The 60,948-nt window shown below is 43.4% G+C and overlaps 1 protein-coding gene across 1 annotated transcript; it reads left to right on the plus strand.

Annotated features, from left to right (window-relative positions):
* Window positions 1-20,203: 20,203 nt before the first annotated feature.
* Window positions 20,204-55,415, plus strand: ube2ql1 (ubiquitin-conjugating enzyme E2Q family-like 1). Its single transcript, XM_055659131.1, has 2 exons — window positions 20,204-21,741; window positions 55,102-55,415. Exons 1-2 carry the CDS (start codon window positions 21,010-21,012, stop codon window positions 55,231-55,233), a joined length of 864 nt encoding a protein of 287 aa, XP_055515106.1. The 5' UTR covers window positions 20,204-21,009; the 3' UTR covers window positions 55,234-55,415.
* The last annotated feature ends 5,533 nt before the right edge of the window (window positions 55,416-60,948 follow it).

Consider the following 60,948-nt stretch of genomic DNA (forward strand, 5'->3'; position numbering starts at 1 on the left):
ATTCTCCCTCCGTGCTCTGCGATCTACTCTAGCTGCGATCTGCCGGCATCAGCAAGACCTCGCTTTGACTCTCCCGAAACTTCGGGCCTCACTTAACCAGACCTGCAACGGACCCCAACTCTACTGCATCCTTAGGCAGATCCACGCCTTCAACAAACGATTCCTGGCTCACCTGGACTCCACCAAGGACCTTAAACTCGCCCGCCTCCAGGCCACTCCTGCCACCGACATTCTGCAACTCGACCGCCTGCAGGCCCCGGGCTCCAACACTGGTCCGCGCCGCCTGCACGAACACGACCAGACCGAGTCCTGCGGTGCTGGCTCGAAGGGCCGAATAGCCTACTCCTGCACCTATTGTCTATTGCCATCTTGGCCACGAGGAGTAGCACCAGCACTTACCGCCTCCCAGACCGACCTCAGGCCCGGACCACCGAAGACGGCGCTTTCGCCGACCTCCACGTCGATGCTGCCACCAACCTTCACCTGCCCACCGATGACGCCGATCCTCGCTGCCACACCGGTAACTCTGACTATCGCCCCCTCACCGATTATGCCGACCCTCGCTACCTCCCCGATTCCTCCGACTATCGCCACCATAACATTACCGGCGAGCCTCGCCGCCTCGCCGGGGCCTACTCAACTCGCCGCCTCACTGGGACCATCGAACCTCGCCGCCTCACGAACCCGGGACCATCGAACCTCGCCGCCTCACCAGGCCCTACTCAGCTCGCCGCCTCACGAAGCCCGCCGAACCTCGCCACCGAACCTCACCATCTAACCGGCCATCTGCTGACTGGGATCTCCTACGCTTCGCCCACTGACCCGGACTCCGCTTCCCGCGGGCCTCCACCACCGACCCTCGCCACTTCACCGCTCTCCAGCAGGTCGCAGCCGTCGCCTTACCTGAGTCCTAGGCTCAGCACCGGGTCTGAAGTCTCCACGCTGCAGACTCTTAACACCACGGGCTCTGACTGTGCTGGGTCCTAGTGCCCGTCCCCCTAACCCAGGGAACTTCAGTGGTTGTTCCACCGGGTCTTCCCCTTCCACCTCAAACCATGTGACCCCAGCTCTTCCCCACCCACACTATAGTCCTCATACCTCCTTCCTCCCTGATCACCCACCACCCCCCCACCAGACATCGCCTCGACCTCAGTCCACTCATCACCTCCCCAACCCCCATCCCTGCCGTGTGTTCATCATCCCCCCTGACCTCCCCCTCTCTGATACCGAACGGTCTATCCTCAGCAGAGGCCTTACCTTTGTTCCCCTCCGTCCCCACCTCAATGAGTTCCGCGCCCGCCACGATGTGGAGCTCTTCTTGCGTCGCCTCTGCTTCAAAGCGTTCTTCCATGGGAAGGAGTCCTCACCCCCCAGTGATGACCTCAATTCCCATCTCCAACGGACCCCCTCCTCTTAGACTCCCCCTCATGGCCATCTACCATTAGACCTTTTTATTTTAAACTGCCAGCGGGACATCAAACGCCTCAACTTCTCCACTCCCCTGTCTCACTCTAACCTCTCCCCCCCTGAACATACAGCCCTCAACTCACTCTGCAACAACCCCGACTGGGTGATCAAACCTGCCGATAAGGGAGGTGCCGTGGTAGTTTGGCGCGCTGATCTCTACACGGCTGAGGCCACGCACCAACTCTCAGACACCTCTTCCTACTTATCCTTGGACCATGACCTCACAGATGAGCACCAGGCCACTATCTCTAGAACCATCACTGACTTCATCCACTCCGGCTCCCTGCCCTCCCAAGCTTCCAATCTCATCGTTCCCCAGCCCCACACGGCTCGATTTTACCTTTTCCCCAAAATCCACAAACCTGACTGTCCTGGCAGACCCATTGTCTCTGCCTGTTCATGTCCTGCCAATCTTATTTCCACATACCTCAACTCCATCCTATCCGCCCTGGTTAAATCCCTCCCTACCTATGTTCAAGACGCCTCACACGCTCTTCTTCTACTCCAGGACTTCCGTTTTCTAGGTCCCCATTCCCTCATCTTCACCATGGATGTCCAGTCACTCTACACCTCCATCCCCCACCAGGAGGGTCTCAAAGCCCTCCATTTCTTCCTCGACCGCAGAACCAACCAATCCCTGCCTACTGATGCTCTCTTTCACCCAACAGAGCTGGTCCTTATCCTTAATAACTTTTCGTATAACCTCCCATTTCATCCAAATACAAGGCATAGCTATGGGCTCGCGCATGGGCCCTAGCTATGCCTGCCTCTGTTGGGTACTTCGAACAATCCTTGTTTGAGGTGTACCGTGGCCCTATCCCTGAACTCTACCTCCGCTACATCGACGACTGCATTGGTGCTATCTCCTTCACCCACACACAACTCACTCACTTCATTCATTTCACCAATAACTTCCATCCGGCACTCAAATACACCTGGACCATTTCCCTACCATTTCTTGACCTCACTATCTCCTTCACAGATGATAGACTACTGACCGACATCCACTATAAACCCACTGACTCCCATGGCTATCTGGACTACACTTCTTCCTACCCTGCTTCCTGTAAGGACTCCATCCCGTACTCCCAATTCCTCTGTCTACGCCGCATCTGCACCCAGGATGAGGTGTTCCACATCAGGGCATTGTAGATGTCCACATTCTTCAGGGAACAGGGGATCCCCTCCTCTACTATAGATGAGGCTCTCACCAGGGTCTCTTCTATACCCCGTGACTCTGCTCTCACTCCCCATCCCCCCACTCGTAACAAGGAGAGAGTCCCCCTTGTCCTCACCTTCCACCCTACCAGCCGTCACATACAACAAATAATCCTCCGACATTTTCGCCACCTCGAACATGATCCCACCAATTGCCACATCTTCCCATCTCCTCTCCTGTCTGCTTTCCGCAGAGAACGCTCCCTTCATAAGCCCCTGGTCAATTCGTCCCTTCCCACCTGAACCACCCCCTCGCCAGTCACTTTCCCTTGCAACCACAGGAAATGCTACACTTGTCACTTTACCTCCCCCCTTGACTCCATTCAAGGACCCAAGCAGTCTTTCCAGGTGCGGCAGAGGTTCACCTGCACCTCCTCCAACCTCATATATTGCATCCGCTGCTCTAGATGTCAGCTGCTCTACATCGGTGAGACCAAGCATAGGCTTGGCGATCGCTTCGCCGAACACCTCCGCTCGGTTTCGCAATAACTGGTGGCTCAGCACTTCAACTACCCCTCCCATTCCGAATCCGACCTTTCTGTTCTGTGCCTCATCCATGGCCAGAGTGAGGACCACCGTAATTTGGAGGATCAGCACCTCATATTTCGCTTGGGCAGTTTGCACCCCAGCGGTATGAACATTGACTTCTCTAATTTCAGGTAGTACCTACTTTCTCCTCCCCTTCACAGCACTCCCACAGCCCACTGTTTCCACCTCTTCCTTTCTTCTTCCCCCCCCCCCCCCCCCCCACCCTCACATTAGTCTGAAGAAGGGTCTCGACCCGAAACGTTGCCTATTTCCTTCGCTCCATAGATGCTGCCTCACTCGCTGAGTTTCTCCAACATCATTTTTGCCTACCTTCGATTTTCCAGCATCTGCAGTTCCTTCTTAGACATGGAGTGAATGATGAGCTGGAAACAAATGCAATATGAGACAAAAGGCAAGGGAGAAATTAATGGGACTAAAAGAGAAATAATCCTTAGGATCTAGTGACCAGTTTTGGTAAAGGTGGTTATGAAGATTGTGGATAGTTTAAATAGATTCAAGGCTAAAATAACTAGAATATTGGACTACATGTGAATCAAGGATTATAAGTAAAGGACAAGAAAATGAACCCAGAGTTCATTTAAACTCCAATCTAAGTAATCTCATGCGGAATATTTTGTACAGATCTAGTCATATCTAATATATACATGTGATTGGGAGGGAGTTCAATGATACAAAACTAGATTGGTGGGAGTGATCTGAGGGTGGTAGTGGAGGAATGTTGTTCAGGTTAAGGGCCTGTGACCGCAGTGACAGTAAAAAGGATTATCTAAGATTAATGCAGAATCTAGATGAACTGGGGAAGTGGGTCAAGGATGCCAAATGAAATTTAACTTGGACAAATACCAGATGTGGCATTTTGATAAGTTATACCAGGACAGGACTTGCACAGTAGATGGTATGGTGTTGTTCAGGATCTAGGAGTACAGGTACACAGTTCCTTGAAAATTATGACACAGTTCGACAGGGTGAAGAAAGCATTTGCCTCACCTTCATTAGTCAGGGCATTGAGTACAGGAAATGGGACGTATGTTGAAATGTACAAGTCATTGGTGAGACCACACTTGGATATTGTGTGCAGTTCTGGTTGTGCAGCTTTAGGAAGTATGTCATCAATCTGGAAAGGGTGCAAAGATTCTCGAGGATGTTGCAGGGACTAAGAGGGCTTAATTTAAAAGGAGAGGCTGGGTAGGCGAGGATTTTTTCCCAGGAGTGGTGTATAAAATCATGGGGGGGGGGGGGGGGGGAATAAGGTGGATGTCAAAATCTTTTTTTTCAAGGTAGGAGAGTCAAAAACTAGAAAGCAAAGATTTAAAAGGCACCTGAGGGACTTTTTTCTCATAGCGGTTCAAGCTGCTGGAGGAAGCTGTAGCAACGGGTACAGTTACAAAGTTTTAATTTTTGAACAAGGTACAAGTTTAGAGCCAAGCACAGTCACTTGAGACTAGCTCAGATATACATTAAGGTAGGCATGGACATATTGAGCTGAAGATCCTGTTTCAATGCTGCTTGATACTATGACTAGAAATTGATAATATTTTATATATTAGGGAATCAAACAATATGGAGGTTAATGCATGAAAGTGGTGATGAGATTGAAAAAGTCATGATCTTGTCAAATTCTAGAAGGGCATGAAAGCCTGAATTACCTACTTCTGTTTCTATTTCTTATCTTTGTGTCTTTAGAGAATTGCCCAAAAAAGAATAGGGATGAAAGACAAAAAAAAATTGAAATGGACAAATGAAATGGTGGCAGTGTACTGAAAGATAGACAATTAAAAAAAGTGCTAATAGTGTTGAGGGAAAGAGGGTGAGAATGAGTGGAGCAAATGCAGATTTTTATTTCAATTTTCTATTTAGATTTAGCTCAAAGAGCCAGTTGCAGAAAGAGAGGGGTTTTTTTTTTAGCAATGTCAGCTTTTATGCACAGAGCTTTGCAATTCCTCATTGTGTTGATCATAAAGCATAAACCTATAATTCCTATTATATGGACAGCTGTGTTATTCATACAAGATAGTCATTTGGGACTCAGGTGAAATCTTGTTAGATCCACCTTATCTGGTACAAAATCAGGGTAGTTATGAACAGATTTTAATCAGTCATGGAAAGGTTTTATTTTTAAATGCAACTCCATCACATAAAATATAGAAAAAAAAGGACTAAAAATAATGTAATTCCACATGGATCAATGTTAACATTTTGTAGGAATATTAAAACATTTCTATTGGTTCATATGGTTGCTATGGTTCTCATAGCCATTAAATAGATATTTCAACAGTGACATTGCATTAGGTGATTTTTTTTTACTCCAGGGAAAAACTGACACAACTGCTTTGGTTTTTGGAACACATGAGCACAAAACAATAAAAGTGGTAGAAAATCAAAAATGGAAACAGTTGCTGCAGCTAAAGTGGAATAAACACAACCTGTATAAACAGTACATTAAATTAAATCTTTTTTTAAAGAAAATTATAAAGAAAGTATTTACTACGACCACAAGATCCTGGAATGCCATGGTGGAGAATTAGAAAACCAAAAGCAAACAATGATTATGGTAGAAAGCTAAAAACAGAGAATATTTTAAATACTCAACACATGAGATTACTGGAGAGAGAAACAGAATTAACATTGCAGGTCAATGAACTTTCATTAAAATGACTCTGATGAATGATCATTCAAGTACATTTTTAATTTTAACCATATAACCATATAACAATTACAGCACGGAAACAGGCCATCTCGGCCCTACAAGTCCATGCCGAACAAACTGAGGCAAATTTAGTCTGAAGAAAGGTCACAACCAGAAACATTCGCTCCACAGATGCTGCCTAACCTGCAGAGTTCTTCCAGCACTTTGTGTTTTACTCAAGATTCCAGCATCTTCAGTTTTTGGTCTCTTGTGTTATTTTTGTGTCTGCATGAAAAACGTAACGTAGTTTCTCTCAGCACAGATGGCGGATAAGAATTATTTCTCAGCAGCCAGAACACTGATATGTGAAAGAAGAGAAATAATGGGTTCAAACAAGGAATTTGCTGCATAAGAAGAAGAAAGGAGCATAAAAACTAGTACAAGCTGGGTAAAGGTGAAATGACCCCCTCCACCCCACACAAGCTCAATTTGGCAAATTTTAAATGTTTGCAAACTAGTGAACAAAAATCTATTTGATTTAGCTAAAATTATCCTCATTCCCTATTTAAACAAGAGGGTTCATACAGAGTGTTTTTTAATAATATTTAAATGCTGATCAAAGCAACATAATTGCTGAGAGGTTAAAGACAGAAAATAATTACTATGCTTAGGCAAGTACTGTGAATCTGAAATAGAGTGAAAATTATGAAGTGGAAAGAAAAATGGGGATTCTGATCACTTTTGTCAACACCTCAAAAGCACAGCGATATAAATTTAAAATGTTCTGTAAAATTAAGTCAGTGACCGTGGAGAACTATTGATAGAAAGGAAAGCTATATTGATATTGTGATCAAAAGGAGAGATTTTAAAAGCTAAGCAGAAAAGGGTTGAGCTGGATTTACAGAGGATCTTCCACAATGTTTAAATGTATGGTTAATTTGCCTGGGGACGATCACTTTGGAGCTTCAAACCTATTGCAGCATGAGTGACCAAGTGATGAAAACCTCACGCAGTTGTCCTACAATAATACCAAGTGAGTCAGCAACGGTAGTTCAACCAATTATCGTGTTCCATGGGATTTGAAACATTGTGGCTGGAATATTGCATAATCAGTCGATGGTCCAAGAGAAACAAGTGGTGAGAACATTCGCGCTGGATTGTGACAACTTCAGTTGTTGCATGGAGTTCATTGAACGTACAATAATATCTGTATCCAACGACTGAGAAGAATGAATTACAGAAGGCTCACCTGGCGAGTTATGAACTGAAATGTATCCATTTCTGGGGCAGTGGATTCACCACTTTTGTGGTGTATTAATCTAAAAAAAATGTGTCATAGAGTGATACAGTGTGGAAACAGGCCCTCCGGCCCAACTTACCAACGTGTCCCAGCTACACGTCCCACCTGCCTGCGTTTGATCCATATACCTCCAAACATGTCCTATCCATATACCTGTCTAACTGCTTTTTAAACGTTGGGATAGTCCCTGCCTCAACTTCCTCCTCTGGCAGGTTGTTCCACCCTTTGTGTGAAAAAGTTACTTTTTCTCCTTCACCTTAAACCTATGTTCTCTGGTCCTCGGTTCACCTACTCTGGGCTGTGCATCTACTCGATCAATTCCTCTCATGATCTTATACACCTCCATAATATCACCCCTCATCCTTATGCGCTCCAAGGAATAAAGTCCCAGCCTACTCAACCTCTACCTATAGCTCAGACCCTCTAGTCCTGGCAACATCCTTGTAAATCTTCTCTGTACCCTTTCCAGCTTGACAACATCTTTCCGACAACACTGTGCCCAGTCTGTGACTAAAATGTAGAATGAAAATCTATTTTGTAAAGGGGAAAAAATATGAATTGGGCCTCATATAGTTTAATGCACTATTAGGAATCACTTAAACATTCATGGATTAGTGACATCTCCAACTATTACACTTTAAATATCTTTGCATAATACAACTAATATCAAAGCTATTTTTCATTCAATCATATAAAGAAAAAGCTTATTGAGGAAATTGAATCACAATGTTCACGTAGATTTTAGAGGTTTTCCTGGAGATGCGTGTAGTGAATATAGAAAAATTGGGAAATTTGTAGCAGTTCAGTTCAGCTTAGATTAGTTTATTGTCACGTGTGCTGAGGTACAGTGAAAAGCTTTTGTTGCATGTTAACCAGTCAGTGGAAAGACAATACATGATTACAATCGTGCCATTCATACTGCCTATTCCTTCGCTCCATAGATGCTGCCTCACCCTCTGAGTTTCTCCAGCATTTTTGTCTACCTGCCATTCATAGTGTACAGATACACAATAAGGGACAACGTTTAGTGCAAGGTAAAGCCAGTGAAGTCCAAACAAAGATAGTCGAAGATGTAATACACTGCATGTAAGGGAAGTTGTCTGAATTTCCTTTCATTCGTTTAAATAAATGAAAAATCGGATAGGTTGGTTTGCAAGTGTGGACACCTATCCACACAATTTTCCAATGTTTAGTGCACCCACAATTTTAAAACTTGCACAACAATGAAAACTTTTTTTTTGTTCAAATGAAACTTTGTCTATAACAAAACCACTTTACAGGTGCACAACTTTTTATCCAAAATTCCGGAAACCGAAAAGCTCCGAAAACCGGACATTTTTTCCAAGATGTCGTCTGCACACCAAAGCTCGCGTTTGGTGCCAAACTTGACCCGAAACGACCCACGGTCAACCCAGGTCTGCACTACTGTAGCGGCTGCCTTCTCCCTGGAGACCAGGGAGACACTTGAACATCTGTAAATCATTGCTTAAATGTTAGCCAGTTATTTTGTAGGGCTTTTATGTGAAAGGGGGAAACTTTAATTCTTAGTCCCCTACCTGGTCCGAGAGGCGGGGAGCAGGCAATGCCTTACCGGGTCGCCGTGCAGTAAGCTCAGGAGCGCTGTGGCCGCCGACTCCCAACATCGCAGAGCTGGGGCTGCGGGCGTCCGGCCGCGGGCGGCGCCGGTTGTAGCTCCGACCCCGGCAACTCTACCCCTGGCTGCGCGGCGCTCCAAATCCAGCGCGGCCCACGGCCGGACGCCCGCAGCCCCAGCTCCGCGATGTTGGGAGTCGGCGGCCACAGCGCTCCGGAGCTTACTGCACGGCGACCCGGTAAGGCATTACCCACTCCCCGACTCTCGGACCAGGTAGGGGACTAAGAATTAAATTTTCCCCTTTCACCCCCCCACCACATAAAATCCCTCCAAACTAACTGACTAACATTTAAGCAATGATTTACAATGATTCTCCGGGGAGGAGGCAGCTGCTCAAGACTTTTCAAGCCGCCCGCGCTACCTACCTAATCTATGCTAAAAATCTTCCATTCGGAAATCCGAAAAATTCCGAAATCCGAGAAGTGTCTGGTCCCAAGGCTTTCGGATAAAAGGTTGTGTACCTGTATCATGAACCCCAGAGCAACTGACAGAATAAGCACAAACCTTGAAGGCGTTTGCATAACAGATATTATATACAGAGAGAGATGTAACCTTGACCTAAATCTACTGAATTCTAGGCCTTATCTGGTTAATAGTGTTCAACAATCTGTCAAATCTTGGTGGACATGTCCTTATGTGTGTATGTCCAGGTTATACAAAATGATCATAATCATTTTCCCCTGTGTGTGATCATCAAATGTAACATGTAAATCATATCAGCTTCGATTTATGTTGTTCATGTGCGTTATTGTACTGTAGCAAAATGCTCAAATCTATTGTAGGATATGAGTTTGGGAATTCTTAATTATGAACTGTGCTACAGAGGGAAGACAGCAAATTGAAGCCAACTCTGACCTCAATCAGCGCAAAATCTGTACCAGGAGTCCACCTTTGGCTAAATTTGGCAGTTCATTAATCAGGCAAATATCACCATCTGAAAAGACTTGGATTAAACCCATTAACTTTGAAATACCTCAGCCTGCCCCAACACTACTTTCTTGACCAAAAATGCTCCATATGTTCAGAGCTCTGGGGAGACACATCAACTAAGCAGTAATAAATTAGTAAGATTACAAATAAATATAGTTTTGGATATTTAGAAAGAGAAAGTGAAATTTGATGATATTCAGAGCTAAATTTATTTTGGAAATCTAAATAAAGTTTGAACATAGTGTTACTAATTTAATTTTCCCTGCCAAAGAATATTATCGTGAAAATATTAATCCTTTTTTCTCGCTGTTCCTTTTATCAGCATATGTGCTCCCTATGTCCTGAATATTTTATTTTGTTAATCTTTGAAAGATTACTTTTCCATGGATCAGTAAATCTAATGTTTGTTTTTAAGCAAATTGCCTGGTGCAATAGATACAAGATACAAACAATGTATTAGCCAAGTATGTAAGAACATACAAGGAATTTGATTTGCCGTACAGTCATACCAAAGAAGCAGCAAGACGCACAACTACATAAAATTAATATAAACATCCACCACAGCGCACTGTGATGGAAGGCAATAACGTATCCATACCCAATAGCACCAACACCTCTCCTACACACCTATTTTCCACCTTTAATTTCACTACACGTTTTATCACACTTATTATTGTATTTTCACAAGCCTTTAACAATTAACTGTGGATCTGCTGGAGATCTTTATTGATTAGTTTTCTGCTCGCAGCTAATAAGTGTTTTAGCTGACTGCTATATTCTGTGATTGTTTGTTAGCATTATAAGCCAACTTGGCAGCTAAATTAAGCACTTTATCGAGATCTTGGAACAGAGGGATTTAAATTACCATTTGTCTTCAAAGCATATTGCCAAAGCTTAATGTGGAATTGTAAGTGTGTGCAGGTGCCGATTCTCTTGTCTGTATGGATTTTTTTTCCATTTCCATCCCCCATGTGATTGGAGCATTTGCCCTCATTTATATTTACCGTTGGAATGTGTTCTACATGGAAACCAATAACATCCAGCTCTTTCACTCCATCTCGACTCTTAATGTCCTCTGTTTACTCGCAGCTTGTCGCATGACCAATACATACATAGAAGCAAAATATATCTCGCTCTAAACATGTTAGTGTCATAACTGATAATGAGAGAAGTTTCTGACTATGTATCTGCTCCGGCAATAAGACGTTTCCATTTCCTTTACATACCGTCTATTTTTCCTTTACACCATTAGCAACTCATAACCTAATTTGTAATCTCTAAACCTATTTACTCCAATGTCCTTTTGCCAATCTCCCAGTTTTCACTCTCATCTTTCTTGGGTAGTTCCTCGGGGTTGAGGATAACTAGCATCCAATTCCAGTTCCGTTGGTTCTAGGAGGCTGCTGAGGTTAATGGACATGCAGACCCTGTCTTAGATGTCGGGCAATGTTGCTTGATGGGGAAATGGTGTTCAACTTCTTCCTTTTCTGAGCTCCAACAAAGTACTCAGGTTATCATTGCAATCTTGAATGCTCTTTCATTGACTAGGAATTGCCATGAGTTCATGCAAGCACGGTATTACATTTCTTCAAGGAGGCCCTAAAGACATTGAATTGTTTTCTCTGTCCACCTCAGAATCTCATGCTGTGAGGGAGCTTGGAGTATTGTCTCTTTTTTTGTGTGATGTGGCCTGCCTATTGAAGATGATGAACTGTAATATGAGTGTCAATGGCAGGGCAAAGAGAGGACAGTGTTATTTGGTGGATTTGTGGTATTAAGGCAAGTTAGTAATGGTGGTACCTCACTGGTGTTTCATTGTGTCTGATGTAGGTAGTTCATGTCTCGGAAGATTATAGGAGGAAAAGGTCACCTCTGCCATGTAGACTGATTTTTATGGCAAGTTTGAGGTCTTGATCTTCAGATGCTCTCTCTCCAGCTAAGGCTACACAGCCACAGTGGTGAGTTCGATTATGTTGCAAATTGACTCTCCAGAAATAGGAAGTAGGCTATGCTTTCCAGCGTCTCATTTGGGAACTTTATTGTGGATGGGTGGGGGATTGGAGGAACACTGTTGTGCTGTAGGGATACTTGGTTGTGAACCTTTATTTTATGTTCAGTGTTGGCCACATTCTCTTTCACATCTCAGTGAGCAATGACTTGAAGCTTAGCCTAACAGAATGTGCATACATGATCATTGTCTTTTGTTTGTATGTCTGATGAAATAGGATGTTGGTTGTAAAAAGGTGATGCTGAAAATATTTTGTTAGGTGAAGGATTCTGTGGGTTAGCTTTCCACATTCCCTCCTTGCCAATCATGCTTTCCTTTCAGTTTCAACTCATTAAAAAATGTCACTATCCATATACAAACGTGCCCTATATTGACCATTATGCTTGCTGAACTACATTAGGTTCCAGAGCCGCAACAACCAGCTACAAAATTTCAGCCTTGTTGATTTAAGTTCTACTATTTTGGTAGTGGATTGGGTTTACTACCAATCTCTATAGATTCGTCCATTTTACAACTCTTGTTTACGATATTCTGTGCTTTTCCATTTTTGGATTTTGAAGCCCCATCTTAATTTCTGCAGCATATGCCTTCAGCTGCCAACACCCTTAAAGCTGGAAATGCTTCCTAAAACTCATTGCTTCTTATCTCTGTTTCTTCCCTGGAGATGATCCTTAAAACCTATCTTTTTGTTCAAGAATTTAGTCATCAATCCTCATGAGGTTAAAACCACAGGGTGGCACCAGCAATGGCTGCCTCACAAACAGTTTGTCTGTCCCTTCCTTCCTTGTGTTTTAATATATGTGTTACATGTATCTTGTGTTTTAATAGTATGTGTGACATGTATCATCATGTTTTTAAATCTCTTACCTCAACGGAGATGCAATTTTTTTTCTGTATCGTATCTGGCTAGTTTACACGGGGCGACTTGACGCAAGATGTAGCCAGAGTGGAGTGGTCGTGGTCTAGCACGATATCACACGATATAACGGGGGTAGAGTAAAGAGTTCCCACGGTACTCGGCAATTCTGTCATTTGTACGAGTGACTTGTCCGTCTCCCGATCTTTCCCGAATCAACATCGTGGACTGTAGTGTAGTAAATCACGTGGCACAAATAATTCGTTTTTTTTCACCCGAGCTCGAGGATGCACCTAGCAGAATTTTGTGTATTTTATGATCTAGCGAAGAAACTTTCAGCCCGAAACGCCACCCGTTTGCCTGTCCCGCTGAGTTGCTCCAAGCAACTGGTGTCTAGTGCTCCACTCTCTCTCTCTCTCTCTCTCTCTCCCTCTCTCTCTCTCTCTCTCTCTCTCCCCTCTCTCCCCCCCCCTCTCCCCCCCCCCCCCCCCCCCTCACCATGCTGGAGAAACTCAGCGGAACGTTGTCTATTTCCTTCGTTCCATGGAGCTGCTCGCGATCCCAGCATTCGCGCCAGGGATCGACCAGCCTGAAGAGCTCCAAGATGCTGTCCGCGGGTGCTGCCTGCAGGGAGAACAGTCCTGGTCATCACGGAGATCACGGTCTCACGTCAGAGGGACCAAGCTTCTGGAGAGAAGGAACGGGTGGCTCCAAGCCTGCAGGAGCTTCGACAGTCAGCATTTACGTTCCTTCTCTCCAGAGATGCTCCCAACGCAGGGGTATTCATTGCCCCGATGCAGAAGCTTCGACTGCCCCGACGTGTGAGCTTTGTTAGTCCTCACTCACTCACACACAGGCATGAATGGAGGAACCGCAGGCCAAACGGGGAGCTCGCGATCGCCCTCTCTCTCTCTCCCTCCCTCTCTCTCCGAAATGCTGTCTGGCCCGCGGAGTTCAACTGCCTGTGTGAGAGGGAGGGAGAGAGAGAGAGAGAGAGAGAGACGCACACACAAGGGAGACTAAAAACAGATTGAAGACTTTCTTGCCTTCCACACACATTAATGAAATGCTTAGTAAGGAAAATGTGGGGAATCCCAACTGTGGAGGAGTTCCCACGTTTATGTATACGGGACACTTTTCATAAAATGTAGTTGTGTCTTGGACAAATTATTACTTTGTTTTTCTCGAGTATAGGTGTATGGTAACGGTCGTCCATATCGCTTGTTACCGTACCTTAATTGGTACATGTGACATTAAGAAAACTTTGAAACCTTTGAAATTATAATTTGATAATTAATTGCTCCAGTAATATGCCTTTGTTTTTTTTAGTTGCTATTTAAATACAGGCTATATATGATCCATGACAAGATGTTTTTGTTAATAGTGGAACTATGCATTTTGATGAGGTCAAGTTTTATTGCCAATCCTTAATTGTCCTTAAAATTTTGGTGAAGTGCTTTCTTGAACTATTCCAGACCTTGCCAACCTTGTAATGACTATTTCACAGATGGCTTTGCACAGAAAGCAGTAGGATTATGTCCCTGTGAAGATGAAAGAATGATGATGTATTTCCAAGTCTAGTCAGTCCATGTCATGGAAATGAACTCACAGGCAGTAGGATTTCCATAACTGTTTCTCTCGCCTCGCTCTATGTTAAAAGTCACCACGTTAAATAATCTTTGTTTATTGTTGCAGATATTGCCTGGAAGTAATGTATTTTTGTATTTTAGATGAAGTGAGTGAATGTTTATAGAATAGTAGACTGGCTGCCAATCAGGTGAGTTATTTTGATTTGGTTTGTGACAAAAGATTTAACTCTTTTTGGAGCTGCATTCATACTAGTAAGTGGAAATAATTCCATTATACTTCTGTTATGGGCCATATGGATGGTGGAAAGGTATTGAAAAGTCATTGTTCACTTCAGGATACCAATTCTCAGTTTCACCCTTACAGCCTCAGCATTAATGTAAATTTTCAAGTTTACGATATATGATTACATCCAAAATGTTGATGCAAGGATCTCCGTGATGGTGGTGGAGCCATAGAGTTGTACAACACAGAAACAGGTTCTTCAGCCAAGCTCGTCATCCATTTATACTAACTCCATTTGACAACATTAGGTCTGTACTCTTCTCTGCCTTGCCTATCTAAATGCCTGTCTAAATCTCGCTTATATATAGTCAATGTATTTCAAGAGTCAAGAGAGTGATTCCAGTTTAATTGTCATTTGTGCTGAAATGGAACAATGAAATTCTTAGTTGCAGCAGCACAACAGGTCTGTAAACACAGTATTCCATTGATAACATCATGAACAAACAAAACAAAATCAATAAATTAAAAAAACAATATTAGCTCAAAACAAAACAAAAGCCCAACATACCTAGAGTAACCATTGCAGTTTGTAATTCATAGTTTAGTTGGTGTTTGTAGTGTGCAATAGCTGTTGGGGATAGTTGTTGGGAAGAAGATGTTCCTGACCTGCAGGTCCTCGGGCAGTTGCTGATATCAACCATACTTATATAAATAACTTTCTAACAAGAGTTGCTGCATTAATCCCCGCAGTATTCAACAGGTCACAGACTTCTGGTAAAGTCAATTTACAAAATGGCGTTTTACTATGTTTCATTAAATCCTTTATTTCTGGGTAAGAAAGACCAACATAAAAGGCATAAAATTACAGTCGAGTTAATAAAAATTATTATAGCATTTGGGAGGGTTTGCATCATTATTATTATTTATTATTAAACTTTTATTTCAGACTCAAGGTCCAACCAAGAGACGACATTACATAAAATACATTGCATATAAAAACACCATAAAATACATATAAAAGCTTAGTAATTGGATGTGTGTGTGTGTGTGTATTTATTTATTTGTTTGTGTGTTTTCATATCTTGAAAAAACAACGGGCGAATGGGAAATCTTTTACATATTCCGGTGGAGATTTACCCCCTGGAGTCCGAAATCGGCTTATCTGAAAATGTTGTGCTTTATTTCTTGATGTAAATAAAAATCTTCACAAATCCAATTAAACTATGAAATCAAAATGGCTGTTTTTCGCTGATGTGACAATGGATCTGGTGCCTACCGTCGGCTCACGCTGTGACTGATGTCACCTCCCACCCCTCCCTCCTCCCCCCATTATACAAAAGTTGCCCTGTCGACTGAAGACCAAAGATAATAGCTGAAGACTGCGGCATGCTCGGGTCCGGTCCGTCGCTGCTGAAAAACCTTTGAATAAAACCCCGCTGTCTTCTTGCTCACACTGCGAGTGACATCACCCCCCGACCACTCCCCCCGTATTTGGGCCCTGCCTGCAGCCTGCACCTGGGAATGAGGTTCGGGAACCAACCCTCCCCTCTGATGACGCGCCACCCCTCCCCACCCCTCAAACTCTACCCCCTTCCCTCTCTGCCCCTCCCCCCCCACCTCCCTCTCTACCCCCCCCCCTCCCCCCCCTCTCTGTGGGGGCAACAGGTAGGGGGACGGATGCAATTTGCAGCTGGGAGCAAGGGAGTATTGTGTCTGGGAACTAACCCTCCCCTGTGATGACGTGACCCCCACCCCCCAAACTCTACTCCCTCCCTCTCTGCCCCTCCCTCCCACTTTGTGCCTCTCTGTTCCTCTGCGTTCATCTCTGTGCCTCTATGTCCCTCTCTATGCCACTGTATCCCTCTATTTGTCCCTCTCTGTGCCTGTGTCCCTCTCTGTGCCTCCGTGTCCCTCTCTGTGCCCCTCTGTCTCTACCCCCTCCCTCTCTAGCTGCGCCTGCGAGTTGGGGCTATGCGTGTGGATAGGGCGGGAATGGGGTAAAATGAGTGAATTAATAATATTAATATAATATCAATGGGGCCGGTTAGTGTGTGTGTGACGCCGCAGGCCTGCCTTCCCTCCGCAACCGCACATTGAGGGGATGGGACTCAACACGTCCCACTTGGACTAGTTACTTATAAAAGCATCATAAACTATATACAAAAACACAATACATGATTTAAAATCCAGAATAAAAAAGAAATCAGTGTCCTACAACGAGATCTTAAGAGGTTGGACAGGCTAGATGCAGGAAGATTGTTCCCGTTGTTGGGGAAGTCCAGAACAAGGGGTCACAGTTTAAGGATAAAGGGGAAATCTTTTAGGACCGAGATGAGGAAAACTTTTTTCACACAGAGAGTGGTGAATCTCTGGAACTCTCTCCCGCAGAAGGTAGTTGAGGCCAGTTCATTGGCTATATTTAAGAGGGAGTTAGATGTGGCCCTTGTGGCTAAAGGGATCAGGGGGTATAGAGAGAAGGCAGGTACAGGATACTGAGTTGGATGATCAGCCATGATCATATTGCAGGCTCGAAGGGCCGAATGGCCTACTCCTGCACCTATTTTCTATGTTTCTATGTGATTGCGATACCAGTGTCTCTACAACTGGGATTCGTAGCGTGTAGCCTACGGCGACACGACTCACGTTGCAGCGGCTCCTACAGCCTGTCTGTCTTTTAAAAAAATTTTTGACTAGTTAAATTTAGTTGTTAGTGTTTTTTTTAATACAGTTTTTAACTGTGTATATGTGGGCGGATTTTTAACTGTGTATATGCGGGGGGGGGGGGGGGGGGGGGGGGGAAACTTTTAAAATCTCTTCCCTGCACGGGAGACCCGACCTTTTCCCTGTCAGGTCTCCATTGTCGTTGGGGCCTAACACCGTGGAACGGCCTCCAACCGGAACAACCTGGGGGCTCCAGTCGCGGAGCCTGCGGAGCTGAGGACTTACCATCGTGGGGCTGTCCAGCTTCAGTGCGTGGGGAGCGGTGGTGGCTCGCTGCTGCGGCCCAACTCCGGAGCTCGGAAGCTCCAGCTGCAGACCGGTGGACTGGGATATCGGGAGGTCGCGGGTGGAGACCGCTTTTCAGAGCTCCCACAACGCAACGTCTCCAGCCCATGTCGCGGGTCGGAACGACCCGGACCTGGACCGTACATCGCCGGTGCAGCTTTAATGGCCGCGGTACATTCCAATGCCCGCCGGGGGCTCCAACGTTGTGACTTCTGGGCCTGGAGCGGGGCCGGACAACACTACAATGGCCGTGGGACTTACCATCGCCCGCCTGGGGCTTCAACATCAGGAGAGAAATGGTGCAGGGGAGAGAAAAGACTTTGCCTTCCATCACAGTGAGGAGGAGATTCACTGTGATGGGTGTTTGTGTAAATTGAATTGTTTGTATGTCTTGTAGAAATTGTCTTTGTTTGTATGGCTGTGGAAACGAAGTTTCGTTTGAATCTCAATGAGGTTCAAATGACATGTAATAAATATTGTATATTGTAGTGCTAAACCTTATGTTTGACAAGGCCACGATAATTACATTTTTAGAGTCATTTATCCTGCAAATGAATTTATACATATGATTTCTTAGGATTGCTTCTAAAGTACTGACTCCTGCAGCCACAAACATTTTACTAGCACAACACCATCTAGATTTCCTTAGCAGTGTTCTCATGGCATCATGATAAGCCACCTTTAGTCTCTGCAAACTTGCCTTTCCGTAGTTTGACCACAGGTGCGCAGTATAGAGTGGTGTGCAATATGCTCTAAACAGAGACATCTTCACCACATCTGTACACGCACCAAACTTACGCATGAGAATATTCGCCTGTACATACATCATATGTCGTTGCCTATAAATATCCTCATCATCTGTCATTTGTTCTGTAATAAAATGCCCAAGATATTTTACCTTATTACAGACACTAAGATTATTGTCAGACAATTTAAAATCATGAAATTTTAGACATTTACCCTCTTTGATTCTACAGATCAGTGAAGTTCAGCAGGGATCTGTGCTGGGACCTCTTTTTGTTCTGTAACATCCAGGTTCAGGAACAGCTTCTTCCCCACAGCATTCAGCCCATTAAACACAAATCAAATAAGCTCTGAACAATTACAGTCTATTATTACTATTGCACGTTATCTGTTTATTTATTGTGTATATATGGTCTATGGTCTATAGACACACTGGACTTTTATCTCCCGTTCTGAATTATGTTTACATATTCTGTTGTGCTGCAGCAAGCAAGAATTTCATTGTCCTATCTGGGACACATGACAATAAAACTCTCTTGACTCTTGTTGTGATGCATATAAATGACTTGGATAAAAATGTAGATGGGTTGTTTATTAAGTTTGCAGATCTTGTAAAAATTGGTAGAGCTGCGGATGGTGATGAAGGCTGTCAAAGTATATAGTTAGAATATAGATCAGTTACAGATATGGATGTAGAAATAGCAGATGGAGTTTAACCCAGTAAAGTGTGAGGTGTTGCACTTTGGGAGGTCAAATGTGAGGATTAAGTATGCAGTTAATGGCAAGAGATAAAGCTATTCACAGCCTGACTGGTCAAGGGGCTGGTAAGGCCTGACACGTCAACATCAAGTACATCTGCTGCAAGCCACAATGCACATCAGTAGAATTAATAATGCAGAGTTTCTTAATCTGTTATTGGTCTGCATTTCCCTTTGAGATACCACACTGTTATCAACAAGAGGCTTTCCAGCCTTAACAGTGTAGATGTACAGAGAGATCTTGATGTCCAAGTCCAGTTCCCTAAAAGTAGGATCACAAGTAGACAGTCATAAATAAGGCCTTCATCAGTCAAGGGATTGAGTATAAGAGTCAGGAAGTTGTACTGCAACTTTATAAAGCTTCATTTGGCAGAATATAAAGTATTGTGAGCAGTTCTGGGCGACCCGTTACAGGAGGAATGTGGAGGTTTTGGAGAGGATACACAAGATGTTTACCTGAATGCTCTCTGGATTAGACAATCTAGCTATGAGAGGTTGGAAAAAACTTAGATTGTTTTATCTGGGGCATCAGAGGCTGGTGGGAAGTTTATAAAATGATGAGAGTCAAAGATAGTCAGAATCATTTTCCCCTCAAGGTCAAATACTGGAAGACATAGCTTTAAAGAAGGGTCTAAAGAAGGGTCTTGACCCGACACCACCTATTCAATAGACAATAGGTGGAGGAGGAGGCCATTTGGCCCTTCAAGCCAGCAACGCCATTCAATGTGATCATGGCTGATCATCCACAATCCTTCTCTCCAGTGATGCTGCCTGTCCCGCATGGAGTTACTCCAGCTTTTTGTGTCTATCTAGCGTTTAAAGGAGATGTGTGGGGCATGTTTTTTAAGATAGAGTTATGCAAGTGCCTGGAACACACTGCCGTGGGTGGTATTGGGTGCAGATAAAAGTGTGACGTTAAATAGGCACACAAATATGCAGGGAATTGAGGGATGTGGATCATTTGCAGGCAAAAGGGATTCATTTAATTTGTCATCATGTTCAGCGGAGACATTGTGGGCCGAAGTGCCTGTCCCTGTGCTGTACTGATCTATGTTGTAAGAACAGCCGAACACCTATTTTGAAAATTAAAATAGAATATGAAATAGAAAATGGAAATAGAATTGAACCGGCTTGAAGTATTTTTGGTCAAATCCTGATGGAAATACCCTTTTTTTCGACTTGAACTGCTCCCACCTGCCCACGCAATGCTATCCGAAACTAGTGATTTTTAAAATAATGCAAATTGGGAGAAAAGGCACAAAGGGGCAGGTTTAGACCTTTTTAACCAATGCCCTGAAGACCGAGCTGACGCCGAGGAGACAGAGGCTCTTGAGTGTAAATTGGAACAAGCGCCGTTTTTATATGTGTTCGTCCTGGTGATCCATATCGACGTGGTTGACGTAAGTGAGCAGCAGGAACACTGACGTGTGGTCGGTGTGTGTATTTATTAAAGCTCTGGAGTGGACGTCAGGTCCGGAGCGCCAGTGAGAGAGTGCAGCTTCGCAGCGGAGGGAGGTTGCAAGCGCTTTAGCGCAATGACAAGCGTGCAAAGGCCGCCCAGGAGCTGAACAGAGCAGATCCGAGCCGAGCTGCTGAACACATCTTCTCTCACCTCCTGCCAAGGAGGCACAGCTCCGGGCCCAGGCTGAACGGATTAAAAAAAAAAAAGAAATACGATATATTTCCTGGCCAAAACGAAATCTTTGTGATAGTTTTTAATGCATTTCGCAAGATCCGGAGAGAACACGCAGCAGACCTTGGCAGAGCCGCAAAAAAAAAGAGGGAGGAGAGAAAGGATTGTTATTTTTTTTGCCATTGTGTTGCAGCCGGTAGCTGCCAAAGGAGCGATCATTTTACCGACCGCGAATTGACACCGGAGGTCTTCGTTTTTTAAAAGAAACCACAAAACTGATATTCCTAATCCTCCGCGCCTATTACTGGGATTCTAAAAATGACTTCGTTCTGATGAGCTGCACCAAACAGCAATCGGATTGTACTTCGCGTCGATTGCTTTAGAAGGCTCAGAGGAAGATCCAGACAGATCATAAACCGGCCGCTACTGCAACTCAGCTCGCCTAGAGATGGCCACCCTACTTCGGAAAATCGGTCTAATCCGCCTGCACGACCGAGACACGGATGGGGCAAAGCACCAGGGCTCTCGCAAGGCCAGCAAGAAGAACGGTGGCAAGCAATGCAACGCCTCGAGTAACGAGGGCATCCTGCTGCAATCCGACCACCACCACCACCATTACCACAGCAGCAGCAACAGCCACCACCAGCAGCTCCCGCACAGCCACAAGAGGTGCGAGCAGCCCTCCTCCAAGGACGCCAGCAAGGACAAGCAGCAGCCGCAGCAGCAGACCGGCAACAAGGTGCCCCCGGGCGGCAGCAGCAGCGGCTCCGTCCCCGGGCAACCTCCCAACAAGCAGCATTGCGCTCAGGTCCGCAGCCGCAGGCTCATGAAGGAGCTGCAGGACATCCGCAAGTTAACCGACCATTTCATCAGCGTGGACCTGGTGGAGGACAACCTCTTCGAGTGGAACGTCAAGCTGCTGCAGGTGGACAAGGACTCGGCGCTGTGGCAGGACATGAAGGAGACTAACACCGAGAGCATCCTGCTCAACCTCAACTTCCCCGACAACTTCCCCTTCTCGCCGCCCTTCATGCGGGTACTGAGCCCCCGGCTGGAGAACGGCTACGTGCTGGACGGAGGGGCCATCTGCATGGAGCTGCTGACCCCGCGAGGCTGGTCCAGCGCTTACACCGTGGAAGCGGTCATGAGGCAGTTCGCGGCCAGTCTGGTCAAGGGGCAGGTAAGGTCCGACACAACATCAACATCTCGCCACCTCCGCCGCAAGCCACCACCAGCAGAGCAGAGCAGAATTAACCATGCCGACTGTTGGCTCCAGTTGCATGTTCCCTTTAATATATTACACTGTCAACAACCCCAGACTTTCAGGCGTCAACCGTTAATATCTCAAAAGCAACAATCGTCTGCTGCTGTAAATCTGTAATTAAACATGTATTTGTTGGAAATAATGAGTCAGGCAGCATCGGTGGATGGAGCCCACATCTATACCGTCTCAGGTTGATAACCTCATACCCCGTTATGATTATTTCAGGTGCCAATACGCACGACATTCTTTTCTCGGCGATGTAAAAATTATAATAGCTGTATTGGGAAGCTGAAAATATTTATTAATGTGATTCCCGTTCCATGGGTTTTAATAATGAACATTTTCTGAACCAATGGAAATGATCTTTTGAAGTCAGTTTAGCTAATGCAGAAATTAATGAAAAAATTATAATTTGACTGCAATTGTAAAGTAAATGCATTATTTTCTCATACAAATTCCCTAATTTACAAAGCACATCAAACATTTAAAATGAAATCATCCACCTGATTAACTATTTAGGAATTTTACCAAAGAATCAGTGAGAGCTGATAATTTGTTTTTTCTATAGATGTCAACAACATTTTTTGCAGTGTAGCTCTGGGATATTTCATACTGCAAATATTCAGGGTCAACTGATGAGTTAAAGTAGAAATGACTTTTTTCACTACAAATCCACCAATTTCAATGAAATATAATAGGCAGCCAAATTTAGCAAGAATTGATGCCAATAATCCATCTCATTCAGGTATACAAGGAACAATAGCTGTTCACATTCACTTTGCCAATTCAGCAGTAGTCTGGTTAGACATCATCTTGAGTGGTTTGAGACATTGGTCCCTGCCCCCAGTTATTAGCTTTTCAAATTAACGAGATAGTAAATTACAGGCAATTGGATGTGGAGATACAATTTGATACCATTTTAGAAAACTCATTAGCTACACTTTGAGTACAAAAATAAGCATTACTTTGCCAGTACAACAATGGGATTTTTGAAGCTCCAGGCCTCATAATTATGTTTACCTTAAACCATATGGATTATAGAGTGCACGGTGATGCATCTAGATCACAGCTAAGTATGTGTCTGGGTGCAAGTAAAATTATTTTCTTGCAGGTTGAGCATAGAATAAAATAGTTGGATGTTCCAATTCTTTCATTTATTGCATATCTTTTATTTCTTCTTAGTGATGAAGACAGAAAATATTTTACTGCAATAAGATTGCAACTGTTTACCCATTTTATGAAAATTAATGGCTTTGATTTTTTTTTCTAAAGACAAATTGTATTGCTGCAGTTTTTTTAGCAATTTTGTTTCAATTCAATTGCTTGTGCTGTTAGCTATGAACAACTGACAAGTTGGGCTTATAGGACTTGATATTACAATCCCTACTATAATTGGCTCCTTCTTACTATCTTGAGTGGGAGATGGGGTAAAAACTTCATTGGGGTCATCAGGTGGGCACCCTTCTTCCTTGGTGTTTCGTTGATAGGCCCATGACACCTCCATGGGCTCAACAGCAACACCTGGCATCCCAGGTGCGCTCCCATCCACTTTACCCCTCTTGCTGGTCATTTTGCAGCCCAGTTATTCCTAATACTACTTCTAAATTAAATCCTTTCTCAGCTAGAATCTCAATGTTAAGGGAGACAGAATGGATTTTGTTGAACTAGATTTGTTTAATTTTAACCTACTGCATCTACTTTACAATTACTCAACTGGAGATGCAATTATTCCTGTGCCAAATGGTCCCGTTGGGCATTTCAATTTGGTGATTGTACAACATAAACTGTTGATTTTAATTTATTCATATTAAAGCAAAATTGTGATTCCTGCTTTTCTTTAACAACAAATTATCTTTAATTAAAACTGGAGATATTTGCTGAATTATTAACAATGGTTATATTCTGCCATAGAGCTTTTCTGGGCAAACCTTTGTTTATTTACTTATCTGTTTACTACACATTTTCTCCTGCATCTTCATCTTTTGTGATTTAATCTGTCCTATCCATCCTATCAGGAGTCTTCCCTTTTCTTCCTTAGTCCTCCCTGCCTTTCTCTGTCTCTACTTATAACCAGCTATATCTTTATCTTTTTCCATTCCCAGTGGTAGGTATCAACCTGAATCCTTAACTCTATTTCTCTCTCCACAGATCCTGATTGATCTGCTGAGTTCTTTCAACATTTTCCGTTTTGTTTTCAGTTCTCTATACAATTAGTGAAATATCCAAGATCATGCATGGATTAAAATCAACATCCACCTCACCCTGCTCAACCCCGTTTCATGCTAAATGTGGTCATATGCAAATGCATTAATGAAATTCAATACCAACTGAAATGGCAATAGTTCCCTCTAATTGTTTGCCAGGTTTATTTATTTCAGTGCTTTGGCACAGTTTCATTCTAATTTGGTAGAGGCAACATTGGGCTAATATTACCCCAACTGGGAAGTAGTTATGTTCTAGAAATTTGAACATTATATTTAAAAACTGCTGAGCAACATCTTGTTTACGTTCATCTTCCCTCACCCCCCTACCCCCACCTCCACCCCCATTGTACAATTTCTTGCTTCTTTTAGCCAGCAGGGTGCTTCTCTCAGCAGAGCTGTGCCAATGATTACTGTCACTTGATTGATATGGTGCCAGAAGGCATCTATTATGTGATGGGATGGGCATCACTGATGATGTTTCATTCTGCACCAATTTGAAGCACTTTTTGGGGGTTTGAGGTGTGTTCCATCTCGCAGCCTGAAACAAAAAGCTGACCATAAAACTAATGGCATTCATATGCCTCCCTTTACATAGAATTGTTGTTGGCTTGGCTCAGTAACTAGATTCAGGAATTTATGGTATCAGGATATTTTCTAGGGGTTCTGAGTACAAAATCAACAACATTTAATTACATTGCAATTTCAGGCTGTTTCACAGATAGATTGTCAAACAAAAGGTGACGCGAGTCTACACCAGGAGATATTAAAATAACTGACCAAAGGCTTGATTAATGAATTGAGTTTTAAGGAACATTATAAGGAGGCAAAAGAGCTGTGGAGACAGAGGGAAAGGGTGACCACTGAAGATGGAGTGATAAAAATAATGATAGTGCTAATGCTTTGGTGTTGTATTGTTGAGGATATTGTTTGGTAAACAGAAGCCTTGCCTGGCAACTTCTTTGCCATTGTTGTTGAGATAAAGTTGATCAAGGGAAAATACTGGCCAGGTCTTGCAAAGCTATGCATTTATTAGGATTAGGTTTTGACGGATGGATGAGAGAAACAGGGGAGTTATTCTGTCACAACCTCTGTGATGCCCCAACATTATTTTATAGTATATTCTGAATATAATGTACACACAAGTTTGGATTGATAAAACAATGGAGGTGAATTTAGACACAAGTTGATAATCGACCAATTAATCATTGAATGATTACTTTGACTATACAACCAAAGACAAAGTAAAAACGATCAATAAAGCAAATGCAATGTTAGCATTTATTTCAAGAGGCTAAAATACAAAAACAGGGATGTAATGCTGAGGCTCTATGAGGCACTGCTCAGGCTACATTTGGAGTATTGTGAGCAATTTTGGCCACCATATCTGAGGAAGGATATGCTGGCTCTGGAGAGGATCCAGACGAATTTTACAAGAATGTTCCCAGGTATGAGTGGGTTAACATATGATGAGCGTTTGATGGCACTGGGCCTGTACTCGCTGGAGTTTAGAAGAATGAGAAGGGACCTCATTGAAACTTATCGAATAGTGAGAAGCTTGGATAGAATGTATGTGGAGAGGATGTTTCCACTAGTGGGAGAGTTTAGGACTAGAGGTCATAGCCTCAGAATTAAACGACGCTCCTTTAGGAAGGAGATGAGGAGGAATTTCTTTAGTCAGAATGTGGTGAATCTGTGAAATTCTTTGCCGCAGAAGGCTGTGGAGGTCGTCAATGGATATTTTTAAGGCAGAGATAGATATATTCTTGATTAGTACAGGTGTCAGGGGTTATGGGGAGAAGGCAGGAGAATGAGGTTAGGAGGGTGAGATAGAACAGCCATGATTGAATGATGGAGTAGACTTGATGGGCCGGATGGCCTAATTCTGCTATATCTTATGTCCTTAAGATTCTAATATACGTGTGATCATCAATGATTGATTGAGGATATGTTTCCTCATCTTCCAGTCCCACCTCTTCTGATCATTCAAGATTTCAAGTGATAGGAGTAGAAATACATTGGGGAGGCCAACGCAAATTTGTACTGGTCTGACCTGCAATAACCACTAGGATTAGGACCTCTATGAGATTGGTGGTTCTCAACAAGTCCATCACCAATATCTTTTCAAGAAACTGATCAGATTGGAATATTCAACCCCAAATCTTCTCACAAAATAAAAGGTCCCTCAAAGTTTTTGATCCTATTGAGATGCGCTTCTTAACCTAACATGCAAATCATTTTCTCATTAATTCCTGAATAGATTTGCAAGTGATATTGCATGAGTAGTTATGGTCATGAATATACCAGCAGGACTATAACAATTTATTATTTTTCAAGTTTAAACGATTTTTTATTTAATTTTATGATTTTTTTTTAGATTTTTTTTATTAACTGAGTGCCATTTTGTTTCCAGTGGATAAAGCAGCAACAGCTCTTGATCTTGACTTTATCCCACTTGAGGACTGCCTTGTTGTGCCACTGTCTGCTTTTTTGATAATGTTTAAAGAAGAATAGTTTTCTCTTGGTACCTTTCTCAGCATCTTGGCTTAAATCAAAACCACCAAATGTTGTTTTGTTTTGTTTGTTTTTTTAATTTTTTATATATACTCTTTTTTTAAATTTATTTATTAGAAGTGCAATAATATGGTACCTTGTAGATACCTAATATATATTGACATATTACATTTTATGTACAACTTCTTATTTATTTATTTTTTTTAGCAGTAAATGGAAGAAAAGAAAGAGAATTGTAGAAAAATAGAGAAGTGCGTGATATCGAACAGTGAGGTGAAGGAAAGAAGAAAAGAGAGAAAATAGAGAGAGAAATAGAGGAGATAGAGGACTGAAGGAGAAATAGCTATTTATTATTCTTGACCACCCTTCACCCGATCCTGAAACAGTTAATTTCTACGGTTATGTTGCACCATATGCTTGTAAGAAGTCGAGAAATGGAGACCAAATCATTAAGAATTGATCTGCTTTGTCTGTTAGGAGGAGTCACATTTTTTTCAAGATGTGAGGTTTCCGACATGTTTGAAATCCACATTTTCAACGTTGGTATGGGTGTATTTTTCCAAATTTAATTTTTTTTGCCGTTATTAAACCATAATTAAGAAAAGATTTTTGAAACATATTCAGTTTATTCCCATCTTCCATTGATCCGAATATAATCATTTCAATGTTGGGGTCAATTTTTATCTTAAATCATTTTGTGAAAGTTTCAAAGATTTCGCTCCAAAATTTATGAAGTTTTATGCAAGAGACAAAAGAGTGTGGTATAGTGGCGTTTTGAGATAGGCATTTGTTACAAATGGGGGAAGTATTTGGATAGAGTTTATTCAATCTAGTTTTCGAGTAATATAATCTATGTAGAATTTTAAATTGAATTAAGTTATGTCTTGCGTTAATCAAACATTTATGTATATACAGTGGCTTGCAAAAGTATTCATACCCCTTGAACTTTTCCACATTTTGTCAAGTTACAACCACAAACGTAAATGTATTTTATTGGGATTTTATGTGATAGACCAACACAAAGTGGCGCATAATTGTGAAGTGGAAGGAAAATGATACATGGTTTTTAAATTTTTTTACAAATAAAAAACTGAAAAGTGTGGCGTGCAAAAGTATTCAGCCCCCTTTACTCTGATACCCCTAAATAACATCCAGTGCAACCAATTGCCTTCAGAAGTCACCTAATTAGTAAATAGAGTCCACTTGTGTGTAATCTAATGTCAGTATAAATACAGCTGTTCTGTGAAGGCCTCAGAGGTTTGTTAGAGAACATTAGTGAACAAACAGCATCATGAAGCCCAAGAAACACAGCAGACAGGTCAGGGATAAAGTTTTGGAGAAGTTTAAAGCAGGGTTAGGTTATAAAAAAATATCCCAAGCTTTGAACATCTCACGGAGCACAGTTCAATCCATCATCCGAAAATGGGAGTATGGCACAACTGCAAACCTACCAAGACAGGGCCGTCCACCTAAACTGACAGGCCGGGCAAGGAGAGCATTGATCAGAGAAGCAGCCAAGAGGCCCATGGTAACTCTGGAGGAGCTGCAGAGATCCACAGCTCGGGTGGGAGAATCTGTCCACAGGACAACTATTAGTCGTGCACGCCATAAATCGGGCCTTTATGGAAGAGTGGCAAGAAGAAAGCCATTGTTGAAAAAAGCCATAAGAAGTCCCGTTTGCAGTTTGCCACAAGCCATGTGGGGGACATAGCAAACATGTGGAGGAAGGTGCTCTGGTCAGATTAGACCAAAATTGAAGTTGTTGGCCTAAATGCAAACCGCTATGTGTGGCGGAAAACTAACACTGCACATCACACTGAACACACCATCCCCACTGTGAAACGTGGTGGTGGCAGCATCATGCTGTGGGGATGCTTTTCTTCAGCAGGGACGGGGAAGCTGGTTGGGGGGGCTGAATACTTTTGCACGCCACACTTTTCATTTTATTTGTAAAAAAATTTAAAAACCATGTATCATTTTCCTTCCACTTCACAATTATGCGCCACTTTGTGTTGGTCTATCACATAAAATCCCAATAAAATACATTTACGTTTGTGGTTGTAAAGTAACAAAATGTGGAAAAGTTCAAGGGGTATGAATACTTTTGCAAGCCGCTGTATATCGTGTTTTTCCCATAATTCTTTTGGGATTTTTATCAGTTGTATGACTAGCTAATTATAATTTTACTGTGTAGGACACATATAATATTTATGTGTGGTATATCTGATCTGTTATCGGATAGCATGCAAAACAAAGCTTTTCATTGTACCTTTTAACACAAGACAGTAATAAGCACAAACCTAAATCGAGATGCCAAATTTGCCCTCAACAAAAATGGTAGATGCAGATATATTCATTTAATTCATTTGATTTGAAAGCTGTGACTTTTTTTGATTCAAAAGCTGTGATTGTTTTGTTGTCTGTTGAGGAAATGGCAGGTAAGTTGGTGTAGTGTTTCCTGCAGGATGTGGGAAGTCAGGGACACTGCTGGCGCTTCTGGAAACCACACCTGCAGAAATTGTGTCCAGGTGCAGCTCCTCAACGAACGTGTTGGGGAACTGGAGAAGCAGCTGGATGACCACGGGGGGGCCAACTGGGAAAACAAGAGTTTCCTGGATAGGACCTACCGTGAGGTTGTCACACTAAGGATACAGGAAGAGTGAAGGTTGGTGACGGAGAGAAAGAGGAGTAAACATGGAGTGCAGGAGACTGGTGGCTGTACCTACTGAAAACCGGTATACCTTTTTGCAGGGGTGTGCGGAATGTTTTTGAAAGTGGGGGGGCTGAGAAATCGCTGATCACAGGCCTTGGGTGTGGGATGGGGGAAACCCCCCTCGCACGGTAGGGACTTTTTGAAATGTTATGTATTAAAATCATGTTTTAGTGCGTTGTGGAATTGTGATTTAAATTATTTTTTGATTCGGGACGGGACAAGGCGAGGCCTGGTGGAGCGAAGCGCCGGTAGCGGCGGCCCCGGGGGAGGGCAGCGGGAGAGTGGGCACTGGGCTGGGAAAGGCCGGGGCGTGGCTGTAGGGCCGGGGCCTTGTCGGTGTCAATAAGCGTTTTAAAGCAAGTGGAGGGAGTGTGTGAGAGCCCTGGTGGGCAGAGGGGGAAATCTCTGCGTGTGAGTAGATGTGAGGGGACGTCCCTGTGAGCAGTGAGAGGTTCCCTGTGAGTGAGCAAAGGTGAGGGCTTTCCTGTGAATGTGAGCAGTGAGGGGGTCGCTGTGAGTGGGGAAGACCCTGCGAAAAATTAAGGGTAAACAGGCAAGGAAACTAATTTCAAGGTACAATTATCAAAAAAAATCTGCACCACTTTACCCCTGCCAGGGATGTTACCCCTTGGAATCCTGGACCCCCTCCAGGACCCTCTCTTTTTTGCCGTTTTTTCCTGTCTCATGCCTACATTCAGCATGGTTTTGTACGTGGGAGGTCGTGTCTCACAAATCTGATTGATTTTTTTTTTTTGAAGACGTGAACAAAACGGTTGATGAAGGCAGAGCTGTAGATGTCGTGTACATGGTCTTTAGGCGTTCTACAAGGTGTTGCATGGTAGGCTGTTCTGGAAGGTTACATCTCACGGAATCCAAGGAGAGGTAGTTGAATCATCCCTTCCAAGCTGGTTACCAAACTCGCAGAACTGGGTCTCTGCGCATCCCTCTGCAATTGGATCCTCGACTTCCACATTCACAGAGCACAGTCTGTTCGTACTGGTGGAAATGTGTCAGACTCGATAGCAATCAGCACGGGAGCACTTCAAGGCTGCGTGCTCAGCCCCCTGCTGTACTCGCTCTTTACCAGTGGTTCCCAACGTGGGGCGTACCCCCACAGGGGGGCAATTTGATTTTTAAGGGGGGCAATTGAAGAAATGTTATTCTGCAAATCGTTAGAGACCACCACTACCGCCACTGATATATATAATAAACTAAAACACTACTTAGATGTCAATAATATACCAATGGAAAACAACATCTTGTGCAGCTGATGGTGCTCCTGTTATGATGGGCAAGAACAATGGCTGCTTAAAATTGATGAAAGATGAGAATCCGGAAATGCTTCTTTTGCACTGTGTTATTCATAGAGAGAACTTAGTGTCGAAAAATATTTCTCCTGTACTTAATGAGGTACTAAAATCTATCAATGCTATCAAAATTATATATCACCACATGGGGGGGCATCAGGATTTTAGAGGTGATTAGGTGGGGCATGGCCAAAAAAAGATTGGGAACCACTGCTCTATACTCATGACTGCGTAGCCAGTCATAGTGCGAACTCGATCATCAAGTTCACTGACAACACCACTGTTGTGGGACGTATAACTGATGGGGATGAGTCGGAGTACAGAAGAGAGATTGAGCAACTGTCCATATGGTGCCAGCGCAATAACCTGGCCCTCAACACGAGCAAAAGCTAGGAACTGATTGTGGATTTTGGAAGGAGTAGGATGGGGACCCAGTCCCGTTTATATCAACGGGTCGATGGTTGAAAGAGTCAAGAGCTTTAAATTCCTGGGCATGCCCATCTCCGAAGATCTTTCCTGGTCCGAGAATACTGATGCTACTATTAAGAAAGCACATCAGCACCTCTACTTCCTGAGAAGATTACGGAGAGTCGGTTTGTCAAGGAGGACTCTCTCTAACTTCTACAGATGCACAGTAGAGAGCATGCTGACCGGTTGCATCGTGGCTTGGTTCAGCAACTTGAGCACCCTGGAGAGGAAAAGACTACAAAGAGTAGTAAACACTGCCAGTCCATCATCGGCTCTGACCTCCCTTCCATCGAGGGGATCTATCGCAGTCGCTGCCTCAAAAAGGCTGGCAGAATCATCAAGGACCCACATCATCCTAGCCACACACTCATCTCCCCGCTACCTTCAGGTAGAAGGTACAGGAGCCTGAAGACTTCAACAACCAGGTTCAGGAATAGCTACTTCCCCACAGCCATCAGGCTATTAAACTTGGCTCAGACAAAACTCTGAGCATTAATAGCCCATTATCTGTTTATTTGCACTTTATCAGTTTATTTATTCATGTGTGTATATATTTATATAATGGTATATGGACACACTGATCTGTTTTGTAGACAATGCCTTCTATGTTATGTTGTGCTGAAGCAAAGCAAGAATTTCATTGTACTGTCAGGGACACATGACAATAAACTCACTTGAACTTGAAACTGGCTCCATGGAAGGAAGCGGAGGGTGATGGTGGAAGGTTGCTTCTCAGAATGGAGGCCTGTGACTAGTGGTGAAGTTGTATAAGATGTTGGTGAGACCGCATTTAGAATATTGTGTTCAGTTCTGGGCACTATGTTATAGGAAAGATATTGTCAAGCTTGAAAATGTTCAGAAAGATTTACGAGGATGTTGCCAGGACTAGAGGGTGTGAGCTATAGGGAGAGGTTGAGTAGGCTGGGTCTCTATTCCATGGAGTATAGGAGGATGAGGAGAGATCGTATAGAGGTATACAGAATCATGAGGGGAATAGATCGGGTAGATGCACAATCTTTTACCCACAGTAGGGGAATCAAGGACCGGAGGCCCTCCAGGTGCAAGGTGAAGCGGAAAAGATTTAATAGGAATCCGAGGGGTAACTTTTTCACACGAAGGGTGGTGGGTGTATGGAATAAGCTTCCAAAGGAGGTAGTTGAGGCTGGGACTATCCCATCATTTCAGAAACAGTTGGACAGGTACATGGATAGGACAGGTTTGGAGGATTATGGATCAAGCAGGTAAGTGGGTCGAGGGTAGATGAGACATTGTTGGCCGGTGTGGGCGAGTTGGGTCGAAGCGCCTGTTTCCACACTATGACTATGACTCTGTGATTTATTTTTGGTACTACCTGGCAGTGTTGCAATCAACATCTTTTAAAGTTCACAAAATTTAACATATTTTTATGTGAATAAGAATTATTTTTGGATTTTGTTTTTACAAAGAAGGTATTGATATATTCATGGAATTTCCTCTGGCATAATTGCAAGGAGCCGTGTTTAGATATGCAGACCTGAATCACGAAATTCCATGTAAACATGACTGAATAATGTTAATGCCAATGTTAGAATCAGAAGCGGGCAACATCCCTTGCTTGCATAGAAAATGATGAAATATTGCAATTAGAAAAATGTTAAATTAATAAATCTTTGGAATAGCTTTGTAAAAGGGATCTGAATTATTAAATGTAGACTTTTTCTGTTTTCCGAGGTAGAAACATGAGAATAACTTGAATTTACAATATTAAAAGTAGACCATGATTTTAACAGACACACATTGAGTAGAATATTTAGAATACATCATTGATTAAATGTGGGGAAAAGTAATTGTAAGAATTTAATTAAATAAAGTTTTCAGGGGTGGAAGGGAGTGGGTGAAACAAGATGTACAAGCATATAAGAGATTGGGCAGGCTCAGGTGAGAGAAAGAAATAGAGGTTGACGTTGATGGACTTAAATGAGGAAAAATGGAAGATTAAACGCCAGCATAGTTGGTCAAACAGCTCTGTTTCATATTGTATTGCAGACACACAGGAGACTGTAGATATGGGAACCTTGAGAAAACAAGATAAACCTCTGAAGGAACCCAGTGGGGCAGACAGCATCTGATGAACTCGGATGACCTGAGATGTCTGCTGTCCATTTCCCTCAACCGATGCTACGTGACCCACTGAATTCCTCAAGCAGTTTTTTTTTTTTTTTGAGGGGGTTGGTCCCCCATTGCTCATGAGTTCAGCATCTACAATCTCGTGTCTGCATTTTCTGCTCCAGTGCAAAATCTCCTGACAGTATGCCCATTTTGGAGAAGCTCTTCTGAGTGGGAGGAAGGGTCCTGACCCGGAATTACGTCCATCAATTTTGTTTTTGTTGGTGTTTCCTTGCATCCTGTAGCTCAGGCAGTAAAGTACTAACATTGCATCTGGAGAGCACCAAATCAAAGTTGCAGAAATAGCTAGCTTTCTTGTTATTCTGTTGGATTTGAGTTTGTATTCCAGACTGCCCATCAATGTTTATGATTTGCATGGCCGTCCGAAGGGAGGGTGCGATGGGTGCGGTTGCACCCCACTTTCTCTCCCCGAGTAAAAAAAAATTGGGGGGCAATTTTTTTAATTCTACACCAGGAATAGAGGGAGCCTTGGCCTTCTTGCAGCCATACAACTACTGGATGACCCTGGTGTTGCACTCAATGACCGAGAGGGCAGGGACTTGTTCCTCCCCCGGGGCAGCTCGTTGCCGCTATCGCTGCTGCTATGCCGGGACGTCTCGCTCTCCGAGTTTGGGCAGCTGAAAAACTTGAGGGCAAGGCTTTCGAAGGCGGCGGCGGCAGAAACCTGGCCAGGTTCTTGATCACCTCGGGGTGGAGTCCGCAGTGTTCGAAGAAACTGTCCAAGCCCAAGCAGGCTCGGGAGAAGCGGCAGCTGAGGTCGGAGTGCGAGCGCCGCAATCTGTCATCACCAGGGTGCTGCTGGTGTTGTTACTTGTGCACCCTGGGATGCTGCTGGTGTGGCGACTGGGGGGGAGAGAGGGAAGGGGGAGAGGAAGGGGGAGTGAAGAGGGGGGAGCGAAGAGGGGGGAGCAGTGGGCAATGGGCAGCGGGTGTCCACCAAAGGAGGAGTGGGGGGGTGACGACACTCGCAGTACGAGCAAGATGGTGCAGACTTCAAAATTCGTCAGATTTTTGATGATTTCCATTAATAATTTGAGAAATAAAGCGTGAAATTTCAAGATAAGGCGATTTTGGACTCCAGGGGGAAAATCCCTACCGGAATATGTAAAAATGTTACCGTTAGCACATCGTTTTTTCGAGAAGATGTAATTATACACACACGAGCACACGCACACACACACACACTCGAACACACACACGAACACACACACACCCAAGATCAGACTATTGATAGTTACTAGACCAAGTGGGACCCGTTGTAGGGGGAGGGGGGGGGAATGGCCTGCGGCGTCACACACACACTAACCACCCCCACACACACACACATGAACCAGCCCCCTTGATATTATATTAGTATTATTCATTCCTTTTACCCCATCCCCACCCTATCCACTCATGCATAGCCCCCAACTCACAGGTGCGGGAGGGGGCAGAGAGAGAGAGAGATAGAGGGGGCAGAGAAGAGGAGCGAAGGGGGGGGGAGGGGAGAATGGAAATATTACCTGCATGATTCCTGCAAGATTCAAGATACATTTAATTGTCACATGTGCCAGATGGCACAGTGAAATGAAATTCCCATACAGCCATACAATAAAAATAAAGAACACAACACACTATAGAATTTGACATAAAACATCCCCACACAGCAGAATCAAAGTTTCCCACTGTGTGGGAAGGCACCAACGTTTAGACTGATTATTGTCATTTTGAATTGTATGGCTATGGCACTAAAAGTCTACATTATCAATTCCAGGAAAGTAAATGGTAGCAATGGTGGTTGAAAATTTGAATCTTATCCCAAGACTTATCTCACGACTGACGAAATGACTTAAATCTCTCCACTCGCTGCTTCATTGATTTTCTTAACAAAAAAAAATAACAAAAGGAAAAAGGCGTGATTACCAAGTCTCTACATATAGTGCCATGTCACGGTGGAGCATTCATACAGCAAAATAAATGAATGCACAGATTCACATTTCTATCTCTGAACTAAAGTCTTGTTTGACCATTTAGTATCACCATTGTCAATTCATGACTACTGTGTTTGCAATGATTTCTTCAGGGTAACGCAGCAAGAACATTGTGTATCAACATTTTCTCTGTCGATACCCAGAAAGGAAAGGAATGATGACAGCACATTTTAAATAATGGAGACATAATTAGTGGCCAGTAGACTTCCTACCAATAGAAAATTAGCAGCTCACTGAAATATTAGGTCGTCAAACAAGGTTGTAGTTTATTTAACACCTTCATTTCTTTGCAATCTATGGCTCTGTTTAAAATTGTCAATATTACTTAACGTATTTCCCGGCAATGAAGACTCACGTGTGTCGAAGACCCCCCCCCCCATTTTGATTTGTTAAATTTTGAAAAAAGACTGGCGGGACGGGATCAAGGGTTTGGTTTAGTCAGTAGAAAGGAAGATGTGAAACTCCTTCAAGGAGACAATGAGCCTCCATCTTGGCCTGTCCCACAATGCGCTGTGTGTTTCAGGTCTGAGGGACGGGGACTTCCTGGCTCCGAGAGAGCCCGGGACGGAGCAGCCAGCCTTCCACCCAGTAGCTACCCGCCAACCTCCACCGGTGCGCCTGTGCCGAAGGATACCATGGCTGGCTGGCGGGCGGGCCAGCAGGAGGCGCTTAAATGTTGGCCAGTTCCCTTGTCCGGTCACGGTGGCCGCTCGCAGCCACCCAAGCTACTTCCCTCCCTGGCCACAATGCGGTGGCTCCACGCCCGGAGTGCTGCGGCAGCGGTGAGTGAGTGAGTTGCTGGCATGAGATCCGATCCCCTCCTTATCAACGCTCCTGCCCTCCCCGCAACTTTACCCCTGACGGCCCAGCCAAGTTTACTACTTTGTGCAGCCCAACCCGTGCTGAACCGAGCCAGACTTCCTACACGCTGTGTAAAGGAACTCTTTGCCCCCCCCCACATCGGCGCTGTCCTTTTACAGCAGCTTCCCACCACACAGTTCCAGGGTCGAAGGCGTGGCAGGTTCCGCGGAACAGTCGCTACGAGAGTGCCATTGCTCAGCCTAACCTTCGGCCTCCAACGTGTGAGCTGTAAATTTTCGGGTCTTATTTTAGAGTAGAAAATAGTGTCTTGGACGCCGGGAAATACAATTGCATTATATTTAAAGGAGAAATATAATGCGATAAATTTGATTGTCAAATGCAACATTTAATTAGCTTTGAAATTCTTTTTCTGCTTTCTAATGGCAGTTAAATGGTATTTTATGTAATGCTAAAATTATAGGTTCTTGAGTAATGAACCCCCAATGACTTTCCTACATAATCTGCTTGTGGTCGCCTGTGATGCCCCTGGGACGTATAATGAATCTATATCCCTGTCAACAAGGGGAAGGGTAGATTTGTGTGCAGAAAAATCATTGAAGGTGTAAGGCATGCTGTTAGTCCTAAACCTGAGCTGTTTTTAGAGTGAGCGGTGAGATTAAAGAGTGCTGTGGAGCAGCCCTACCAAAGAATGCAGTTTTGTTGGTGGCCCTTTAAATGGCACCTTCATGGAAACTGGTTAGTAAAAGCTGGTTGTTCTGGGAGTAAACAAGAACTGGCAATTTTCAGACCAGTGAGGTGGAAAATTTCTCTGGAGATGAAAATTAAGTTGTTGCTCTTTTAATGGTGTTACTTGAAGAAACCTCAACCCTGAATCACATTGCCGAGCAATAACAAAACCCTACCAGAGAGGCGGGACTAATTTTCTGCCATTTATTGAGGTTACTCGAGGTTAAACCAACGTTCAACTGCACAGCACCATTTTGTTCAGTATTTAGAAAAGGAAATTGCAGGCCATTCTATTGTACCTTATTTTATTGCTTAAATCAGTTAAAAACTGTACCCTACCTCGACCCCAACAAACCCTGTCTGACCTGCACCCTGCCCTTCCAAGCGTCGCTCTAATCCCGATCCATAATGGTGGCATTCTGTCGGAAGTGTGAGCTGACAAGTATTAGATACCAGAAAATATGAGTACCATTACGATCCTAAACCCAGTGTTGGGTTGGTGCCAGATCCCTCCCTCCATGTTTCTTGTAATTGAACCCAGCCTTTCTGCCAGTTGTGGACCAAATATTTCAGTGTAAATGACAGTCAGCTTCTTCTCCAGCTGCTTTATTAAAATCCTTGAAGTCATTTGCTGCAGCGCCAGTATATAAACTTGCTCTGCAGTGATTTAGCAGCTGTGGATTCCTTGTTGGGGAGCCTTGATGAAATTGCAGACCTTTCCTGGTGTTTCACCATGCAGAGATCTCGCCACTGTGTTGAGTTTTAGATCACTTATTCATCTGCATATTTTTTTGTAGCACATAAAATATGCCATTTGGCTCATCACATCTATGCCAGGTTTCAGAACATTCCTGTCAGCCCCACTCCATGCAAACTGGAACAGCTACTTTCCTTCAACTGTCAAGCACTTGACCCAGCCTGCACAACCCTAATCCTACCTTGGCAATGGATCATGATAGATCACATGTTGTACTATCATGAACTTGTTTTCTAATTGTGTATTTTTGCAATGTCATTTTCTAGGTATCGTTTTTTTTTATGCTGTCTTGTAGAAAGTGTGTAATCTATGTAATATTTGTGTTTTTGTGCGTTGTTTAAGTGTATGTGCCTGTAATGCTTCTGCAAATAAGTTTTTCATTGTCACTGTACCACTGCATATAACAAACTTGACTTTTCCTATTAGACAATAGGTGCAGGAGTAGGCTATTCAGCCCTTCGAGCCAGTATCACCATTCAATGTGATCATGGCTGATCATCCCCAATCAGTACCCCGTTCCTGCCTTCTCCCCATATCCCCTGACTCCCCTATTTTTAAGAGCCCTTTCTAGCTCTCTCTTGAAAGCATCCAGAGAACCTGCCTCCACTGAGGCAGAGAATTCCACAGAATCATAGAAACAGACATAGAAAATAGGTGCAGGAGTAGGCCATTCGGCCCTTCGAGCCTGCACTGCCATTCGATAGGATCATGGCTGATCATCCAACTCAGTATCCCATCCCTGCCTTCTCTCCATACCCCCTGATCCCTTTAGCCACAAGGGCCACATCTAACTCCCTCTTAAATATAGCCAATGAAATGGCCTCAACTACCTTCCGTGGCAGAGAATTCCACAGATTCACCACTCTCTGTGTGAAAAAAATTTTTGTCATCTCGGTTCTAAATAATTTCCCTCTTATCCTTAAACTGTGACCCCTTGTTCAGGACTTCCCCAACATCGGGAATAATCTTCCTGCAATCTAACCTGTCCAACCCCTTAAGAATTTTGTAAGTTTCTATAAGATCCCCCCTCAATCTTCTAAATTCTAGCGTGTACAAGCCGAGTCTATCCAGTCTTTCTTCATATGAAAGTCCTGCCATCCCAGGAATCAGTCTGGTGAACCTTCTCTGTACTCCCTCTATGGCAAGAATGTCTTTCCTCAGATTAGGAGACCAAAACTGTATGCAATACTCCAGGTGTGGTCTCACCAAGACCCTGTACAACTGCAGTAGAACCTCCCTGCTCTTATACTCAAATCCTTTTGCTATGAATGCTAACATACCATTTGCTTTCTTCACTGCCTGCTGCACCTGCATTCCTACTTTCAATGACTGGTGTACCATGACACCCAGGTCTCGTTGCATCTCCCCTTTTCCTAATCGGCCACCATTCAGATAATAGTCTACTTTCCTGTTTTTGAGTCCAAAGTGGATAACCTCACATTTATCCACATCATACTGCATCTGCCATGCATTTGCCCACTCACCCAATCCAAGTCACCTTGCAGCCTCCTAGCATCCTCCTCACAGCTAACACTGCCCCCCAGCATCGTGTCATCCGCAAACTTGGAGATGCTGCATTCAATTCCCTCATCCAGATCATTAATATATATTGTAAATAGCTGGGGTCCCAGCACTGAGCCTTGCGGTACCCCACTAATCACTGCCTGCCATTCTGACACGGACCCGTTTATTCCTACTCTTTGCTTCCTGTCTGCCAGCCAGTTCTCTATCCACATCAATACTGAACCCCCAATACCGCGTGCTTTACGTTTGCATACTAATCTCTTATGTGGGACCTTGTCGAAAGCCTTCTGAAACTCCAGATATAACACATCCACTGGTTCTCCCTTATCCACTCTACTAGTTACATCCTCGAAAAATTCTATAAGATTCGTCAGACATGATTTACCTTTCATAAATCCATGCTGACTTTGTCCAATGAATTAACCAATGAATTCACCACTTTCTAAATGTGCTGCTATCCCATCTTTAATAACTGACTCCAGAATTTTCACCACCACCGATGTTAGACTAACTGGTCAGTAATTCCCCGTTTTCTCTCCCTCCCTTTTTAAAAAGTGTGGTTACATTAGCTACCCTCCAGTCCTCAGTAACTACTCCAGAATCTAAAGGGTTTTGAAAAATTATCACTAATGCATCCACTATTTCTGCGGCTACTTCCTCAAGTACTCTGGGATGCAACTTATCTGGCCCTGGGGATTTATCGGCCTTTAATCCATTCAATTTACCTAACACCACTTCCCGGCTAACTTGGATTTCACTCGGTTCCTCCATCCCATTTAACCCCCGGTCCCTTGCTATTTCCGGCAGATTATTTATGTCTTCCTTAGTGAAGACAGAACCAAAGTAGTTATTCAATTGGTCTGCCATGTCCTTGTTCCTCATGACCAATTCACCTGTTTCTGACTGCAAGGGACCTACATTTGTTTTAACTAATCTTTTCCTCTTCACATATCTATAAAAACTTTTGCAGTCAGTTTTTATGTTCCCTGCCAGTTTTCTTTCATAATCTTTCCTAATTAAGCCTTTTGTCATCCTCTGCTGGACTCTGAATTTCTCCCAGTCCTCTGGTAGGCTGCTTTTTCTGGCTAATTTGTACGCTTCATCTTGACCATGAACTTGGCTGTTGCTGCCTTCCCCTGATGAGCCATCTCCCCCAACAGTATCCAAAATGGTATACCTGTTTAGGAGGGAGATGACCGCAGGGGACTCCTGCACTACCTGCCTACTGCTATGCTGGCTAGTGCCCACCCATTCCCTTTCTGTCCTCTTGCCTTTTACCTGCCGTGTGACCAACTCACTGTACGTGCTATTCACGACTTTCTCAGCATCGTGGATGTTCCAGTATGAATCCAACCGCAGCTCCAATCGTTCAATGCGGTCTGCCAGGAGCTGCAGCTGGACACACTTCCTGCAAACGTAGTCACCAGGAACACCGACCATATCCCTGATCTCCCACATGTTGCAGGCTGAGCAAACCATGTGGCCAATCTCCACTGACATAGCTTACTCACAAATTAAATCAACTCCCTCACACTATAAAAATCTTTATCCTTTAAACTGTACCTTTATTAATAAACACTGGACCCTTAACCTGAAAGCAAAAATGCAAACCTGGGGTTGCGCTCAATCAGCTGCTTCCTCTGGTCCTCTTCCACCAATCAGAGGCTTCCACCAAATCCCTTCTCTGGAATTGAGATTTTGGTAACTCCTCCTCTCGCTCCAACGGCTCCCCGGGCCTCTGTGAAGGCAAGCCCCGCGCTCGATTTTAACTCACCGCCCAGGTAACTCCTCCTCTCGCTCCAACGGCTGACCGGGCCTCTTTCACATATTCTTTCACATATGCCCGTCAACTCCATCCAGGCCCAACAATTCTCTGGACATCTACCTACAGCAGGAGTAACATAGCAGTTAACCGACCTACCAACCAGAGTATCTTTGAGCTGTGGAAGGAAACTAGAGAAAACCCCACATAGCCACAAGAAAAATGTGCAAACCACACAGGCAGCACTTGGTTGCTGGAGCTATGTTGCTACATTACTATATGCTACAATACAGTGTTGCTCTCATGTCAATAATAAAATTGGGGTCTGTGTGCTGGATATTAAATGATAGTGTACCTTCCTCGCTGCCTGAAATGACAAAGGTGTGAAGGTATGTAGTTGTGTTGTGGAGTGGAGAAGGTTAGAAGCGCATAATTACACTATCTGAATCTTTATCTCGGAGGATGTGGATTGTGAGGTCAAGTTAGAAGACGAGGAGAAGGTGGGTGCCATCGTCTTCAATGGTTTCAGCTAAATTCCAGACCATGGACCCTGTAGTCAGTGTCCAGTAAAGGTCAGTACTGTCCCCTTCACCGAGGTTAAGATATGCCTATGAACCTACTACCATTGAGCTTTATGTAAAAAGTATTGTCCTTGTCCTGCAAGATAGATGGTTGTGTGACATTCAGTCTGCTTAAGTGATATGCTACCTTTGGTGGTTAGCTGGCAGGATGTGAAACCTGGAGGTACAGTAGGTATGAAGCTTGCAACATAGTCAAGTGTGTCATTGAGGGGAGAATGTAAACAGTAGGTGTGTGTCCTGATAGATCGAGATCACGGGCAGGCGTCCTGATAGATGGAGATCATAAGCAGGAAAGCTTTGTCTGAGTCGAGGGGTGCACTGGGCAGTCCAGTGAGGTCAAAATAACTCTAGATACTAGTGTACAGCATTTGTGTTGATTGATCGCTTTACAGAACATTTGTGTTCAGTTGTGTTCTTTATCTCACTCCCGCTCTGAGCTATTGGTTTGTGGCCTCCTGTACTGTAACGGTGGAGCCCATGCAAACTTGATGAGCATCACCCCTAGGCAGGTTGCAGACTTCTGGGGGCACAACATTGAATTCTACAATTGCAGGTAACTTGATTTAATGGTTTATGCCAGTTTTGCTTCTTTATTTGGGAGCTCTGTATTTCACAACTCCATACTATTTTGTTTATGTTTTTACTCTACAACGGCTCCCAAACATTCACTGACCAGATAATCTTGAGCAAAAAACAGTGCTGTAGTAACTCAGCGGGTCAGGCAGAATCTCTGGAGAGCACGGAGAGGCAGCATTTCAGGTCAGGAATTAATTTGTCTCCCTTTCATTTCTGTAGGTGGGTCTGCTGCCTGAAACATTGTCTCTGCTTCTCTTCCCACAGATGCAGTCTGACCCACTGGCTGTTTTAATGGATTCTGTTTTTTGTTCTGCTCTAGTGAGGTCATTCAACTTCTTGTGATACCAAGCAAGGTCCTCGAAGGCTTAACCCCAGGGATTGTCTTCCTCTGCAGTCTGCTTCCTCTGCCCTCTCGGGATATGTTGAAGGGTCCTGTGATGTCGTGCAGATACAAGAATCTCTCCGTCTTTGTGTTTTGTCTGTTATACAAGTAAAACCTGCAGCCTGCTTGTTTAGCTTCTCCTCTCGTAGCATGCTTGTCAGCAACTGGACAAACCATGGTGCATCTCTCCTTCAAAGGGATATTGAATATTTAAGCTTTTAAATATTTACTAGCTTCACTATTAATATTTACTAGCTTTGAATATTTAAACCTCGCTTTAACTGGATCTAACCACTCAATGGTATCAACATTTGGTCTCCTAATCTGAGGAAGGACATTCTTGCCATAGAGGGAGTACAGAGAAGGTTCACCAGCCTGATTCCTGGGATGGCAGGACTTTCATATGAAGAAAGACTGGATAGACTCAGTTTGTACTCGCTAGAATTTAGAAGATTGAGGGGGGGGGTCTTATAGAAACTTACAAAATACTTAAGCGGTTGGACAGGCTAGATGCAGGAAGATTGTTCCCGATGGGGAAGTCCAGGACAAGGGGTCACAGTTTAAGATTAAAGGGGAAATCTTTTAGGACTGAGTTGAGGAAAACATTTTTCACACAGAGTGGTGAATCTCTGGAATTCTCTGCCACAGAAGGTAGTTGAGGCCAGTTCATTGGCTATATTTAAGAGGGAGTTAGATGTGGCCCTTGTGGCTAAAGGGATCAGGGGGTTATGGAGAGAAGGCAGGTACGGGATACTGAGTTGGATGATCAGCCATGATCATATTGAATGGCGGTGCAGGCTCGAAGGGCCGAATGGCCTAATCCTGCACCTAATTTCTATGTTTCTAACACCCTGCTATTTGTTCAATGTCCACAATGTGGTTGTGCTGCCTGGGTTCTGAAACCGTTAATTAAGCAGGCAGTTTGACATGGGTGTGGAAGTTGTGTTTAAATCAATTCGCACATCATGCTCCTCGTTGGGCTGTGAAGTTTGATCTCTGCAGCTTCATGCTTGCAGTATCAGTATTGTAGCAATGATCAATGCTAAACAATTGTACCAGTAGTTGATCAACAATGAAGAAACTGCAAAATTAGGCAGATTCTTATTAAACATGGGTACAGATGGATGCAGGGGGTAAACAGAGAGGTGGAGGTGGAGTTGGGGTTGCAGAGGGTTCAGTCATGAATGTGGATGACGGGCTGTGGACTATATCTACCCATAATTTGTTGGTCATAAAATGTAAATTAGTGTACATGAAATAGGGCAATAACTGATAACATTCCAACAACTGGAAAATAAATTCAAATAACATGCAAAATACAAAGCTGTTAAACATGGAAATGTATTTCTATGGGAGCTTAAATTAATGTGCTTACAGTGCCCTCCATAATGTTTGAGACAAAGACCCATCATTTGTTTATTTGCCTCTGTACTCCAGAATTTGAGATTTGTAATAGAAAAAAATCACTTGTGGTAAAAGTGCACATTGTCAGATTTTATTAAAGGGTATTTTTATACATTTTTGTTTCACCATGTAGAAATGACAGCAACTGAGGGCAGGATCTAACTCGTGTTTATACATAGACCACCATTTCAGGGCATCATGTTTGGGTCACATGGCTTCACTGGTGTTTGTAATTGCTCAGGTGTGTTTAATTGCAGGTATAAGAGAGCTCTCAGCACCTAGTCTTTCCTCCAGTCTTTCCATCACATTTGGAAACTTTTATTGATGTTTATCAACGTGAGGACCAAAGTTGTGCCAATGAAAATCAAAGAAGCCATTATGAGACTGAGAAACAAGAATAAAACTGTTAGAGACATCAGCCAAACCTTACACTTACCAAAATCAACTGTTTGGAACACCATGAAGAAGAAAGAGAGCACTGGTGAGCTTACTAATCGCAAAGTGATTGACAGGCCGAGGACGACCTCCACAGCTGATGACAGAAGAATTCTCTCTATAATAAAGAAAAAACCCAAACACATGTCCGACAGATCAGAAATACTCTTCAGGAGTCAGGTGAGGATTTGTAAATGAACACTGTCCGCAGAAGACTTCATGAACAGAAATAGAGGCTACATTGCAAGATGCAAACCACTGGTTAGCCACAAACATAGGATGGCCGAGTTACACTTTGCCAAGAAGTACTTAAAAGAGCAACCACAATTCTGTAAAAAGGTCTCGTGGACTGATGAGACGAAGATTAACATATCAGAGTGATGGCAAGAGCTAAGTATGGAGGAGAGAAGGAACTGCCCAAGATCCAAAGCATACCAGCTCATCTGTGAAACACGGTGATGGGGGTGTTATGGCCTGGTCATGTATGGTGCTGAAGGTATTGGCTCACTTATCTTCATTGATGATACAACTGCTGATGGTAATAGCATAATGAATTCTGAAGTGTATAGACACATCCTATCTGCTCAAGTTCAAACAAATGCCTCAAAACTCATTGGCCGGCAGTTCATTCTCTAGTAAGACAATGATCCCAAACATACTGCTAAAGCAACAAAGGAGTTTGTCAGATAAAAAATGGTCAATTCTTGAGTGACCAAGCCAATCACCTGATCTGAACCCTATTGAGCATGCCTATTACATGCTGAAGAGAAAACTGAAGGGGACTAGCCCCCAAAACAACCATAAGCTAGAGATGGCTACAATAGAGGCCTGGCAGAGCATCGCCAGAGCAACTGGTGATGTCTATGAATTGTAGACTTCAAGCAGTCATTGCATGCATTGGATAAGCAATAAAATACTAAACATGACTACTTTCAGTTACATGACATTGCTGTGTCCCAAACATTATGGTGCCCTGAAATGGGAGGGCTATGTATAAACACTGCTATAATTTCTTCATGGTGAAAATGTATAAAAATGGCCTTTATTAAAATCTGACTTTAATGTGCACTTTAACCACATGTGTGTGTTTTTTTTCTATTACAAATCTCAAATTGTGGAGTACAGAGGCAAATAAATAAATGATGGGTCTTTGTCCGAAATATTTAGGAAGGGACTGTAGGAAAATGATTTCTCTGAAGGAAAATGAACAAGGGCGGCACGGTGGCGCAACGGTAGAGTTGCTGCCTTGCAGCGCCAGAGACCTGAGTTCGACCCTGCCTATAGTTGCTGTCTGTATAGAGTTTATACGTTCTCCCCGTGACCGTGTGGGTTTTTTCCGAGATCTTCGGTTTCCTCCCACACTCCAAAGACGTACAGGTTTGTAGGTTAATTGGCTTGGCATAAATGTAAATTGTGTTCTAGTGTGTGTAGAATAGTGCAGGGATCACTGGTCAGCACGGACTCGGTGGGCTGAAGGATCTGTTTTTGCGCTGTATTTTAAGTGTCAAATTAGTTTATTGTCATATACACCTTTGTGGAACTTAAGCCTTAGATCTGGACTTTAGTCCCCATGTTCTTCTCAGGTTTCTGGTTACGATAGACCACATCGAAACACAATTGTCAACGCATTTTTTTGATGAAACTGGTGATGACTGAGATATGCTCTTACAGGCTGGATGAAGTGGTCTTGAACATGTTCCAATCCACTAACTCAAGACAGTCATGTAGACCCTTGACATCCACAAATTGCTGTTGTATTGCACTTCATTGGTACCTTGTGCTTCAATCTTGGGCTGTAAAGCAGCAGGAGTAGCTCCTGCAGATGATCAAGCTGGCCGACATAAGGGCATGGGATGGACCTAGATGGTGATGTAGAAGTGGTGCAGGAGACCTGCTGTTAGTATTTGCAGAATACATTCTTGAAGGTCGCTTGGTTGAAGTCGTCGGTAATGATGAATACTGTGTCGGGGTTTGCTGTTTCAAGAGAGTTGACTTGTCCAGTGGCATCTTGGCATTGGCTTGGGATGGTAGGTTGACAGTCCACAAAATGTTTGAGTTGAATTCCCTCAATCGATTAAAGGGAAGGTGTTTTTTTTATATCAGGTATTCCAGGTTAAAGGAGTAGAATTGAGCTGAGTCCGTCACATCAGTGCCCCACGAAGTACTGATCAAAAAGCCTGAGATTTTCCATTTAGTCCATACGATAAATGGAGACATCCTCAGGTTGTATAGCAGGGTCAGGTAAGTCAGGGCTAATCCACATTTCACTGAAACAAAAGAACACAGCAGTCACTGCACATTGTGGGGGTAATGCTGGAATCATTATGCTTGGGTGGTAGAGAATAGGTGTGAGAACAGTGAGTTCAAGCCAAAGTAATCATCTGGTACCAAGTTGTTGCCTGAAATAGGTTGAGGTTGGACATTTCTTGTGGAGCAGTGGAGGCTGAGGGGCATCCAGATAGTCTAGAATTATAGGAGGCATGGAGAAGGTAGACAAAACACACAATAGACTCAGTAGTGTCAGCACAACACCTTTTCTGTACACATCACACAATTGCTACTCTTGGACCTCCTGGGCTGCTATTTCTTTCCTTGCTTGAGTGACCTCACCAGTCTCAGACCCCCCAATGTCCAGTAGTGGAAGGACCCTAGACTGTGGTCCTCTCCAAAATGAGCAGACTTTTTTACTTTTGTCCTGCTCCTGTATTTCAGAATGTTACGGAGATCAGGGAGGTGAATCAGAAACCCATTCAAATTATGCTGAACAATATTTGTAATGTTCGAAAATTATATGCCAATAACACTGAGAAGAAATATGAACTGAAAATCCTCAGCAGGTCAGCTGAAGCTTTTGGAATGAGAAACAACATGATCTTTTCCCCAGAGAGAAAAAAATGTATAGGTGACGGGTTTTACGTAAGTAGACAGGAAAGCAGGCATCAATGGGATGAATGAAATAGGAGGCATTTAGGCAATAATTGTGACAATAAACCTGACGACGACAGGGAAAACAATGACATACTTTTTTGACAAGATCCAATTAACCATACCTAGTTACTGTGGAAGAAATGGAGGGAGAAGATGTAAACAGTTAGACTCACAGTTGAATCAATAAAACAATAATGAAAGGTCGTGTTATTCACTAATCTTCACTTGAATTTCATTGTGAAGGTGCAAGGGATTAAAAAGAGTGTGTAGCGTGCAAACAGACATGCTTGCAGACTGAATGGATCCACTCACAAAACAATCACTCAATATGCTTTTATTTCCCCAATGTAGAGGAGCACAGTGATGAACTAATACAGTTGAGTGTAGGAAGGAACTGCAGATGCTGGTTTATACCGAAGATAGAAACAAAATGTTGGAGTAACTCAGCGGGTCAGGCAGCATTTCTTGAGAAAAGGAATAGATGTTTCAGGTCGGAACTCTTCTTCAGACAGGCTCTTAATACGGAATGTTATCAGGTTTCTCTTGCAAAGATGCTGGAGGAGTCCTGACAGTGGAAAGAAAGGAAGTGAAAGGACAGGTATTGCATCTGGGAAGAGATGATGAGCAGGACTTGGAATAATGGATTAGTCCAGGATATTGTGCTAAGTAGGATCTTATGCTATGCTTGGAGAGAAAAAAACTAGTTGCTGGACACTGGAGCAACAAATGATCTGCTGGAGAAACTTTGTAGGATTAAGAGTGGAGAGGAAAGATGTCCAGTATCAAGAGGAGAGGGGGTGCGGTAAGACAGAAATTAGAGGTGATTGTGGACTGGGAGGGGTGAATTATATCACCTACCAGCAACTGTCTCTACCTTCACCCTCTTCTCACCCCATCTGCCCTTTTTTTCTCCCTCTCCTCTATCTGGCTTTATTCATTATCTCTCAGGCACTACTCGAAATGTGATCCATCCCCTCCCCTAACTAGCTCCATATGCCTGATATATTTCACCTCTCACTGGTCCACAAATCACCTCTCGCTTGTCTCGCCACTCCCTCTCGTTATACTATCTTCCCTCTACACTCTTGGTCCTGGTGCAACGTTTTGTCCAAGAGCGTTGATCATTCTTTTCCATCTACAGATGTTGCTCAACCCTCTGAGTTCCTCTACTGGATTATTTGTTGCTGGAAGATGTGCTTGGTAGAGGCATTGTGTTAGACATGGCATGAATGGTGTGGGATACTGATGTGGAAGAAGCTGAGGATTCTATTGAGAAGAGTTTGTCTTTAGACATGCAGATTGTCGGTCAATAGGAAGACCGATAAAAACTAATTAACATGTTAAAGAGAAGAACTGGAGATTGTAATTATGTTAATTGTCCGCCCTTTGTGACCAATCCCTGTCGCATCCCTTAGAACAAAGAAAATGAAAACATTGTCGTATGGGGATCATCCGATAAAATATTAGAAATCTGATCTTAAAAAAAAATTAAGTTGTGATGTATGGTAATTTTTTTTTTGTGTTTTTTATTGTCCTTTGAAGTGTGGAACACGTACGTATTCCAAGGGCACTAAACAGCAGGTCACTGTGTGGTGTTCAAAATTGCCCTGAAGCAGAAAAGCTAAATTCTGCAAAACTTTTCTCCTGGTTTAAAGAGCACACAAACTCTTAGATCTTTGGATCTTAGGCACTGCATCTTGTCCAAGGATAACAAGCACAGCAGCGGCAAAGTCAATCCATTTGTAAACTCTCGGGACCAAAATTGGTTTTGATCATAGTTTACAGACAGCAGAAAGTAGACCTCAACAGCAGTTATCAAAGTTAAAGCAGCTTAAATTCCTGCCTGCTCCAAGGCACTGGGTTGTTAGTTTGCTTTGGATATGTCAACTTGGAGAATAGAAATGGGAAGTTTACCTAACCAAGAAATGTGTTTTGAATTATTGGTTATATGGGGTGGGGGTGGGGGGAGAGAAGCTCCTGTACAGGTTGTTTCATGCTTTGCTTGTGGAGAGTAGTTGACAACTTGTTCAAAGAGCAATAACAATTAGAAACCACAGAATATTACTTTCATGTAACAGAAGAATTTGTTGGATAGGAAATCATAAATGCTGGCAGAAGCAAAGACAAAAATGATAGAAATACTTAGCAGGATTGGATTTGACAAGATCAGGCAGCCTCTGCGGGAAGAGAAACAGTTTAATGTTTTATCAGAGGGTGGCATGTTGGTGCAGTGGTAGATTTGCTGCTTTACAACGCCAGAGACACGGGTTCGATCCTGACTACGGGTGCTGTCTGTACGGAGTTTGCACGTTCTCCCCGTGACCGTGTGGGTTTTCTCCAGCTGCTCCGGTTTCCTCCCACACTTCAAAAACACACAGGTTTGCAGTTTAATTGGCTGGTAAAAACTGTAAATTATCCCTTTTGTGTAGGGTAATGCTGGTGTATGGGTTGGTCCCCAGTTGGCTCGGACTCTGTGAACCGAAAGGCCTGTTTTCGTGCTGTATCTCTAAACTAAATTGGAAAGTACATTAGTAGAAAGGGGGTTGAAGTCTTGTAAGCAGAGTTCATGGTTCTTGGGGGAAAAAATAAAATAAAAAGCAGGTTCTCGCTGGATCTCAAAGGATCTCATTATAATAATACTGATGAGTATGCGAATAAGAAGATGAAATGGATAAATGTGGGGCTGATTAAATGAAGTAAGAAGATCGGCTTTAGATTCCAGAGGTATCAGGATCATTTCTTGGGGAGATGGGAGAACTGCAAGTCAGATGTGTTGCACCTCAACAAGAAAAGGTTTCTTCAGAGTGTTCCAGTTTTCTCCTACATCTCAAAGATGTGCTGGTTGGTAGGTAAATTGGCTACAGCAGATTGCCCTGGGTGTGGGTGAGTGGTAGAACAATTGGGCAGGTCTTAATGAACATGGAAGAAAGTAAGTTACAGGGAAATAAGTGAGGGAATAGGATTGATGGATTGCTTCGAGAATCAGCATTGACTCAAAAGGTTGAATAGGCTGTCTTTGTTAACTCAAGTATGTTGAGAGGAGACATGAGGTATAAACTTGGGAGAATGTTGTTCTCATCCAACTGCAGCATTTCACAATATGTGCAGAGTATCATCAAACTGAGAATCATAGAAATCCACAGCATCAAATGGGCCATTTGGTCCTTTGTGTCCATGCCACCCTAGAAAGAGTTATTGTGACTCAAGGGGCTGACCCACTTGGGCGACCTAGTTGGCGAGGTTAGGAGAGTTTGAAAAAATGTCATGTTGAAGACCTCCTTCGACTATTTAGAAGACCTCCTTCGATTATGTTGAAGACTAGCTTTGTCTAGCTATGACTAGCTACGACTAACTTTGGGAAAATTGGACACCAAATAGTGGAAAGTGAAGACGACCTCCTTCGACCTCCCTTCGACTATGATGAAGACTATCTACGACTACCTTCGATTACCTTCGACTGCCCTCGATTACCTACGACTAACATGCCGACCTACTATGACTAAACCTACGAGTAAAAATAGTATCGATTTTTTTTTTGCATGGCGACCTTTTTATGCTCGAGGGCATTTTTCAGCATGTTGAAAAATACGCCGTAACCTAGCTGAGGCCTCGCGTACACGGGGACTACTCTCGAGCATGAAGGAGAATTACAAAGACCTCCTAGGACCTCGTGTCGACCATGCTGCGAGTATGAGTTGAGGGCAAACTCGCCAGAACTCGTGGATTAGGTCGCCCAAGTGGGACAGCCCCTTAACTCCTTTCACAGCTCACACTGTGAAATGAGTAATTCTCCTGTCCCACTTAAGCAATTTTTTTAGGCGACTAGGCTGTTGCCACATGGTCGCCTGTATGGTCTCCTCAGTCTCCTGTATGGTCTCCTCAGTCTCCTGTATGGTCTCCTCAGTCGCCTGTATGGTCTCCTCAAATATATTTTTTTCCAGCTCTCACCAACACATTTTTTTGCATCCTTCCATATAGGAGGGTAATTATTTTAAAGGCATTCAATTTGTAGCAATTCTCCCTCAGAATTCCAAATTTACTCTGCTGGCTCAGAGTAAAAACATAGTCACACTTTATTAGCCAAGTATGTTTTGCAACATTGGAGGAATTTGATTTGCCTTTAATGATGTATAACCAAAATGATAACGATTTTGCATCAGTAACATTCTCTCCAATGAGTGAATGGTTTAAACAGCATCATTTTTCTGGCGTATTCACATTTGAGAGTTCTGATCAACAGAAATTGTTGTTGGGAACCCAGACATATGACACAAATGATAAATGACTCAAAAGAGACATGCACAGTGCATGTGTACATCTTCAATATGTGATCCCAGCAGGTAGATTCCTGGTGGGGAATTCAAGTTGGAGACTGAACAGTTTAGTGCTGTGATCCAGCATATGTTGTTTACTTCAATATTAGTACTCATGTATCATCATGGACCTGCTACATCACGCGTCCTCTTGCGTATTTGTTGTTTAATTACCCTGTAAAATGGAGTGAAAAATATTATAGAATTATGCAATCAAGTTGACTGATTTAATCCCCACTGGCATTATTCTTGAGGACTGGAAAATACCTGCCCTCTTTTTTGTGTTTCCAACATTTGTTTTTCAATTTATTGGACATTTCTTTGAGGACTGTCTATATATATAAAACAAATATTTAGAGGAGCAGCTACTTAGTCACTGGTTTAAAAAAAAAGAGGTAAGACAAACTTGAATTGTTTTCTCTGGAGCATCAGAGGCTGAGGAGCGACCTGATAGAAGAATAAAATTGAGAGGCATAGATGGTCAGTTTAACTTTCTCTGGGTGGGAATATTATATTTATATATAATTATCATTAGACTTAAGGAGGTGTGGGGGGGGGAGCATTTATTTTATTACACAGGGAGAGATAGGTGCCTGGAACGCACTGCCAGGGAGGTGAGGAAGCAGATATAAATGGAAATATTTACAGAGATAGGTTGAATAAGTTAGGTCTTTATTCTCTGGAGCGCAGAAGGTTAAGGGGGGACCTGATAGAGGTCTTTAAAATGATGAGAGGGATAGACAGAGTTGATGTGGACAAGCTTTTGCCTTTGAGAATAGGGAAGATTCAAACAAGAGGACATGACTTCAGAATTAAGGGACATAAGTTTAGGGGTAATATGAGGGGGAACTTCTTTACGCAGAGAGTGGTAGCGGTGTGGAATGAGCTTCCAGTGGAAGTGGTGGAGGCAGGTTCGTTGGTATCATTTAAAAATAAATTGGATAGGCGTATGGATGAGAAGGGAATGGAGGGTTATGGTATGAGTGCAGGCAGGTGGGACTAAGGGGAAAAACATTTGTTCAGCACGGACTTGTAGGGCCGAGATGGCCTGTTTCCGTGCTGTAATTGTTATATGGTTATTTAAGGGGCATTTGGACAGTCACCTGAATGGACTGGGAATGGAGGGATGCAAATCATGTGTAAACTGGTGGGATTAGTTGTGTTGGCATCAAGGTGAGCTGAATAGCAATTCTTGTGCTGTGCTGGGCAATGTTCTAATTAAAATAAATGGGATATTGGGAGTTTAAAAGAAAAACAAGTCACAAACATAATCATAAGCAGCAGACAGATACCTCTCCAAGCATTTAGCTACATTTTACAGGAACATTGATGGAATCTATTTGGTTGTCTTATTTATTCTGCGTGTCATTAATTAGTCATTCAACAATGTAAGACCTGATTCAGAATAGATTATTAAAGTAATGTGGACCATAGTGGACATCCTATACACCACCCTATGCTCAAGCATGCTAAGATTCAATGGAGATGGCAGGATTTGAAGAGGAATGAGGAAAACGCGAGTAGCAAATTGCGTGGAAACATTTAATGATATTTTAACTTCGTAACATAGTTTGATCTGCCAAGTGTGCAGGAAGGAACTGCAGATGCTGGTTAAACTGAAGATAGCCTCAAAATGCTTTAACTCAGCGGGACAGGCATAACCTCTGGAGAGAAGGAATGGGTGTCATTTCGGATTGAGACACTTCTTCAGACTGACGTAAGGTGGAAGGGAAAGATACATAGATAAGGAAGTGTGAATACAGAAGGGAAATGAAGTTCAAGGAAAATGTAGAATAGACCGTTGTTAGCTGGGAGAAGGTAACAATATAGCAAAGAGATTAAAATGTAGTCAGAGACAGTAAGATTGGTTGGAGAACTGGGAAGGGGGAGGGATGGAGGGAGGGAAAGCAAGGGTTACTTGAAGTTAGAGAATTCAATGTTCACGCCGCTGGGGTGTAAGCTGCCCTAGCGAAATATGAGGTGCTGTTCCTCCAATTTGTGCTGGGCCAACGGGATCCCACCACTAGCCACATCTTCCCATTTCCACCGCTTTCTGCAGACTCTTCCCTCCATAACTCCCTGGTCTTCCCATCCAAGCCACCCCCTCCCCAGGTACTTCCCCCTGCAACCATAGGAGATGCAACACCTGTCCCTGTTCCTTCCCCCCCCCCCCCCCCCCCCCCCCCCCCCCCCCCCCCCCCCACCCCCCCCTCGACTTTGTCCAAGGACCCCAACAGTCTTTTCAGGTGCAGCAGAGGTTCACTTGCACCTTCTCCGACCTCATCTACTGTATCCGTTGTTCCAGGTGTGGACTTCTATATATCGGCGAGACCAAGTGCAGGCTCGGCGATCATTTCGCTGATCACCTCTGCCCAGTCTGCCTAAACCTACCTGATCTTCCGGTTGCTAAACACTTTAACTCCCCCTCCCATTCCCACACTAACCTTTCTGTCGGGACTCTTCCATTGTAAGAGTGAGGCCCAGCGCAAATTGGAGGAACAGCACCCCATATTTCGCTTGGGCAGCTTGCACCCCTGCGGTATGAACATTGATTTCTCTAACTTCAAGTAACCCTTGCTTTTCCTCTCTCTCCACCCCTACCCCTTCCCAGTTCTCTGACTGATATAATCTTCCAAAGCTCTGCTGCCTGTCTCCAAACCTGTACCAATCAACAATGAACTTTATTCATTTTCAATCATGTAATGCTTTGATTTTAAAATTGTGATCTTTATTGAAATCTTCCACAGTTTTGCCCCTCCTTATCTCTATAACTATCTCCAGCTCCACAGACCTTTGGTAAAGCTGTGCTCCTTTAATTCTGGTCTGGAAATCCCCAGATTTGTTTATTTGCTTATTGGCAGCTGTGTCGGCACCTCCAAAAAATAATTCCTTCCCTAAATCTCTCCACCTCCCTAATATTTATTTCTCCATAGTGGTTTTCCTCTAAGCTTATTTCCTCAACATTACTTGCTGCAATATTTTTATGTTGTTTTGCTGAACAATTTATTGTTTAATAAAGCTCCAATGAAACTTTGGGACATATTGCTTCATTAAAGGTGTTATATTGCTGGTAGATTTTGACCAGATTTGCGGGTTTCTAGGTGCAGATAATGTAAGTTCCAGCAGGGGATGAAGTGCACTCCTATTTTGATTAGGTTCGGATACCCTTCATAAGGGAATTATTATTGTGACTGTAGAATGGAATCTTGAAGTGTGGATTACTTGTGAAATGTTTATTCTATTAACTAAATAATCCCACAGTTTTAGACCTCATACATCCACCACCAATTAGCCTATCCCTCACCATGCAAGATTCTCCATGTGTGGGCATCCTCTTTGCCAGTGGAACAACATGCTCAGATCATCTGTTAAACTTAAATAACACGTTTAGGAAAGAACTGTAGAATCAAAGGTAGACACTAAATGCTGGAATAACCCGGTGGGCCAGGCAGCATTTCTGGAGAGAAGGAGTGGGGACATTTCAGATCGAGACCCTTCTTCAGACTGACATGTTGTTTGGTCGGGCCAATTCCTAATGATGGTGCATTTGCCCCTCTCACTGGATCCCAATGCTGATTGAATGGAGAAAGTAATTGGTCAACTTTTGTTTACAGGCTGACTTTCACGGTGGGAGTTCCCCGCATAGCATTGTGTGATCTTTGGTTGTTACCTGTTGGATGAACAAAGTGAAATAGCTGGTCTAATTTATCTTGTCTTTCCATCGTAGGGTCGAATTTGCAGAAAAGTGGGGAAGACAAAGAAAGCCTTCACTCGCAAAGAAGCTGAAGCGACATTTAAAAGTCTGGTGAAGACGCACGAGAAGTATGGCTGGGTCACCCCCCCTGTATCCGACGGCTGAGCCACAGAGCTCGCAACGTTTTCCAACCCAAAAACACTTTCATCCTCTCAGTGCTGTTTACGATGCATTCTTTCTATTTCAGCTTCAATTAGACGTGGCAACACAAAGGAGACATTTACATTATTTATGAAAAGAAATGTTTACGGATAAAAGCCTGAAGGGATTTCTTTTTTGGGGGGAGGGGTTGCGGGTGGGGGGGTTAGGGGGGGGGGGGGGGGAATGACATGCTTGTTGCTGGAATTGAGTTCACATGAATTTGGTTCTTATGCATCATGTTTGCATCATTTGCCCGTCCTGCGACACGGTAGTGTGCTTCTCACCATGTTAAAGATAAACAAATGACATCATGTATTGCATTCTTCACCGTTCTACTAATTTAAATTTAAATGGAGCTGTTAATATTTAATTCCCAGGTGGCAAGCATAGGTTGACATTTTGCTGTGCTGTTTCTCACAGGTCAATTGTCAATGCAACTTGAAGATTGTAATTTGTGTGGAGCTGTGCTCTTGTTGCTAAAAAAAATTAAATTCTATGTCTTGTAGCTGGCTATTGATCACTGAAAGTGAACTGTTCTATCTTCAAATCCAGTGAGATGAAAGTAGAAGGTTTATCATGTTTCAGCATCATTGTTGATTGGCACTGCTGTACATTATTTATATTTAAAAAAGTCTTTAGCAGGGGTGGTCACCTCTCATTCAAACTGACATCTCACAGGGTTAATGTGCCTATGTGGTAAATAATGTCACAGTAAATAGTAGAATTGTACATCAAATGTGTGTGGGAGTAAGGAAAGCAACATGCTCATGATAGATTGTAGAGGAGTAGCTTTTAAGACAATGCAGAGATACAATTCAAATTCCTGCATTAATTAAATGTCTTAAATGATTCAGATGTTTCAATTCCTGCTGTATCTGCATGTTTAAGGAATAAGTGGTTGCTAGTTTGCTGAAAGAATGTCGCTGTCATTTGTTCTGTGTCAAGAGCTATTACATTTTGTCAAGTGGTAATGGCATTTGTGTTTTTCTGTTTAATTTATTTGTGGTTTGCCAAATGCATAGCCTTTTGAGCATGTGACGGGTATTCTGACTGAAGGGGAAAATCTTCAAGATACCAAGTTTGATAATGTCCGTGGGGGGGTCAATCACGCTTATGTACAGTTCTTTAGTGACCTAGTATTTGGAAAGGCATGTAAAAGGCAAAGAAAGAAAGAAGAATGGATGAAAATATCATAATGGACAGAAAATAAATGCTCTTTTTAATCTGCTCCAGTATGTTGATTCTCTTGTTGCATTTTTACTTTCATCCTGAACAGTACAGATGGTATGATTCATAATACAAAATTTTCATTTTTCACACAGACGTCGGGATATGAAATCTTCTTGGCCTTTTAAAAGGTTCGGCAAAGCTAGCAATTATCATAACTATGACTGTGACAGAGTTATAGCATGGAACGGGCCTTTGGCCCAACTTGTCCAGGCCAACCAACATGCCCCATCTGCACTAGCCCTACCTATCTGCTCTTGGCCCATAACCTTCTCAACCTGTATTATTCATGTACCTGTCCAAATGTCACTTAAATTCTACGATAGTACCTGCTTATTTTTCTGTCTAGCTAGTGACGTAACTGAATATCTTGCAGGCTACTTCAAAGAACGATTAAGAGACAGCGAAAATGCAATAGAAATTTAGTAACGAAGCAGAATGTACTCCCTAAAGGACACTGTTTCAGCACTGTTATTACAGATAACCGGTTTAATGTGTACAATTGTTGAAATGAATTCACGTTCACAAATTGCCATGTTATCAATCCAAACCTCTAGCATATTTGTCTGGTAAAGGAATCTGTTATTGCATCTATCAACATGGTACTATTTTAATTTCAAATAAATTAGCACAATGATATAAAACTACACATTTAGTTAGACTAATGACTGATGAGTCATTAGTCAGAAAGGTAAAATGACTGAACATTAATGTGGTTTATTTTCTCTCCACTGATGCTGCCTGACCTTTTGGGTATCCCCAGTATTTAGTTTTGTTTTTGGTATCACAATGTCAGACCAGGTTATTTTAACTCTTTGATTTCAATTAAATGTTGCAGGATGTCTAAAAATAAAACGAATACAGGTGTCAACGTTTCATGAAATAATGACCTATTTCAATTTAACTTGGCAAATTTGGGGTTGGAATTAGATGAATCGGATTTGCTTAACTGATTGACAAATTAGAACACATTTTTCAATATCCTGTTACATTTTCTGAATCTTTGATCTTATCAAAGGAAGAAGCTTGACTCCAAATTATTTTAAAAATGTGCCCATTATTTTAACATCGGAAATCCAGCAACTATTTTAGTCTCCTGTAAACTAAAAGATTCTCAAAGTTATCACATTTTGCATCGGAGGGCATCGACTGTCTTTGTTGTAGGGAAATGACCTCATCGATCCTGGCACCTGGAGGCCACCACAACAATATCCCGATAAATTGTGCCTCAGATAAATAGAGTGGCTGCTCCATGTCCTTTGTACCACTCCCAGCTTTGATCAACATAAATCCTCATGCGACTTCTGGTGATAGTTCTTATTTGGAAATACTGCATTGCTTTAAGGCACACAGATAACTACACACTCATGGAATTGTGTTATTATTTTTGCACCACTCAAATAAAGGTTGAAGAAATCATCTTTTATGGACAAGACCAAGTGCACTTCTTTTGACAGCAGTGTCATTTTATCACATTTGACACAATATCCAGACCACTGTTCTCACATTCCACAAACGTTCCAACAGTCATTTCAACATAATGAAACTTGTTCTCCTGAAAGAACAATAGGTGGCACAGCAGTAGAGTTGCTCCCTTGCAGGAAATGCAGTGTCAGAGACCCGGGTTCAATCCCAACTACGGGTGCTGCCTATACGGAGTTTGTACATTCTCCCGTGACCTGCGTGGGCTTTCTCTGAGATATTCGGTTTGTAGGTTAATTGACTTGGTAAATGAAAAACTTGCCCCTAGTGGGTGTAGGATAGTGTTAAGGGCCTGTCCCACTTGGCCGTCATTCGCACGCCATTTACACGACCTGCTAACACGTGGGCAGGACGGGCGCGTGGTGTGGAGGAGTGTGGTCTTCGACCTGCACGAAATCTTCGCGTGTCACCGGTCAGTCGCGTAACTGACGGCCAAAGTGGGACAGGCCCAAGACCCTGGAGCGGTGCAACGTCTCACCTCCAACAGCAGCAGAAGCAGGCAAACGATCGCCGAGCTCGGCCTGGGGCTCACGGCCGTTGCGGATCCGCCCCCACTCCTACTCCCAGAGCGGGGCCAAGACGATTGGAGATATACACAAAATGCTGGAGTAACTCAGCAGGACCGGCAGCATCTCTGGAGAGAAGCAATGGGTGACGTTTTGGGTCGACCCGAAACATCAGCCATTCCTTCTCTCCAGAGATGCTGCCTGTCCCGCTGAGTTACTCCAGCATTTTGTGTCTATCTTAAAATGATGTAAAGCGCTCCAGACGGCTGTGCTACCGGCCTGTCGTCTAAATGACAGCCAAGTGGGACAGGCCCTTTAATGTGCGGGGATCGCTAGTCAGTGCGGACCCGATGGGCCAAAGGGCCCGTTTCCACGCTGTATCTCTAAACTTGCTGGAGCATACATGACGTTTGCAGTCTGTCACAATCCAAAAGATTGGAAAAGATTATAGGGAAGTTTCCCTTTCGACCCAGGGAATGGGACAACCACTCATTTCAAGAAAGCACTAAATGTTTATTATAGAATCCAAACAAAATGGTTTTCAGTGCAGAGGAGCTCCACTTACTCAATGCTTTACACAACCTCGGGATGCTGTTTTATTTTTAAAAGGCGGCCATTATTTTAACTTTGGAAACTAAATAGAACACACAGACTTGGTGGGCCGAAGGGCATGTATCCGTGCTGTGTCACTAAAGTCTAATGGAAGGGGCCTTGATTCTGTGCCTCTGACAATGCAGCACTCGCCAGGCGTGCAGTGCTGCTGGAGCTCACTGGAGCGCCGCTCGGCACCTCTGTAAAATAACATGGGAACTTTAGCGGGGTAACCTGGTTGAAAGAGTGGGATGGGGAAGACCCATCACTACTGAGGTTCCCTGTAGGAGGTGTGGTGGGGTAGCAGTAGGACCTAGTGGAGTCAGACCACGTGCTGTTTGCATCGTGGAGGTGGGCCTGGTGCTGAGCCTGGAACTCTGGTGAGGTAATGGCTCTGGCCCACTGGTGGCTGGTGGAGAGGTGAGAGGCGGAGTCGATGTGGGAGGCTGGAGTAGAGATACGGGGCAGCGGCAGCAGCATCGGTGGCCCCGGGGAGGTGGTGAGAGCCGGTGACAACAGCGCGGTGGCCCCAGATTGGCGGTGATTGTCGGCAGTTACGGTGGTTCAGGCCTGGGTTTGGCTGGGAAGGCGGTGGACGTTGTTGCTGCTCATCATGGTGGCAATCTCGGTTTCGTGATGGTTGGGCAGGTGACACCGCGGTCCAGCAGGCGGTCGGTCAAGTCGAGGAATGTCGGTGGAGGGACCGGTGGAGGGCAATCTTGTGATCCTTGGTAGAGTCCAGATAGGCGAGGAAGTGGTTGTTGAGGGTGTGGATCTGGCGTTGAATGAAGTAGAGTTGTGGTCCATTGCAGGCGTGAGAGTGTGGGCGAGCGGGTGGGTGAGCGAGCGAGTGGGTGTGTGTGAGTGTGTGTGTGAAGGCCCAGAGCTGCGGGAGAGTCAGGGCGAGTTGGTGCCGGGCCGCCACCTCTATAACAATACATGATTACCAGCTTTTTCTTTACTTGTTTGATAATTATATTTCATGATAATTAGTGAGTGCAACCATGCAATATTTTGTCACATTATTAAATTGTTTATATTATGTTTTATTGTACTAGTTATACACTGGGATGTAGTGATAGGCTATAATCTTGTTTGACCCTCTTGGGAGACTAGCTTGCCCCCCCCCTTCCCCTTTCCCCCTCAAGCAAAACCAGCAAAACCTGAAATGACACCCCTGTTTGACAGCTCCAGCACCTAAAAAATTAACACTGCAACACTGGCACTCGCTCAGTATTGTACAAGAACACGAGATCAGCAGGCAGCCTGGCCCTTCAAAGCTGCCCCACTGACCTGTGCAGGTGTCCACTCCCCTATAACCCTCAATTCCTCATTCAAATATTTATCTATCACAAAGCATGGAATGCAAATAGAGCCCATCCTTTTCTGACTCTGAAGCGTAAGTGCCACTATTGAGTCACTGGATACTCATCACAACAGCCATATGGCATGTGACAAATGGAGCCACATATCATGGTTTCTGGGTCATAGTGTTAAATATACAAGAACACAATGTCTTTTGTTTCTACACTTCTGCAAAGATTTCAGTAATATAATTGTGTTCCTGCAAGAAATTACTGCAGTTAGAAGAAGAAAGATTTCTCTGATAACTGACAGAATTAGTGTCATGTTATACTGAGGCACTCCGAACAGAAACCAAACTGCAAGAACAATCAGCAGCAGAGATAAAGCCAATCGTCAAAACACAAAAAATGTCTTTGTCCACCATAAAGCCACAAAAGAGTCTGCAGGATCAGACGACTTCATAATCATTTGAAATTTGCTATTACAGCCAACAATGTTGCCTTGGTTCTTTGATTGCTTTATAGCACTGTGTCACATTTAGAATTGTCCATTATTCTATTGTTAATGA

This window comes from Leucoraja erinacea, chromosome 2, assembly GCF_028641065.1.
Source record: "Leucoraja erinacea ecotype New England chromosome 2, Leri_hhj_1, whole genome shotgun sequence".
NCBI lineage: Eukaryota > Metazoa > Chordata > Chondrichthyes > Rajiformes > Rajidae > Leucoraja > Leucoraja erinaceus.

What these genes read in the sequence shown, in the direction of transcription:
- ube2ql1 (XM_055659131.1), top strand. Translation starts at nt 21,010, where the DNA reads ATGGCCACCCTACTTCGGAAAATCGGTCTAATCCGCCTGCACGACCGA. An exon ending in CCAGTCTGGTCAAGGGGCAG is followed by an intron (nt 21,742 to 55,101) that starts GTAAGGTCCGAC and finishes TTTCCATCGTAG; the next exon opens with GGTCGAATTTGCAGAAAAGT.